Source organism: Ictidomys tridecemlineatus, chromosome 11 (assembly GCF_052094955.1).
Source record: "Ictidomys tridecemlineatus isolate mIctTri1 chromosome 11, mIctTri1.hap1, whole genome shotgun sequence".
Lineage (NCBI taxonomy): Eukaryota > Metazoa > Chordata > Mammalia > Rodentia > Sciuridae > Ictidomys > Ictidomys tridecemlineatus.
In genome coordinates this window covers 120,640,654-120,712,281 of record NC_135487.1, presented here as the reverse complement: position 1 = coordinate 120,712,281, position 71,628 = coordinate 120,640,654, and the positions used below count along the sequence as shown (strand labels likewise).

Below are 71,628 nucleotides of genomic sequence, written 5' to 3'. Positions count from 1 at the left end.
CAATGACAGATTAATTTTATCCAATTACAAAATAGTAAATTACACAAATAATTCCCCATCTAAATGTGCCATTTTTATATAAGCCTGAAAACAAAGGCTATTATGACTAATTATTTTAGTTTTGGAGGACACCATGGTAAAGTGCTCTCCTAAGCTTTATCTGTTAGAAGGCTTGTATCGTTGGGGAGCATAAATACGTGTAACATGCAAAGAAACCAGTAATAATTACTATGAAAGTTACTCGGATGTCACATATGTAGAGATGGATAGGAGATAGCAATATAGATATATAATTGTAGACATCTTAACTTACTTTTAACTTTTGAAGCAAAATTGGATTCCATGTCTCCATAGGATAACTATAATTGCAGGTCTACATAGGTTAACAGCATTAACAAATATCAATGACAGTTTTAGACCTCCTTTAAATTTAAGAAATAGTGCCAATAAGCACAAATATATTTATTGTCTGATGTACAAGTGCATCTCCCATATACAAAAACAAAATGTTTACTTAGTTAAAGCAAGCAAATACAAACTGAAGACAAATAATAGCAATGCCCAAACTTTCATTGACCATATAATTATACATTTAAGGTCCAGATTCAATACATATTGTATAGAGGAGATCACTTATTGGTTAACTTACTTGTATTAAATCTTCATATTTTTAATTCTTTATAGGATAATCCTTTAATCCTTTCCCATCGCAATTAGACAAAGCTCAAACAAACATATTTAGCATTATGATATATCTCTAGTAACAGATTAAATATCTATGATGACAGATATACTAAAATAATTGTTTTTGATTTAGCCAGAGCTGTAAGGTGATCATTTAAAACACTAAAAACAGATACTTAATCCTTAATTCTTTTAAGATTTAGTTTCCCTAAATAATAAAAACCTGACAGAAAAAGAAACCATAAGAAATTATCTTAATAAAATACATCATTTTTGTTCTTTAAGCCAGTTCTTTTAAATGTTACTAAAAGAAAATTAAGATTTTAAGAAAAATCTTGTTGCTTTAAAAATAAGGAATTCGATTCTGATTTTATACCAGTACATTACATTTTGCTCTTTTAAATAGCACTTTAAACTATAGCCATCTCAATAACACATTTTTTTTTCTAACACTGGGAATTGAACCCAGTGACATTCTACCACAGCCATATCTCCCCCTTTTAATGTTCAATGTTAAGATGAGTGTTGGGGAACAGATAGATGAGGATAGTAGGAACAAGAGGTTAAGAGAACCATTCTATAAAATGGACCCACTGTGCTAACCCCTGCATGCTTTCTTTACCAAAAAGCAATGTGTCTGCAGCCCTGCCTGGTCTAAGTGGACAGGATATGGTCACATTCAGCAAATGACCTATTATCTGCAAGGAAATGCAGGCAGGGAACAACACTGATAAGGGAGACTCAAATAACTTTGAAGGGAAAGACTTTTGTGACCACTTCACACACCAGATTCTTTAAGATGAGGATCGTTCCTCCTCACTATAAAATAGGTTAAGAATGTATGGTTAAGAATCCAGTTAGGGGCTGGGGGTTGTGGCTCAGTGGAGAGTGCTAGCCTACCATGCATGAGGCACTGGGTTCAATCCTCAGCACCACATAGATTTAAACATGTTGTGTCCACTGTAACTAAAACAATAAATATTAAAAAAAGAATCCAGTTAGAATCTGTCAGCATGGGTCAAGGTGATCTAGAGTTCCCATGGCAGCAGGACTTGAAACTCTGACATCACTCTGCTGTCTGTCAAAAATCAAGAGGTAGAGCTGGGTGGGACTCTCTGGAAAGTTCTCCTAGATCCCCAATAAAAGTGGAGCATAGGAGAGACACATTGTCCCTCTACTCTCTAGAGGATCCACTTTCTCCCTTGAGATTATTCCCATTCCCCTTTCCTCTCCCCTCAATAAACCCATTCCTGTTACTCTGAGCAACACGCTGAAACCTTTCTGACTTTGTTGCAAGAATCTGGATTTGAAGGGGGATCTTCACATTGCCTCTTGGGAGGTTCCAGCTCTATAACAATAATGTCTCACTAAGTAGCTTAGGGTATCACTGAGTTGCCCAGCCTGGCCTAAAACCTGTGACTCTCCTTCCTCAGCCTCCTAAGTAGCTGGGATTACAGACATGTGCCACTAGACCCAGGGTACATAAATTTTTATAAGGTTTATCTTCTACAAACCTTCTGCAACTTGGATACATACTTAGATGTCTGAATTTTAGGATAAAAATTTTATTTTACCATACAAAGTTCTTTTTTATCCAGCAGCAGCCTCCAAAAATATGACCTCATACTCACAACCTTCTTGTACATCTTTCTCCTGCTTGTGATACTGGTCTTGGTGATTTGGGACCAAGTTTGTGTTCCAGGGAGTCAACGAATGTAACCATGAGCAGACAGGCAAGCAATCATAGCAAGATTCATTCAAGAAAGCCATGGAGAACAGACTCCTCTTGCTGAGAGCCATAGCGGAGTCCAAATGACGCACGGCATTTTTGCCAGAACGGAGTGGTTGAGAGGTGACGTGCCAGCGGGCCATTGGGATGATAGTGGTTATGTTAAGCTGTGTATATTAGACCCCTGCTGTCCGCCTTGGCCTGCTACTTTGGAGTTCTCCCTACTTTGGAGTTCTCATGGGGATTCCTGGAGAGTTCCCATTGGTTGGGGGAAGTGCCAGAGGCAGGATTTCCAGTTGGTGGTTCAGGAGAGTTCCCGGGGAGCGTGTGTGGAGTGTGCTGGTGGAGTTCAGAAATAAAGTTTGTTCCTGCTTCATGGCTCGTGATTTGTGCCCAGCCAGACTGCGACATCCTCTGAGAAGAGGGGACTTTTAGAGCCAAAAGCCCGTGGGAGGGGAGCAACTTGCCTTTTCTATAGCCCTGGGAACTCCTGTCTTTCATTAATTTTTGCCTTTTACTCCCTTCCCTGTACCCAAGAGCAAAACCACCAAAACTTATTTCTATTCCTTCTGGACAAATTAATCATCAGCAGTTTCCTTTCTGATTTTGATCAAAAAGAATACAAGCACTCATCAGTTTCCCTATTCTCAACCATTTCTTCATCTCCCCCCTCCCTTGCTACATACTTGCCCTTTTTTAACTTGAAACACAGTTGTTAGCCAAGATCCTCTCCACCCCTCCGGACTCATCATTCTTGCTCACAGCCATTTCTCTCATTACTCATCCTCCTCGTTCTCACCTACACTGACTGCCTGACCTTCCACCCCCCACCACCTGTCCCCCCTTCCCCCGTCTCATTTGCTGATTCTTTTTGCCCTTTTTTCCCTCCCTTAAGTTTACAATGTAAAACGACTTTTGTAAAATTTCCAGATTTAGACAATTTATTCCTTTTTCTCGATAAAATAAAATACGATACGATTTTCACAGTATGTCACAGTTTAATTTATTATTATTATCATTATTATTTTGTGTTCTTGACACCAGTCTTGGAGATCCTCATTCCCCAGTGCTGAAGATTAAACACCCAAGAAACACCAAGGCAAGCTTAGAAAGCAAGTTTTATCTGAGTGAGGGACAGAGGTCCAGGTAGACTTCTCTGGAGAGAAGGGGGCCCCAGGAGTAGGTGCCTGCAGGGCATAGGTGTGTCTTGTCCTTTTAAGGACCTCTGGAGCACCCACCTCCTCTTTTCTCCTCCACGTCTAAGGTCAGGAAGGAGCAGTTGGGAGCTGTGGTTCTCTGAGGTGCTAGCAACCCCCTTGAGCTGGGAAGGTTAAGCTGTGAACAACCCAGTGACAACAAGCCATTGTCCTCTCTCTGGACCCTCACCATTCATCACTGGCTGCCAGACCCCCTGCCTCAGTTGGTTGAGGAATGTGACATTTCCTGTCCCCTCAGGCTCAGTGGGGCTGAAGTCAGGTGGCTTTTTGGCAAAGAACAGAAATGGGGAGTCTGTACAGTGGGCTCATTGTATAGAATTATTCTGTTTGTTCCCATCATCCTCATCTATTTGCCCCCTTATATGCTTAACATATAGAATCACTTATTAGTCAAAATTTTAACTCTTAGTGACCTTGCTTTTTAGTGAAGGCCTAGAAACAAAACCATCTTAACCTGTTTTTCTCGTATGCCAGTCATTCATATTACAGATGTGCATGTTTGCATGTGCATGAATTTAAGAGGCCAAGAGTACTTGAATTTAAAATATTCGGCAATTGATATCAGTAGTTTGACCTGCAAATAACTCAGCTGTTTTCTCTAACAAATGAATGCATTTATGTTCATCCCATTTATATCAAGCCTAATTTACCCATTTTAACAGCTACTTTTAAATTATTCCTGAAAAATCCAGATATCAAATAAACAGTTAATGAAGTCAGAATTAAACAGGCAGATAGGCAAGGGTCAGATCCAGAGAATGGAGGGGTTGAAGTGTTGATGACTTCAGAACCCCTCCTCCACCCTTGTCAAGATAACCAGGCCCTGCTCCAACTTGTTGCTAAGGTAACCAGTCCCAGGGATTGTCCCTCCCTACAGGAAGTTATTAATTATGCCCCTTCCTGCCCGGATCACTCCAACTTGGCCCCTCCAGCCCACCTCTTCCCACCTTTCAGCCATCCCAATGAGCATCTCCTGGGCCTAGTCACCTACCAGGAAGGAGAGAGATAAGAGGAAGAAAGCAGGAGAACTAAGGAAGCCTAGGACTTATAAAAAGGCAAAACACTCTTTAGCACTTGGCACAGGCTTCATAAATGAAGGTTAGCTACCTGAGAAATCCAAAGGGAGTTTGAATTAAAGAGACAGACTCTAATTACCTTTAAACCAGCTCCAGGGAAGCTTCCCCTACCTCCAGCCTCAAGCTACCTATTAGAGTATTGAGGTTTACTGAAGAGGCCAGCGAGAGAGAGAGAGAGAGAGAGAGAGAGAGAGAGAGAGAGAGAGAGAGAGAGAGAGAGAGAGAACACGCCAGGGAGTGGACTTTTATTGGGGAACAAAAAATTCTGGGGAAAATCCCATCCAATGAAGATTAAGGGGGCATTGTCCCAAGGTCAGGGGCAACAACTGGGTCTTGGGGTAGTGGCCAGACACACCTCCACACAGACCTGAGAAGGGTGGGGAAAGCTCAGGACACAAAGATGTGTCTAAGCGTCTCTTACCCAGCCAGGGAGGTAACACAAATCACTTGCGAGGATGGCCTGCCATAACACTCTTGCTTCTTGGGATACCAGAATAGCAGCTATGGACCCCTCCTCCCTCTTGGGAGAAATCTATGTTATCCATTTTTAAATAAACCCTGCTTTATATGCTTGCCTCAGTGTGTTTCTCTAATTTTATACCTCAACCGTGTGAGGGAGTAGAACTCCTCACTGGTAACCCATGGTACTATAAGGGTCCGGCGAAACGTCGGAGGAAGAGACCACAAGAGACCAGCTTCATGCAATATGCATAAGGGGATATTTATTGTTCCATCATGCTGGGGCTCCGTGCCCACTCAAGAAAGGAGAGCAGCCCAGAGCCCCGAGCAGAGGTCAAGCAGAGCTTAAGTACACTTTTTGGAGGGGGGGGGGGCTTTGCATACATCAGAACAAATCATCATGAGGCACGGGAAAATTAAACAACAACTCTGAGTCAGGATTAGTACATTCATTGGCAGGAACAGTCTGGGCAGGGGTGATTGGTCACTCCTAGCGGGGTACACATTCAAACTGATTGGTTTTGGGGCCTGGATGCCTACGTGCCGAGCTACTCAGAGCCCTTAGCTATTAAACAACCAGGGAATCAGTGGAAATATTTACTGGGCAATTACAGTATTGTCCTAACAGCTACAGAGATTACAGGTTCTGGGGGTAGCAGGGGAATTTTAACAATACCTAGTCTTTTACTTTTTAACTCAGGTTTTGCAGTTTAGAATCAGCTTAGAAATTTTACCCTTACAGTACTATTAATATTTTAAGTCATTTTGATCTGCCGAAGAAGAACCCCCAAACCACTGGACATTGTACTTTAAACATTTTTAACAGAAACAAATACAGTCCCGATTGACTTGTGATGTAGGCAAAATAAATAATAAATAAATAAATAAATGTCTTAATGATTCTAAAGACATCTTTACTTTTATCTAAGAAATCAAAATGAACCTATTTGTCAAGGATTTCTGTTAAATCACACAAACTAAAAGGCATTTAGGTTTATATCGTTTTACCTTATGAGTGCTTATTTATTTATAAGTCAAAATGGTACCATGTAGACAACATTCAACACACACAAGCACACAAACACACATAAAATCAACTGAAAACAAAGATTTTATATCTTCCATTTAGAATCCTCATTTGCCAGTTTTTAAAGTCAAACTGTGGATATGATTCCACAGCCATTAGCTATCCTTAAGCTTCCATCTGTACTTCCCAAAGAATTGCTCAGTTGAGACAGGATGGAAAATTTACATTTCAAAGAACTTAGTCAAAACATCCTGGAGCAGGGAGTAGGCAAAGACCAGTGAAAGCAACAGTTTTAAAGCTGAAGTTTATTATTCGGATTTGTTCATATATTTTTTCTATTGTTAACAGCTAACCCATAGAGGGAAACACCCTTACAAATGGAAATTTCTTTAGTAAAGGGTTAGGAAAATTATGCTTTGGAGCCCAATTAATAAAACCTTCTGACCTACTTGTTTTTTAATCAGATGTAAGACAAAGAGCACTTTCCATGCCAACCCAACCTGGAAAAGACTTCTTTAAGCTTCCCAAGACATTTCTACTGGCTTTATCACAGGTTTCAGTCATTTTAGAAAGTGCTTGCTTTAAATTTTAAAACATTTCTCATTGTATCAGAATTTAAAATGGCCAATCAAAAATGTATACATATTTTGACCTTTTGTTTTATTAACCACAGACCGTAGATCAGCATTGAAGAAAACCAATTTAGGAATATTCAATGTCCCCATTTGTTAAGTACTTGTAAGTTGATGCGCCATAAATATCAAGCATAAAACCAGCTGGGGTGCCAACTGGGGTTTTCCCCCACATACTTTCTCCTTCCTTAAAAATTTTCCCCCATTTTGGTGGAGGTGCCCCTTCTTCCCATATTTCAACCTCCTGAGCTAACTGGTGAACTTGTGTTTTGGACCAAAGCCTGAAAGGTTTCAATACTCAGGAGAAAAAGAAAAAAGAAAAATTTACATAATAGAGTGATAGGAAAAAAAGACCAAATGCTAATGAATAATGTCCTGAAGTGACAAGGTATATCTGAATAATCCAGCTCAGAATAAACCGAGAACCATCAACCAAACAAAATTAATTTCCAATAGGAATTGTCACTGCCAGCCATCAGACTTTTTTTGTCTTTATCAAGTCAGACATCCTGCACAGACTAACACGATGACATTAAAACAGAGTGCACATTCAGAATCATAGGCCATGCCATACTATAGTAATAAATCAACATTTTATTAGACATAGGTTTTTAGCTATAGATAAACCAGACAGCCAAATTCTCCCTGGGGCACAGCAACATAGAATTGGTATGTTTCTTTCTTTTAAAAATCACAACAGATCTCAAACTTACCTGGTTTCTGTGAACAACTTATACATAGTGGACCTATGTAGGCCACCACTAAATAACTTTAAGTGTCATTTAAAAAAAAAAATGGAGACAAAATGGAATTACAGCAATCCTAAATTAAAGATCAGAAAAAGGTGATGAATTAAAAGAAAAATGGAACAAGGAGAAAGCAAATAAGTAGGTAGTAAATTTCAATCTAATTATATTAGTGAAGCAAGAATTAAAGGCAGGCAATCAGTGTAGACAGGTAATTAGGTCAGAATGAGAAAATGCAGGCCAGTTTGGGTCCAGAAGTGGAGACTGGAATACTAAGACCTCCAGAGCTCTTTGATTATTAAGATTACCTGCTAGGACAGACCAGAGGTGCTACTGGGCTGCCCGCTCTCTTCCTGCCTGAATCTCTCCACCTTGGCCCTGCCAGCCACCTGCTTCTCACCTTTTGGTCATCCCACTCACATCTCCTGGGCCTAGTCATGTACATAAGAAGGAGAGAGATAGGGAGAAGAGGGCAGGAGAACAAAGAAAATCTAAAATGTATGAAAGAGGCAGGAGGCTCTCACTTCTTGGGATACCAGGACACCAGCCATGGCGCCCCCTTTTCTCCCTGGGAGGAGTCTGAGTTACTACTTTTTAAATTTGTTTTCCATGCTTGCCTGGGCATGCTTCTCTCATGGTCAGACTTCAACATTTGAGGAAGAAGAACTGATGGCTGATAACTGGCGGTATCATTAGTACTTATGAAACTGGATTTAGAGTGAAAAGTGGACTCTCCATCTCAACTGCAATAAACACTGGGGGGGGAGGGGCAGGGGTTGCAGACAGCAGGCCAGCTCTAAACTCTCCAGCATTCGTGGCTGGCCTCCGGATGTAGGGGCAGACTCTTCCTCCATGGACAGCAGGATCTACTTGGGCTGCAGCTCTCTGCAGCAGGACACGCCTGCGTTGTGTTGCAGACACCTGGTAATGAGGACTTTCTGGGTTCTTGTATGAGAATCCAAATGACTAGTGAGTGTAAAAGAATTGGATTTATTTATATGAGAAGAAACAGCTCTCTGGGGGCAAAAAGGAGAGAGTTTACATAGAGGTTACAACCTTAGTGTACTAGTCTAGGGGTTAATATAGCTACTGGGTAAGGGCATGGGTCAATCAGGTACTGAGAAAATGCCAAGGCTGTTGGTTTGGCCCAGAAACTTCTGATTGGTTGTGTCCTTTTAGCCTTTGAGTTTGCTGCCTTCACTCAGGTCTGTCCTGCTTCCTTTTTCCTGCTGCTCTAAGACAAAAGAGTTGACTAGAATGCTTTGAATGATTTTACAGCCTAATTTCATAGAGTTGCCCTTCCATTTGAAGAAGCCTTCTCGAGGTTTGTAGCCCTCACCTGCTTGCCTCTATTTTATGATCTGTCTTATCTATTCAAATATATTCAATGTAAATAGTTAAAACAAAAACCAATTAAAAAGAGATTTTCTTTTCATCTTTTTTCCCTTTTTTTTTTCCTTCTCCCCCCAACCCCCATACTGGGGATTGAACCCAGAAGTATTCTACCACTATGTTACATCCCCAGCCCTTTTTTATTTGTATTTTGAAACAGAGTCTCACCAAATTGTTGTAGTGGTCCTTGATCTTATGATCCTTCTTTCTCAGCCTTCTAAGTCACTGAGATTACATGCACCATGATGCCTTGTGGAGATTTTCAAATTGAATGAAAACTTAGAATATACTCTATGTTGACTTTTAAATCTACTTTAAATAGAAAGACACAGCTGGATTAAAAATATAAGGATGAAAAGGTATAACATACAAACACTAATAAAAAAGTTAGAGTCACTACATTAATAAAAGAAAAAGTAGGCTTCAGGAAAAAAAGACACAGTCCCAGAAATTATTTTTGAAATGACATTACACAATGATGAAGTGGTCATTTCACCAATGCAACTAATAACAGGTCCTAGAAATACATAAAGTAAAAAATAATAGAATAGAAAAGAAACTAGATAAACCCTCAATTACATTTGGAGAAATTTACACTCTTTATTCAGTAATCAAGAGGGATAATTAGAGCTAATGAATAGGGAAAACGAAGATGTAAAGAGTTCTATCAACCATCTGACCTATAAAAATTTACATATGAATGAACTCAACCACTTCAGAATATATACATTTCAACTGTTTAAGCTTAAAACAAATAATAACAGGTTTAAAACAATTGAAATCAAATACAGTATGTTCTTAGAATGTAATAGAATTAAACCAGAATTTAAGAAATTGACATTTAGAATGTCCACAAATTTGAAAAAAAAAAAGAGGAAATAAAAACTTCCACATCTCTAAAGAACTTATAGGTCAAAAAAGAAATCATATTTAAAAATTACAATATGTTTTGAAGTAAAATGAAAATACAACTTTTTTAAAATCTGAAATAAAGTTAAAGCAGTGTTTAGAAAGATCAAATGGAGTTAAATGATATAAATGAAAAGAGTTTACAAATCCACGAAATAAGTCTTCACTTCATAAACTATAAAAGAGGAATATGTCGCCAGTAACGATGGCACACACCTGTATTCCCAGTGCTTTGGGAGGCTGAGGCAGAAAAATCACAAGTTCAAGGCTAGCCTCAGCAACCCAGGGAGATGCTGTCTCAAAATAAAAAATAAAAAGAATTGGAGATGCAGCTCAGTGATAAAGCTCCTCTACAGTCAATCCTTAGTACCAAAAATTTTAAAAAGAATATACTAAATTCAAAGCAATCAAAAGTAGACAATTTTAATGATATGAGCAGAAATAAGTACTATTGAGAATACTATACAATGAAGAAAACAGGGCAATCAAAGCTAGTTCTTTAGAAAGAAAATTAGCAGTACTCTAATAATACTGACCAAGGTAGGGGTGGGACCAGACAACTAAATAACAAATATCAGCAGAGACAAAACACAGTTGTAAATGCTATGGATAAGATGATATTACAGATTATTCAATAAAAGTGAGTAAATAAGACAACCTTGGAATAAATTCAGCAGCATAAATGAAATGGAAAAAAAAATTCTGGTGTTGGGTATGAACCTTAGCTTGAGACATGGTCTAGCTAAAATGCCTGAGTTGGTCTTGATCTTGTGATCTTCCTGCCTCAGTTCCCAGTTGCTGGTATTACAGGTGTTTGCCTCTGCGCCTAGACAGGTAATTTCTTAAATGACAAAAGTAACATATCTCACAGAATAAGAAATATTTAACAGGAACACTCATACCTATGAGTAGTTTAATATTTAAAATTTCCAACAACTAAAAAGCCATGACTAGGTTGCTTTACTGGAAACTTCTAGCATTGGAGGAAGAAATAATAATTACATAAAGTTTTACAGAGTATGGAAGAAAAGGGAACACTTCTTAATTTATTAAGTAAAACTAGTATTAACCAACTCAAAAAAATCAAAAACATTACAACAGGAAAATATAAACCTACAATCCATTGTCCTTCAAAAGCAAAAATTCAAAAACCCTCAACAAAATATGAGAAATCCATAAAAATGACCATGTATCATGACAAAGAAGGGTGTATCATGAGAATCCAAAACTGAAAATATATATTATCAAAAGATTAAAGAAAAATGTAAAATCCTTTCAACACATACAGAAAAGTCTGACAAAATTAAACATTTGTTAATAATTTTTTTTTAAATCCAATATAAATGAACACCTTCTTTCTGAGGAAGGATTTTTACAAAAAGCCCACACTAATATCATACTTAATATTGAAAGACTGAATGTTATCCCCTGAAGTTTGGGGGAATGAAGGGGAAAATGGGTCTGCTTTCATCACTCCTGTTGAACATTATAGCATAGGACTTCACTAGTGCAAGAAACAGAGAAAAGAAAATCAAAAGTAGATTGATTGGAAAGGAAAAAATAAAGTTATCTTTTTTCATAAATGGCAAGGCCGACTATGTGAAAAATCCCAAGGAATCTTCCTTTTAAAACAAAAATGGTGTGTATATGTGTAATAAGAATTGTAATGCATTCCACTGCCATAAATAAATAAATAAATAAACAAACAAATAAATAAGCTGCTAGAGGACTGGGGTGGTGGTTCAGTGGTAGAGCACTTGCCTAGCATGTGTGAGGCCCTGGGTTTGACTCTCAGCACTGCATATAAATAAATAAAATAAAGGTCCACTGACAACTAAAAAAATATTAAAAGAAAAAAATATTTTAAAAAAGAATCTGCTAAAACTGCCAGGTGCAGTGGCACACACCTGTAATACCAGAGATTTGGATGATACCTGTCTCAAAATGAAAATAAATAAATAAATAAAAGTCTGGAGATGTAGCTCAGTGCTAGAGCATCTCAGGGTTTAATCCTCAAATTAAATTTGTAGATTATATGGCCAACATACAAAAATTATACTTCTAAATGCTTGTATAAAACAATTAGAAATGGTTTTCACATAAATATTTATTTTAAATGACTTACACTGGAATTGATCGAAATACTCACTAACAATGGAGGGATAAGTAGATTAACCGGATCACACAATGAAATACCTCACCAGAAAGGAACGGACTCTAAGTCCACACAGTAACATGGATGGATCTAAAACCTTGAGGGACAAAAAGCAAAAATTCATAACAGTATGATCCCATTTACATAGAATTTAAGAGCACAGGCAAAACTAACCCATAATACTATGGATACATATAAGGATTGTAAAACCAGAAAGGAAAACAAAGAAGCACTAGCCACAAAATTCATTGAGTGCTGACCTCTCAGAAGAGAGGGTATGCCGTGACTGGGGTCTGGGATGAGCCAGCGGCAGCCTGCTAGCCTTGTCTTTGATGGCCAGTGCTTCTATGCATAGTTCTGAAGGGTATATGTACAAGTAAGAGGGTTTTTTTTTTTAATTCTAAAGCCTGATCATATGGTTTCAATACAGTAATACAAATCAGCTCTTTTTTTATTAATATTTCCCTTTTTTAAATGTGATTTTCCCCATTCCAGTCCTCAATACCTACTCTTTCCCTCCTCTCCTCCCTCCCCCGTCCTCTTTCCTCTCTACTTACCTTTCATTATTATTTTATTAATGATTTGTAGATAGATATAAAGATGAAATGCAGTGTGGTATATGCATGAACATTACATAGAAGAACTTGGTCAATTTTGTTCCAGTTCCTTCCATTTCCTGTCCCTCCTCCTTCCTCCCGCCTCTGTCCCCTTCCTCTACTCCGCTGATCTCTCATCTATTTGAAAATTATATTTTTAAAATCATTATTTACAACAGCATGACAATTCTATGTCCTACAAACTATGTACACCAACCGCATGGAAAAACCTACAAAACACTGATGGGATCAAAGACAACTTCAATAAGTGAAGATAAAGCCCATATTTATAAATTTAGACTCTACTATTAAAGGGTATCTGTTCTCTCAAACTGATCTGTAGTGACAAATCCATTCTTCTTTTTTTTTTTTTTAAGAATTACAAGGCTGAAATAAAATGTATACAGAACAGCAAAGGGATGTGAACAGTCAGAAATTTTTGAAAATGCAAAGTTGGAGGACATGAACTTGAGCCCAGACTTGGGATGGACTTAGACGTGTAGCATAGATTTAGAGTAATGAAGACAGCACCATTTTTGAATACCTGAGAATCCAGAAATAGACCCCGACATATATCACCCATTGATTTTCAACACACAGGCAAAGGAAATTCAATGAAGAAACAGTCTTCTCAATAAATGATGAGAACAGCTGGATACACATAAGTAGAAAGGAATCTTGGTTTTTCTTATGTTAATAGGATCATACCAATATAGATTTCCTGGTTTTAAAAATGAATTCTGATTTTGCAAAAAGTTATCACTGGACAAAGTCGGTGAAACTTACATGGAAATACCGTATTATATTTGAAAGGTCTGCAATCTGAAAATTCTTCAAAATAAAAGTTTGTGATAAATGAACCTTAAAATATCCTTCACAATGTATACATATGTCAACTCAAATGGATCATAAACTTACTTATAAAAATTAGAACTACAAAATACATAGAAGAAAAGAGTAAGTCTTTATGATCATAAGTTATTGGGTTTTTTAGCTATAATACCAAAAGCATAAATCATAAAAATGAAATAGATAAAAAATAAACCATACTACTTGATACTTCACCCAAATATTTTCTTCCCTCTATACATTTATTAATGTCATATTACTTTTTAATTTTTGTTATAAAACTTCTACTTTGACTCAACTGACTTATCTCTTTTTTGAAAATTTCCTCATTTCTCAAACTAGTAATGATTTCTCATGGCCCTCCCCCATCTGCACCCCGATACTTTTATTCTTGGTAATAAGAGTGTAAACTGGCACAATCACTTTTAAAGTGTGTCCCAGTGTCAATAAAGATGAATGTACACATGACCAATGACTCCACAGGTCTACTCTTAGAAACATATCCAAATAGAAAATGAACAAATGCACATTGAATGTTATGTGCAATTTTGTTCATAGTAGTGCTATTTATAATATCCCCAAATTTGGAAATCACTAAAGTGCTTGTCAAGATATACAAACAAGTGCTGATATACAAATAAATAAATATACAAATAAATAAACCCACATAATAGGTTTCTATAATCGATGAGAAGGAAGGAGCTACAACTCTATGAGACAGAAAGGATGAGTCTTATAGCAGTGTCATATGAAAGAATGCACACCTGTAATTCAGAGACTCAGGAGGCTTTAGGTAGGAGGTTCACAAGTTAGAGGCCAGTCTGGATGACTTATTGAGACCCTATCACAACATAAAAATATTTTAAAAACTGGAGACGTGGCTCAGTGGCAAAACATCCCTGGGTTCAATCCCCAATACCAAAATATGAAAATAAAAATAAAAATCAGACACTAACGAGTATATATTGTATGAATCAGCTCCACTAAAACATCAAAGCAGGATAAGCCATATCATTAAATGTCAGGCTCCTGGTTATACCTGAGGGGAAGAGGAGTATACTGAATGAAAGATGTAAGAGACAGAGAGAGAGAGAGAGAGAGAGAGAGAGAGAGAGAGAGAGAGAGAGAGAGAGAGAGATATCATTTGGGATACTTGGAATGCTCAGAAATTACATTTTAATCCGTGAAAATTTATTGAGTTGCACATTTATGTTAGTTATAGTACTTCATATGTATTATATTCAATAATTTTAAAAACTGATGACTTATCTAGATTGCATATTTTGCCTTCCTTTGGCAAACTGTGTATTCCACATTAAAAAAAAAAAAAGTTTCGGTACCTGGAGCAGCAATTGGCACATAGTACCGAATTACCAGTGGTATGATGATTAAAACAAACAAACAAAAAAGATTGAATTTAAAAGAAACTATAAATATAAAGCAGTCTTTTTCTCCTATGATTTTGGGATCCTTTTGCTTTCAGTTTTCCATGGAAATTTAGGTTCTGCTGCACTAAAACAGATGGCAGAATGAAGGTGACGCAGAGGAATAACATGCTCTTCCTAAGCCTCAGGAAATAGAAAAGGATAATGTGGAAGGGTTTTGCTCTCCACTTACCTCTAGGAATCAGAAGGAAAATTCATACTAATTATTATACATAATAATCCACATATGACAAGTTATTAATCTTGGAATTCAATGGTTACAAAGAGCATACAAGTAAGTGAATAAAAACCAAACAGATTTAAGACTATATTATAAGTAAAATTGACGTATTTTAGTAATGAATTGGAAGTAGAAATTGAAGAAGAGGAAGCAAAATAAAATAACAGCAATTTCTTGGCAAAAACAGAAGGAAATAAAAACACCAAATTTTCAGGGTTGGAAATTTTGAAGATTTCATACTTGATGTTTTTTAAGCTCCTGGGAGACATCCAAATAGGGTTGTTAGGTTGTCTCTTTGATATAGTTTAGTCTATAGCTCAAAAGAGAGTGCTGGCTTTGAGATTAAAAAATAAAATAAAATAAAACTTATCAGCCCTTGGCATTGATAGTGATGGTATTTGAAGTCATAAGTCTGAATATCGAGAGAGAGTTTTACAAGGTAAAGAATACTGAAAAGGACTTATTAGGTGGGAAAGCAGTGTCATGGAAAATCAGGATACAAAAATCATTAAGGAGCGAGGACTGGTTGTGTGCCCTAAGATTTCAAGTAAGGGAAGGACAAGAAAGGTCTAATGGATTTGGCATCATATAGAGATCATTAATAGCCTTGGCAAAATGTTGGTTGAAAGGTCTCAGACAAAACCAGACTGAAACCGGTCAAAATGTGAATAGAAAGTGAACAGGAGAAGGAGATCCACTGAGATGTTTGAGTAGAGAAGGGAGCAGAGATATTGACCTCTAGCTGGATAAAGATATGTGACAAAGAAATTGTATACTCTTTAGGAAAAAAAAAAACAGAAATACTAAGGTGTTCTTAAATGCTGGAAGTATTGATGAAGTGAAAACTAGAAAGGTAAAGAAGTAGGAAATAGAAAAAAAAGTCTACAAGAAGGTGAGAGGAGATGGATCCAGAGTATGTGTAACAATGGGACAATTATTCAAGGTCAGGCAGAAGGCACATGAGGTGGGGGCTGGGGATATAGCTCAGTTGGTAGAGCACTTGACTTGCATGCACAAGGCCCTGGGTTCAATCCCCAGTACCACCAAAATACAACAACAAAAAAGAAGTCACACGAGGTGAACTTTGAGGTAAGGGAAGGACCTTGGTAGACAGTCAGTGGTGAGTAGGACTAGCTTTCCCCTCCTTCCTGAAGATGGTTCTCTTGATGGCCTTAACGAGTTCCTTGTTACGAAGGCTGTAGATAATTGGGTTGGCTAGTGGTGTCAAGACAGAGTAGACTACAGCAAGTGTTCGGTCAAGAGTCAGTGAGTAGCTCTTCTTCAGTCGCACATACATGAAGATGATGCTCCCAAAGAAGATGAGGACCACCATGAGATGGGAGGCGCACGTAGAGAAGGCCTTCTTCCTGCCCGCGGCTGTTCTTATCTTCAGCACGGCTCCGATGATTCTCCCGTAAGAAATCATGATAAAGAGAAAGGTGAGAAGGATAATAAACGCATTGACAGCAAAGTCCACCAGCACGTTAGTGGATGTGTCCTTGCACGCCAGGCTCAGAAGAGGCGGAAAATCACAGAAGATGTGCTGGATTTCATTGTAGCCACAGAAGGGGAGCTGCGAGACCAGGATGACCTCAGAAATGGGACACAGGAAGCCACAAGTCCAACAGCCAGCAGCCATCTTGGCACAGAGTGCTGTGGTCATGATGGCAGGGTAGTGGAGGGGCCTGCAGATGGCCAGGTAGCGGTCATAGGCCATGGCGGTGAGAAGGTAGCATTCAGAGGCCCCCAGGGAGTGGAAGAAGTAGGTCTGAAGGAGGCATCCTGCAAAAGAAATGGTCTTCTTCTCACTGAGGAGATTGGATAGCATCTTGGGGATGGTGGTGGCTGTGTACCACAACTCCAAGAAGGAGAGAACACTGACAAAGTGATACATGGGCTTGTGGAGGGCTCTGTCCAGTCGTATGACTAAGAAGATGAGAGCATTGCCACAAATGGTGAATAGGTAAGCCAACAAGAGCAGCCCAAAAAGCCAGCCCCTGACATGTCCCACACTGGGGAAGCCCAGGAGTACAAATTCATTCAGGCTTGAGTGATTACGTTGCTCCATGAGAGACTGAGGTGAACAAGGAAAGGAGAAAAAACTGGATTAAGGGGACGGCCAAATCTAAGTCAAAATTCAATTTCTCTCTTTCTGTCTCTGTCTCTTAAAATCTAAAGTTAGCACTTTAATTGCTATTATTATTAATACCACCCTAAAAACAATAATAGCACTTATTCCAAATACATTCATGAGATAAATACCATTGTTATGCTTATTTTACAGATGGAAAACTCAGGAATATAGAGGATGGCAGGATGGTGACACTTTTCCGTTTTACATAGATCCTATTTCTCAGAAACATAATTTAAATTTATGCACTTTAACTCCCTGCTATTTAATGTCTCTTTATAAATGTGAGTTTCCCAAACATCCCTTCTCCCCAGGTCACAGTTTTTCTCTAGTCAAGGCTAAAAGGTTGGTTTTGTCTATGAGATTAATATCATAGCAAGTTTTTCTCATTGTTCGGTACACTTTTATAACAATCAATTGAACAAATATGTGTCAGGCATAAGAAATTCAAAATTCAAGAAGGTATAATCTCTACCACCAGAAATCTTACAACCTATGCAGTCACATCCGTCAGTATTCTCAATATAACCTGTGAAGTACAAAACACTGCAGGGTACCCAGGGCCACATTTCTCAGACCAGGGTAACTGAAAAGTGTTCTTAAGACAAGTAAACCCTGAGAGCGAGGCACCGTGGTGCACAACTGTAACTCCAGCCACCCAAGCTGAGGTGGAGGATCATAAGTTTGAGGCCAGTCTGGGCAACTTAGTAAGATCCTGCCTAAAAAATAAGAATAAAAAGAGTTGGGAATGTAGCTGAGTAGTAAAGCACTCTTGAGTTTAATCCCCACTACCACAAAAAAAAGGATAAAATTATAGGTTTGATATTTTTTAATGTTAAATTCACTCAGAGCAATGAGCATTTGTAGGAATTTCTGCTAAACTACTTCTGCTCCACAGAGACTGTACATTCATTTTTTTTTTCAATTATGGCAAACAGGTATGTTAAAATAACAATCCGTGCTTCTTTATCACTCCTGATCATTTATTTCTGGTTTATCTTTCTTCCTTTTTGCCCATCTGGAAACCACATCTCATCCTTCAAAAACCAGATCAGATGTCAGATGTTAATGATTTTTTTCCTGACTCTCTCTCAAAAAAAAAAAGTTACTTATTCCACCTTCTGTAGCCGCATAACCTTTACACTGTCTACTGTTTACACTGTTGTTATCTTTATATCAAATCTGTCTTTGTAAATTGGTAAAGTAATAGAGAGTAAATGTAGCACTTCGTTAATTATTGCATATTCCCCTGCTTATAACTACAACAATAAACATAGAACTGTAAACCTCAAGTCAGTTTTCTTAAATATACTTGAATTATTTTTCTGATGCCAATTTAAGTTACATTTTCCAACTGCACTTGAACATATCCTTCTTGTCCTCCCACATCTCAAGCTCCATATATCCAAATGGACTTAGCATCTCAAATCTGGTGTATTCCCACCTCCCCTAGTCCTGTTTAAGGACTCATTATTGACTTCCACCAACCTACAGGAATTAAAGCAATATTCTTGATCATCTTTTGTGCACAAGGAACTGTTATTGATGATGCTTCCTCTTGCTAAAACTGAGCTTGACTGAAGTTGATTGTATGTGTTAAGTCAAGGAAGGTCTAACAAGGATGGGATAATTTCAGGAGCACTCTGAAGACCTCTCAACCATAAATTCTTATACCACCAAGTGTCTTTAAGCCCTCACATCCAGAACCTGGGCAAGGCCGTCTCTAATGGAAGTCTTTCCAAATGCATCTGCTCCTGACAGTATCCCTTCCCTTCCCTTCCTTTTCATTGCTGATTTCTTTAGGTCTTAGCCACAGCTCCTATGTCATGCATGATTTTTTTTTCCCAGAAACTTCTACTCTCTACTATCTGTTCTAGAACCTAACCATTCCATAGCAGCACTCAGGGCAACTTTCTGTCTCCTAACATTTTCAAACTAGGTATTAGTCAATCCCTTGATTGTAGATTGAAATTAAGTATCAAATGGAAAGGAAGATGAACTTTAAAGTCTCTCCTGGATCTGATGCTCTAAGATCTAAAAACTGGGTATTCCAAGACCCAGTTATTGGTCAGCTTCCCACTAAACCAATTCTCTGATTTAAGAATAATATCTGTTTTCAAATCCCTTGCCCATCCCACCTCTCGGATTCCTGATCAACAGCTGGCGTGGGCCCCAGCTCACCTACTGCTGAGCATCATCTGCTTGGTCTTGTCTGGCTTGGTATATATGTGGGAGATCAAGACTGGATCCAGTAGCCTTTTCTCCTCCTCAGTGATTCTTATCCTGCAGGTAGGGATGCTAGAGTCAATACTGACAGCCTTAGGCCATTAGGGACACAGGGAAGGAAGAGAACCCAGTCCCAGAGGCAGGTGACAATTGGGCTCAGGGATAGGCTCCTGGGAGGGCCCTTGGAGGCAGGCCAAGTTTTCCTCCCACCTGGAGAGCTGGGATCAGGGAGTACATGTTATGCTATCTCATTATCCTTCCTGCAAACCACACCTCCACATCTCTAGTGACTTCTTAGGACAGAAGCCTAATGTTTCCTTTAAAAACAAAAAGCCTCTTTAATAAGAGCTCCTTCTTCTGAAATAAATAAATAAATATGGGCTGCAGAGCCTCTATTTCGATTTTTGGTTCCAATACAACATCCATTTACTGAGATTTTGGTAGGCCACACATGGTATCCTAAGCACAATGCACGTATTAACTGATACAATATTCAGTATTACTCTATGAATAATTGAGTAATTATTGGGTTGGGAAGATTGTCAGTCCCATTTTACACTTGAGGAATGGAAGCACAGAGCATTTAATAATTTGCCCACAGCCACACAAATGGTGCCTCTGTCTGCATCTTAAACCAAAGCATTCTGACCCAGGCGTGTGGTCACCACTTCTAAGTACCATCACCTCCAGAAGCATTGATGGTGGTCAAAGAAACATAACCACGTCCACAGGGGCACAAAGTGGCACTTTCCTCCTGGCCTGTGCTCTTGACCACTACAGATTACCCATGCGCCTTGCAGAAGTCATTTGTTTATTCAAATGTGTATTTTATCATGTTTAAGTGTGTGTTGTAAAAGTTAAGTGTGATAAAAATCATATCAACTGTAAAATGTGTTATTCTACCTTTCTTGCTTCACTTACTAAGTGCAGGTATTTGACATGCTCCTCCAAATAACTTAGTTGTAAGTAACTTAGCATCTCATGGCCTTATTTTCTCCACCTTGGAAGAGAGCACATTTCAGTTACTTTGAGAATCAAACAGCATGCCAATGGCTTAAAGTCAAAAAGAAGGAACACACCTGTAGTTTGACAAAATTAGGTTCCTTGACTTTTTCAATGAAGAGGATCACACACCACCAGAATTGTGAAGCATTTCAGTAAGAAGATATTGGGAAAGGATTGTTACAGGATGTGGACGTGTTTCAGGTCACTTGGGGAGGATTCAAGGAAGCAGCGTTTGCTATGGATTGGGTTCTGTCAGTTACTGGGGCCTGAAACATCTAGAAGGCAGACTGAAGCTAGCATTGACCAAGACAGGGAAGCTATTCATATTAACTAGGAGAGGAAAAATTACTCTGGTTTATATAGTGATCTTGTTTCTGTTTGTATTTAAACAGAGTAAATGGTCTTCCCCTGCCCTCACGTTATCATATAGTCACAGAGTGACCCTGTCTGATGCTGGTATTCAGTTGAGGATGTCACTGCCTTTGTCTTTCTCAGATAAAATCCATAAATGCTGAAATATAAAATCTGGTCCATAATTGATGGTCTATAAACTTTAAGTTTCTCCCTATGACCATTATACTATTTTAGTTTTTAATGTTTCCAACATTAACTGAAACTCCCCTCCTTGAGTTCACTATATTAATAACTAAAATAAATGTGTAGTTTGGGATTGTTTAAATTTTAGTTTTCATGAATTAAATCTATCTACTTGTCGCTTCCTCTAATTGATTTCTAACAGAGGATTAATATCCGGAATATATGAAGAGCTCAAAAAAACACATAAAAATAAAACCCTAAATAAACTAAACACACACTTCTCAGAAGAAGTACTAATGGCTGCTAATTATAAAAAAAATGTTCAACATCTTTAGCCATTTGAAAAATGCAAATTAAAAATTACAATGAGCTATATGTGGTAATTCACACTTGTCATTCCAGCAACTCAGGTGGCTGAGACAGAAGGATCACAAGTTTGAAGCCAGCCTGGACAACTTAGGACACCCTATCTCATAAAAAACATATATATTAAAAAGGGCTGCAGGCTGGGCACAGTGCTGCATGCCTACAACCCCAGTGGCTCAGGAGGCTGAGTCAGGAGGATCACAAGTTCAAAGCCAGCCCCAGCAACTTAGCAAGGCCCTAAGCATGATATTAAAAAAGATCTGGAGATGAAGTTCAGTGGTTAAGTGCCTCTGGGTTCAATCCTCATACCAAAAAAAAAAAAAAAAAAAAAATGGAGCTGTAGCTCAATGGTAGAGCTTGCAGGATGTGAAGAAAAACAACCCTTATACATTGTTGGTCATCATATAAACTAAGACACATCTGCAAACACAAGAACACAGTTTTCATGCCTGGTCTTAGTCTCTTCTTCTACAGAACAGCCTTTAACCAACCTACATGTACATTGGAGTCCCCTTGACTTATGGGGGGGGTCACTCTTTCTCAAATTGGCTTTGGTTTGTCACTGTCTTACTCTCTGAAATGAGCAGAAAGGCTACAGACATTTCACATAAAAATAGAAATCTGCTAAGTCGCCCAAGTTTTTAAATCACCCTTCCCTCCACTTGGAATCATCCTTGAAAAAAATCCAGTTCCTGTTCTAGGATCCTGTTTTACTCAGCTTTTTTTTTTTTTTTTTTTTTTTTTTTTCTGCTACCACTGAAAGAACCGACCAGAACAACTGTAGAAGAGGAAAAGTTTTTAGGGGCTCACGTTTTCGAGTTCTCAGTCCATAGAAGACCAGCTCCATTCCTGGGGCTCGGGGTGAGGCTGAACATCATGGCGGAAGAGTGTGGCAGAGGAGAGCCGCTCACCTGGTGCTCCGTAAGCAGGAAGAGAGACTTCACTTTCCAGGTACAAAATATATACCCCATGGTCACGCCCCCCAATGAACCACTTCCTCCAGCCATAGCCCACCTGCCTCCAATTACCACTCAATTTATCTCATCAGGGATTAATTCACTGATTAGATTTTTCCTCCAAACTTTCTTGCATTGTCTCACATGTGACATTTTTGAGGACATTTCACATTCAAACCACAACAGATACATTTTACCAAGGTAAATTCTCCTTGTCCTTCTGTTATTCACTTCTAACATTACCTCTTCAGGGAAGTCTGACCTAACTGCTGTGTAAATATTTTGGCCCCCAATCCTTATTCTATTTTATGCATCCCAGTTATTCTTTTTTTTATAGCCCCAACCATAATTTTAATTACATAGTTATTTGTTTCTCTCACCAAAAAATCAAAAAGTTCGTGATGTCAGGGACCAATTTTTCCTCAACACCATCATTCAGTACCTGGTATTGTTCCTGGCACATCCAATAACTACTTGTTGGATGAATCAAGGAGAGGCTTGTCTGACTTTCCCCAGTCCACTCTCCGCACACACATACACAACATTTACACCCAGGTTAGGCCAAATACTCTGGGCTTAGGTATCCAGAGCACTCTCTATTTCTGAATTCATCCCATTTCTAACAGTTCATTCAGTGTCATTATTTCTGAATCGTAAGTGCAGAAACCATTTCTATTTGTTCCATATTTGTTCAGTACCATATCTGTACACAATGTCTGGCAGAGAGAAGGCATAAAATACACTTAATAAATGGCTATAGTCAACATGACTTCTCCTATTGGTACTCATTTAAAGGGTTTTGTTATGGTCATTGTACTTGCTCTTTTTGTTTTGATACCAAACACAAGACCAATTTCTGCCTCCATTAGAATTCGTCTTGTGGAATTTGATGTATTTTCCCAGTGCTTGGAGTTATTTTTGGATCTTGATTCTGCAGGTGCCCTTTTTGTGCCTTCTATTCATTTTAAGATAACTACAGATTTGACAAGTGTGCTATTTAACTTCTGGTCTGTTATTAGTTATCACTGTTGATTCAGGAGAGCCCACTGTGGCAGACCCGGGTCCTTCTCTTTAAAGTCATGAAATTAAGATTCATTAGGGCAAGTTATTCATCCAGCTGTTAAACTCTCCTAACCAACGGTTTCCTTCTCTCCTTCTACTGTGTCTGCAACATGTCCACAGGACTGGGATCATGAAGGCAGAATGAGAGGAAAGGTAAGGAGTGCTAGTATTAATTAAGCAGAGCTAGGAAAGACATGATGTAAAATATCTAAGGAAGCCATCTCAGAATTCAGAATCCCCAGTGCAGAGATGTCAAATCGGAAATCAACATGCAGTTGGTATGTGACCACTTATTAATTTATCCTGAGACTATCATTTGTTCTAAGATTTAAAAATCTCTAAGGCTGAAAAGCAAACTTTAAAGTAAAAACAGGATTTTCTCAGTACAATTAGATTAAAAGTATACATGGCTAAGATAAAAATTCAATCAATATAAAGTTTACCAGCCTATACTTACAGAATGTCAGGTATGTACTTTAAAACAATTGTGGGCAAATGTTTCCTTAAAGCAGCAGAAAATAAATATTTTAGACCTTGCAAGTTCTACAGTCTCTGTCACTATTTAACTCTGCTGGTGTAGCACGTATGTAGTCACTAGCAATATGTAAAGAAATGGATGTGACTGTCCTCTCATAGATCTTTATTTACAAAAACAGACAGCAGATTTTATTCAGTCCACAGGCCAGAGTTAGATCCAAGGTCATAATGTGGTAACCCATTACATGCATACACCACACACACACAAAAAAAAAAAAACAAAAAAACAAAACATTTTATTTTGAATAACATTTCTCTAATTTTAGAATTTTGAAAATGCTTCCGTTTGATACAATCCCTGAAAAGATATACCACCTTTCTCCAGAAAGTATTCATCAAAAAGTTCCAAATGCATAAAGAGAAAATGCACATTTTCATACAAGTTTTCTCTTTGGGCTTCAGTGTGTTCTTACAATGTACACATTTGCAGCTCTATATCTACTCATCCTGGCACTTAGAACACATAGGCATTGTCCTTTAGGTGAGTGGGCTGTGGTAGAGTCAACTCCAGTAAACCTGGAGATACACTGATAACAGAAGAGATGTCAGATAAGCGTCCTTTGAAGAAGGAAAATTAAAAATAAGAATAGCCATCTATGAGGAAGGAAATAAACTACAAATGAAAGAAAATCTTTTAAAAAGCACATTATTTGAATATCAGTTTATTCATAAACTTTCATAAATCTTTTGATCATTGTTGATAGGAGAGGCATAAAATAAAATTATATAAAATTCTGTAAACTAGACAATTGCGCACACTAACCAAATTGAAGTAAAGTTATTAAATGAGATTGGCATTACCTCCCTCAGCTTGCTAATCTGTCCTAACCACAAAACTCATGTTTTGTTTCTATGCATTCTAGAAAGAAGTAAAGAATATCGCTGTTAAATTTTGTTGTGCATATAAAATATAAACCGACACGTTTGTCATGAGCTGTAAAACACTATTCAGTAGATTCTAAGATGTCATAAAGCATTCCAGTATGAAGAATTTAGAATGGTGCATAACATATTTATGATTAATCATTTTAGATGTATCTGAATTTGATGTTCCCCCATCAGAGAAAAACAATTTAGCTATTGCTTTACGAGAGAAAAATTATAAACACTCATAAGAGATTTTAATTTTGAAAGCCATGGGGTTACATTTTATTGTCTTACTTAACTCGACTTTATAGCAACCTTGAAAAAAATTAAAAAGGCTCTGACAATTTTTAAGCTGAACCCAATGTGGAGCTTTTTATTAACTGTAACAGGTACCCTATGACCTTCTGCTCAAATTTTCAAATTCTGAATACTTTTAAGCTTCTTGTTTAGATTCAATACCCTTCCACATGGCTCATTATAGTTCTCTTTCTGAAAAGCTATTAGAGGAAAACTTCAGATTCAAGAAAGCATTGTATCATGTAAACCAAAGCTTCATTTATAATGTCTTCTTATATTATCACCCTCATATTCCACTGAGTCTAACTAACATAATCTTATAAGTCTCAATCACTTGAGGGTTGGTGGAAATACCTATCACTACCATATACCACCTTTTCTCCTTTTCTATTTTCTTAAATGTCATGAATAGGTTTGACTTTGGAAAAAGTTTATCAAATTTCCACAAATATGCATTTTCAGGATTTCATATCAGATTTTATTTCATCAATAGGTTAGAGAAAATAACTTATTTCTGATATAAATTTCCCCATCCATGAATGTGCTCTATCACACTTATTTATGAAAGTGGAAATAATTTTAAATATAAATGTATTATTTTCCAAAAAAAGTCTTGAACTTCTCTTAGGATACACACACACACACACACACACACACACACACATATGTGATCTCTATTATAAATGCTGTCTCTTTATTTGCATTTTCTGATTGTTACTGTTTTTCGATAATACAATTAGCTTCATTTTTTACTATTGCATTGTATCACTGTTGCCCACCATTCTGAATTCTAGTTTACTGGTGATCATGTATGTTTCAATAGATATAAGAACATCCATAATTAATTTTTTTCTTTCTTTTTCTTTTTTATTTGCTACACTAGTTAGTATATCCTGCACAAGGTTAAATGGAAGTTATATTGGCCATTAATCTTGTTCTGTTTTTGATCTTCAAGGAAAATTTTTTCACACTTTTCTCTTAGGTCTGTTACTTTATTTAAAAGATGCTCTTTATTAGAATAAAGAAGTTTCTATTTGTAGTTTTTGTGGGAAGCTATCAGTGAAACCCGTGAGGACCTTTGTCAGTATCATAGCCAGTGAGAGGGTAAATCTGGCACAAGGAACTTCTCATGTCACTCCCACTGAGACAGATGGCCCAGTGCAAGTGGACTGCCCCTCCACTCTGCCAGAAAGTTGCCTTGCAGCAATGGAGATGGGCGTAACTGAGCAGCCTGCCTGCCCCCATCTCTATCCTGATTTGGTGAAGAACTTTCTATCAAAAACCTTTGATGTTTTCTGATATTTAAAAAAAGCCATCGGGCTCTTTTCCTTGTTAGAAGCTGGACCTGTTGGTCAGCTTTGCTGGTCTCTGCCCCCTCTTTGAAACTACCTCTCTGTGTTCTGTGATCATTTCAATTCTACTTTTCTTAGCTTTAATTTCTTAGCCAGCTCCTCCCACTGAAGGAAACCCATTCCCCTGCCCACACTGGACATGGGTGATAAGTTTTGTTGTGGTTTCTTATTTTTCAATTATGAATGAATATTGAATGTTTTCTTGTTCCTGCATCAAATGAGATAACTTTTTCCCTGTTGTTAGTGTGATAAATTATTGACTTCTATATTGAGTCAACCTTACATTCCTGAGATAAACCAAACTCAATCATAATCATTTAATTCAAATTATTTTAATTGATTAGGAGTGTAATACTTGGAGCAAGAATTTTTTGTATTTGTTAGTGAATCAGTTCTTTCTTGATCTTAGTGGTAGGCAAGCTTTCTAAAGCACATATTGAGTTGTGTTTCTGCTCCCTGAAGTATTTGTGTAAAACTACAGATTGTCTTTCTCTAACATTTGCAGAACTCATTTGTTACATGATCTGGATTTGATTCTTTCTAGTTATATTTTTTTACTTCCAATTCAGTATTATAAGATTATTGTATTTCTCCTGAAGTTAATATTGCTAATGTTTAATTTTTCTTGAAATTAATTTAGCCAATTAAAATATTTAATTAATTTGCATACATTTTTAATAATTTCAAATTTTGCTGCAGCTCTAACTAACCAATTTTTCATTCTTAATCGGTTTAATTTTTTTTTTTACTCATCTCTCCCTTTTATTTTTATTATTATTGTCAGGACTTTCTTATTTTCCAGGAACTGAGAAGATTTTTTTAAAAATATTAAAAGAATAGACCTGTTAAATTTATTATTTAGTTATTTAGTCTCAATTTAATTATGTCATTATTTGAAGCAAGGATCTACATAAAATTAATATTATTAATTCTCTTGATTGGGTTGAGACTCGTTTTATGCCCTACCATTTAATTTCACTTGTGCTTGATGTAGATCTGTATTCTGTATACTTCTGTTAGGTGGGTCTGGTTAATTATTGCCCTCAAATATTTTATCTTTTTACTTATGATTTATCTGCCTGATATTTTAACTACTCAGTGGGGGTATTTCAAACATTACTATGAGAGTGGGCATGTTATTTTTCCTTTTGTTTCTTCTCTACCCAATTACTATGCAGTACTGAAAACCAAAGACGTTCCGTTCTTGCTGTGGCAAGATGCAGTAATGCACGTAGCCAGGGTTGGATGGCTCCTAGGCAGAGCAGAACCAATAACTGGGCTTTGCATGTGCAATTTCTTCTTTCAGTCTCACCAGTCTGATTAGGTACATCCCCAGCCTGGTTCATGACTACATCTAAATCATCTCGGAGCATATTAAAGCACAGATTGCTAGCTGAGCTTGGTGGCATGCACCTGTAATCCCAGATACTTGGGAGGTTGAGAAAGAAGGATCACAAGATTGAAGCCAGACTCAACAATTTAGTGAGACCCTATCAAAAATAAAAAATAAAATGGACTGGGGATATAACTCAGTGCTAAAGTACCCCTGGGTTCATCCCCCTAAAAATAATAATAATAATAATAATAATAATAATAATAGTAAATATATCACCCACCTTGAAAGTTTCTAATTCAGCAAATCTGAATTGCATAGTCTCCTTAAAATAAAAATTTTTGTTCATGGTTAAGTTGTTCCTGAGAAGAGTTCAGGTGATTCGTTGGGCCTCGTATTTGGAGAAAGTTTAAGAAAGTTGTGCAACTTGTTTAATAAGTGAGTTAAATAACTAAATCAGTGATCTATAAAACACTGGCATTAATTTTAGACTTTCATGACTGTAGACAGCAAAATACCTTTTCAATAATTACTCCACAGGCTCATATAAATCATGTTCAAAAGAAATTTTCTTTAATAGCCTACATTTAAGTAAAAGATTAAGTGAAAGATAGATGTATTCTGATTCTGGATTCATATAGGTTCTGTAAAACCCACATTAACAAGACAATTGTTGGGGGTGGTAGGGAGGGTCAAGCCTCAGTCAGCAAGATTGGATCCTCTGGTTTTAAAAAATGTTCTCCTTCTTTCCTCTTTCTCAGTAGACTGAAATGTTTTGGATGAGTTCAGTATTTACCTACTAACTGATTTTGCAAGGGCATTTGTCCATTTTCCTGCTGTGGGAGATTTAATGAGAAACTGAACACGTAATCTTCAATTATAAGTGTATGCCTGTGTAGTCAGGGATCCCCATGTCAGCAGACATCATGAAATCAGGCAAAAGCAGGGGATGATTCTGTGAAGTATGGAGGTGAGTCCTACTTCCAGAAAGGAAATGGAGAGGCTGGGGGGGGGTGGGGGTTGTCAGCAGAAAGGTGACAGGCAAGCCTTGGAAAATCCCATGGCAGGCGACATTCGACACAGGGATGAGGGTTACTCTGTGGAGGGTGCTCTATAGACACACCCCCCACCCAGGTGGGGTTGTGGCTCAGAGGTAAAGTGCTTGCCCAGCATGTGTAAGGCACTGGGTTCAATTCTTAGGGCTACCTATAAATAAATAAAGTAAAGGTCCATTGACAACTCAAAAATATTAAAAAAAAAAAACAGAGAAAGAAAGAGAAGCTATAGACAAAATATAATCCCCTCCCCCAAAAAAGAAAAAATACAAAATAAAATCCCCTAGGGCTTGCCCTCGTGGCCTACTTCCTCCAGCTGTGCCTGACCTGCTTACAGTTACCACCCAGTAATCTGTTCACATCATTAGTCCATCAAGTGGAATGGGATTGCAGCTCTCATAACCTAACCCTTTTGCCTCTGAACATTGCCACATTACCTAACATGAACTTTCTGAGGCTCACGTGATATCCAAACCATAGCAAAAGAAAGCCAGTAGAAAACCTGGTTGCTACTCCAGTCCCAGTCTGTTTTGAAATTGCTGAGAAACTGTTGTGACTTCCTACCTCTTACCTTAGTTTTCTATTATGTAGTTATGGAGCCCTTTGAGTCAGATGGTTAAATGAGTCAACATCTTAAATGCTGTCCAAATAAAAAATTCAATGATTCAGTGACTTCCTGGTGGGTTCAGTAACCATGGAGTTTGCTCAAAGGGAAACTTCAAAAGTAATGTGTTGGTTTAACCTGAGACTTGAATGGAGCCTCTTCTCACCACGAAAGAAAAACTGCTTTCACGTGGGAAAGGAAAGAATCCCAGTTTTCCCATCTACTATTACTGTTTATCTCTCCACAAGATTGCTTTTTATTATTGTACAATATTAAAATTTGTTTCATATTATATAGGGCCCACATAGTCCATAGTTGGGCTAGATGACAGGAAAAAACTCAAATTGAGAACTTATTCAGAAACAGGAAACACAGACCTACTCACCATCACTAAAAAGGGTGGCAAAGAAGAAAAAGTACTGTATAGTTTTCACCTGAAATAAGTTTGGTTTTTTTTTTCCCCGTGTTGTATTTTCAGTAGGGTTATAGTCATGTTATCCAGGGACAATCATTGGAAGATCTTTCAAATCTACCTCTGGTCTGAAGAGACCCTTCAGACAAGTATCACCTGGATGCTCAGGGTTTGAGGATTCCAAAATTTGGGGAAAATGTCTGAGTAAAACTATGAGACTCACTTTTTCCCCCGTCATCCCCTTCCTGCCAATACCTCATCCCTTTCCTGCCAATACCTGTTATTGCAGATGAGCATAGAGTAAAATTTAAGTTTATTTCCTGGTGTTAGGCAACATGTTGCGACTGTTGCTTACTGGGGTGTGTGAGTGTGTGTGTGTGTGTGTGTGTGTGTGTGTGTGTGTGTGTGTGTGTGTAGGGAAGAAAGTGGGAGATAGGAGAGAGAAAGAGTGAGACAGTTGCTTCCTTAAAATAATGATGATCAGCCCCTTGAAAACAGAAAGCGTTCCTGGTTTGGTTTTTTGTTTGTTAGTTTGTTTTTTGTTTTTTTTTACGTATTCTCTTGGTTCCTCGAGCAATTTTTGCACACAGGGGACTCCATTGATGATATTTCCTGGTTGACTTACTTATTTCAAATTCAAAGTACAAGATGGATTTCTGTAGCTCAGTTCAGACCACCAATACATTGAGCATCTTTGTCTTCAGTGTCCTGTTAGACAAATTCTCTTCTCCACTTTCAAACGTCTTTTCCTATGAGATCACACAAGAACACTCGACTTCATATTCTTGTGGGCACACTTTTCATGTTCAGTCAATTTCTGAACATTTATCCCAGGTGTCCTTATATGATTCTTTTAGTTAATCTCAGTTACAACCTTCTTGATCCAAAGTATCCAGTCTTGATTACAACCACAGAGTCAATGCCAGTTCTTCAAATTTTCTCAGCACAAACTCTACCTAGAAATTTGGGTTTCTTTCTAATGATTGGTTTTGCTATTTCTTCACTTATGTGGTCTTTCTCCCCTATTAGTAGATCCAGGGACTATGTTTCTCCTCCCTGTATTTTTCTCAATTTGCCCTAATCCAAGAATCAGTCCATTTTAATTGTACATTTCACAGAGTATTTGAATAATAAATTGGTTTCCTTGGCTAATCAATTAAATCCTACAATTACCAAATGGATGAACCATAACCTTAAAGGACCTCAGGGTGTCTTCAATACAGTCCTCATCCTCTGGATAACCCTCCTAACAGCCTCTTTCACCTCTTTGTTGCGAAGAGTATAAATGATAGGGTTAAGAAAAGGGGTAAGAAAAGTGTACACCAAGGCGATGAGTTTGTCTCTGCCCTCAGCTCGGATCTCAGGTGGCCCAACATACACAATGAAGGCAGATCCAAAGAAGAGCGTTACCACAATTATGTGGGAGGAGCAGGTGGAGAAGGCCTTGGCACGACTGGCAGCGGAGGGCAGCTTCAGCACAGCTCTAATGATGCCCCCATAAAGTCCTAAAATGATAACAAGATTGCAGGTGTTGATCATGCCAATCACTGTAACATAGACCCGAGCGTGCCAGCTGGTGTCCACACACGCCAACCGCATTAGTGGAGCCAGGTCACAAAAGTAATGGGCTACCTCCTTCAGGCAGTAGGGCAGAGTGGCAGTGAGGCTGGCTGGCACAAGTGCTGCCGAGAAGCCAGCCACCCAGGTGGCCCCTGCTAGCCACAGCTGTACCTGCCTGCTCATGAGTGCGTAGTAGTGCAGTGGGCGGCAGATGGCTAGGTAGCGGTCCAGCGCCATGACTCCCAACAGGTAACACTCAGTCATGCCCAAGGAATGGAAGACATACAGCTGGAGGAAGCAGGCGACCAATGGGATGGGGGAGCGCCCGTGGAGCAAGGTGTGCAGCAGCGTGGGCACTGTGGTGCTGACATACCAGAGTTCCAGGAAAGAGAGGACACTGATGAAGAAGTACATGGGTGTGGACAGTCCAGAATCTGCGTGAACCACGACAATGATGAACAAGTTCCCTGCAAGGGTGAGAAGATAAATGCATAAGGTCCCCAAGAAAGCAAGAAGTCCTAGTGTCCCAGTGGTTGTAAAACCAGCAAGGATGAAAGTCTGGGTCCAAGTCAGGTTGAGATGATCCATGATTCTTGGAATGAGGGGTAAAGGGTAGAAGATGTAGGACTTTAGGATTCTCCCTTTTGAGAAATTTCTTCAGAACCTCAAAAATAGAATATATGTACAGAAAAATAATTTAGATATTATCAAAACAATTTCCAGCTTTGTAAAAGAGAAACTGAATGCTAGAAATAGAAAAACTCACTCAATGTCCCTTGCTAACAGTACGAGTGGAGTTTGGGTCCCTTGATGCACAGTTCAGCACTTGTCCTGTTGAAGAGCTAGGGCACCAGAGTCTCTGCCCCAGGATTTTCTCCCACATTCTCTACCAAGAAAAGAGAGAGGGAGAGAGGAAAATTCTCTTGCTTATCATCCTATAATCCTTAATGAGAATTACCAAGATTCTTTAAGATATCTACCTATTGTATATGCTGTAGCCAACAACTGGCCACACTGAACTGGGGGAAGAAGACATATACTTTGTAAGATGTCATTGCTGGGCTGGGGATGTGGCTCAAGTGGTAGCGCGCTCGCCTGGCATGCGTGCGGCCGGGGTTCGATCCTCAGCACCACATACCAACAAAGATGTTGTGTCCGCCGAGAACTAAAAAATAAATATTAAAAAAAAAATTCTCTCTCTCTCTCTCTCTCTCTCTCTCTCTCTCTCTCTCTCTCTCTCTCTCTCTCTCTTTCTCTCTCCCCTCTCTCACTCTCTCTTAAAAAAAAAAAAAAAGATGGCATTGCTAAGGCTTTTTGGTGGGGAGTCTCTCTAGAACTCAACTATGTTCTCATTAAGGCTGAAGGAAGCTGGGTGTGGTGGTGTACGCCTGTAATCCCAGCAGTTCCAGAGACTGAGGCAGGAGGATCACGAGTTCAAAGCAAAAGCACAATGCTAAGCAATCCAGTGAGACCCTGTGCCTAAATGAAACGCAAAATAGGGCTGGGGATGTGGCTCAGTGGTCAAGTGCCCCTGAGTTCAATCCCCAGTACTGACCACCCCCCTGCCCCAAATAAGAAAAGGCTGAAGGAGGAGGAGACTGGAAAGAAAGAAATAGGAGTCTGTAGGATCATTTCAAGTTCAGAACTGCAGAACAGGGTGAAGAATCAATGGGCAGACAGACTATGTTTTAAGGAAGGATCTCAAAGGACACATGCATCAGGAATTCTAAAGGGGATAGGAAGAGCCAAGAATTGATGAGGTAAGACCCATATGATGCAGCCAAGAAGGGCTGACACAAAGCAAGCATTCTTTTGGGAATTGGCTTTCCAAACTTGTTCTGCCACTAACTCAGAATGAATATTGGGCCTGACCATTTCTCCCTTCTTTATTCAACTTCCTTTAAAATAAAGAAGTTTAAATAGATATTTATAAAGCCCTTTATAACCCATTAGTTCTGTAATTCTCTGAAGTCATTGAAAAATGCTTATCAGGTTAGCATGGAGACGGGTGGACGCAGACCTGGAGTTTTGCTCCCACACTGTAACAGACCATATGTGGAAAAGGTTAAAACCACCCCCTGGTTCTCTTCCTCAGCTAAGCTCACATCATCTGCACCTCCATAGCCCATTACCTGATTGTTTTAATGACAATATAACTTGTTGCATGCTCCTTAGCATCCTCTCTACCCCGATGCTTCCCTCATTATATTTCATGTTTCCGGAAATGTGGGTCTCTCAGGGGCTCCTTACAGTCGCTAAGGCTACCTCTCAGTATTGGTCCCTCTGGAGCAAGAAGTTGGGCACAGAGAAATGACAGAGATGAACTCTATTTCTCCAATGACTTGTTTCAGCTTCGCAGTTCTCATTTTTGGATTCTGGAACTTAATCCCAGGGACATGGCCTCTTCTAGGCCACTAGAAGCTTTGCAGTCATCATGGAGCTTTTCATTAAAGAGGAAAATCCAGCTTGATATCCCTGTGCATGGATGGAGAATAACACCACCTTGGACACCCCAGAAACGATTTCGTCTTCTTAAAATTTTTCTTTGCAAGGAGATTTCTCAGCCAACACTACTAATCTCCCTGCACAATGAATTCCCTTAGGTGCCACCATTACTTTTGTGCTGATCCTCTCTACCTTCATCTTCTTATCAGCACCCACCTCCACTGGGTTCACATCGTTTATTCATTGTTCTGATCATTGCTTATTGAGTAGTTAAAACACTGTTCTAATTGCAGTGTTCAAAGTCTCCATTGGCAAGACTGCTACCATTACTTTTTCCACCATCCATCATTATTTTTATCCTGGAAGTCCTCGGGAGAATAAGCTACTGTTTCACAATCATTTATACCTATATTCTCAATATCCATAATTCTCAATATTCTCATCAAAAATCTTGATATTAACATGTGAGCTTTGATCTCAGCTGGGTATCATCTCTCAGTGCATACTTGAATGAATAGAAAGTCCAGATAAATAATAGAATAATGGCATTTATCTATTAGAATTAGGTATTTGAATCATTTACAGATCCAAATGTTTTTAAAAAAATTTTTAGAGACAGATGGGCATAAGGCAGTCGCTGAACACATTAAAGGCAAGAAGGTAACTATAAAAGATTAACAAGCAGATCCCATTCAATGGAATGAAAATATTGCATGTCTTGAGATTAAACTGGAAAAGCTTCTTGCAAGAGGTGGAAGTTTTTGAGCCAAAAGAAAGGAGGGTATTTGCTTGTGGAAGTGCAGAAGTAACTTCAGAATAAAGAGAGTCTTTCTTAAGTATTTGGAAAATCTGGTTCTCATTCAGCCTTAATCAGCATTGAGCCTGTACCCCACTTCCTCTGAAATACCTGACCATTCGCTGGGATAGATACTTGCAAGCACCCACTCACTACATGACTGTCTCTCGTGGCCCCACACACCAGGACACCCCTTGATTTTATCCTTATTTCCTGAATCTGTATAAGATAGCCATCTCCCTAGACTCTACAAATAAATGGTTAGTCTGTGCTCAGAGTGGCCACATTAATATTGCTTTTATTCCTCTGTAAGCTTTTGTACTTCTACTTTTCTCTTGTGTGAAAGTCTGAGACAGACTTTTCATATCACTTATATATCTGGATGTCATTCTCCAGTGTCTGGATGGCTTGGTATTGACTGACTAGATTACAATCCCTCAGTAGAATATTAATCTAATACAAATTCCTGACAGAATCATAGACATGTTCCAGAATCAGTTATATAGAAATATGTATTTAAGGACTGAGGCTTCCAAATGTGCTCCTGGTATAGTTGACAAAGTTCTTGGTCCCTCTCACGTCTTGCCTATAAGAGTACTTAACTCAGCGTTTACTCTGTATCAGGAATGAAACAAGCAGAGAGAATGAAATAAATAGGCACGGTGGTGCACACTTGTAATCCTAGCTACTTGGGTGGGTGAGGCAGGAGGAGTTTCAGTTCAAGACCATTATCATACACTTGGCAAGACAATCTCTCAAAATAAGAGATACAGTTCAATCTTCAATACTAAAAGAAAAAAAATCCTGATATCTCTATCAGGTAACTCATTCATTATTTGGGAGAAAGATGACATCTTCTATAACGTATATTAAAAATGTTAGGGAAGAAAAGCAGGATTTGACATGCTAAAATATGAAAATATAATGTATGTTTATTAGAAATTAGAAAACAATAGACATGAAATTTTTTCAAGTATGAAGATTATAAGGGATTTTAAAAATTCACTCATGTAAACATTTTAATGTGCTATTTTTATATGTAATACATTATTTTATAACACAACTTAAAGATTAAAAAATGATACAAAGCACCAATAAATAATGTGAGAAACAAGGAGAATCAGAATCATTCATTTATTTAATATGATTTTTTAAATTTTTTTTCTCTAGGCCTTATTCCTGGGGTAAGATGCACAAAACACTGTACTTTTCCTAAGATACTTACTGTATTGCCATGCAGAGTAGGTGAGGCTGACTCTCAAATTAAGTCAGTAACACGAAAAATAAGTTTTTTTTCAACATAAGACAAAATTTCCACCTCACACATAAGATAGATTTGAAATTTGAAACTACAATGAGATATGATTTATCAATTTTTTTATCCATTTTTGATGGAAGAACTAAATTATATAATTGCTTTTGAAGAATATTTACCCAAATTATATGTGCACTAAAATCCAGGAATTCCTCTTTTTTTAATATTATTTTTTATTTTTTAGTATTTGGTGGACACAACATCTTTGTATGTGGTGCTGAGGATCGAACCCGGGCCGCACTCATGACCGGCGAGCGCGCTACCGCTTGAGCCACATCTCCAGCCCCCAGGAATCCCTCTTTTAGAAATTTCTATGTACATATGTATGAAATTATACACATACAAGGTTATTCTTAACAATGTCATTTTTAATAGCCAAAGACAGGAAGCAACACAAGACTTCTTTTATAAAGTATTAGTTAAATTAAACACAATGGGGTGCTATGGAGCTATTTTTTCATGTGAGAGGGAGTAATCTCTGAAGAAGAAGAAGGAGGAGGAGGAGGAGGAGGAGTGGTGGAGGAGGAGGAATAGTTAGAATTATTTCTAATATTTCCTACTAAGAAAAGGAAAAATAAGGATAGAACAAAGTATATATTAAAGAGCTTATGCATAATAATGGAAGATAAATATTCACGTCTTCTGAATTTTGCAAAAGGAAAACAGTAATCGTACAGGGAAAGGTGGCCTCTCTCTCAGAGTTAGGTAAGGATACAAAGGAGCAGACAGATATGAGAGATGAAGCAAGACTTGTGTTTTGTAAATACTGTTGGATTGCTTTGATTTGGGGACCCTTTAGGCATGTAGTTATTTGAACAAATAATTGTGTTTTTAAATAACTCTGTAAGAAGCAATGTATCGTGTCCATGTCATTGTGTGAGACGCTCTGGGACCTGTCTTCCAGGACACTCATTAATAGCACCTCCTTTTGCTCTTTACATCCTGGGATTTAGACTACAGACTATTTAAATACAGTCCATGACAATGTTAGCCTTAAAGCCAGTGCAGAAGGAATGGTGTGATGGTGCCACCGTTTAGTCCTGGCTTCTTACAGTTTTCTGTCCTACCAGAGTCACAATTTGGATGTCACCATGGGAGAAGTGGCAACTCTGCATACATGTCATTTATGTATGCCGAGAATCTCTGTGCTAAGGATGACCTAAACTTTCTATTCCAAAGGGAAAAACCTAGAAAACCCGTAAGAAATAAAAAGATTGTAGAATGAAAGGCAAGGGGACTTTGAAGTTATGAATGGGTTTCTAAAAGAGATCTTGTCCTGGTATTCAAGTTATAGGAGAACTTCATATCTGCCACAGTCATTCCACCCTTAAGAGTTTATCCATCCACTCATTCATTGTTCAGATATAAATGAATGGTAAGCATCGTGCTAGAAACCAATGGTGTGGTACCTGCTGCCCTGAGTTGCTGCATGACACTATGTCCCCGCAGTAGAAGTATAAGTGCCCCAGGCTTGCCACATGGTACAGACTCCACAGAGACAGGGCTCACGGAGCTATCAATTACTGTGACCCAAGCCATTGCAAGGGCAGGCAGTTTCCAGCCATTCTTTAGTGCTGCTACCACAGGAAACCACAGAACTCCTGTTGTGCTCACAGCCACTCCTGGAAAACAAAAAAGGTCGTTGGAGGAACTTGTGGTGCAAAACAGCCAGAACTGAAGCCCTGAAGCACGAGATTTAGAAGGCAACAGAGTGGAAAATTGCACCTAGCATTTAGCAAAGTGGCAGAGACTTCATGAAAGCAGAAGGAGACTGAGGGTTACGCAAAAATGATGCTGGATGCTTAAGTCAAAAGGAGAAGCATCATATGGACTAGCGCCAGGTCTGTCAACCTCACACATAGCACAAAAGTGAGATATGTGTAAAACTAGGCATTCTTAAGGAAATAGATCCCACTACAGAAACCTATGTGGAAAACATTTGAATGATGATTGATATTTATATAGCACTTAAAATTCTATTATTCTGCCTATTTTGCAGATAAGGAAACCAGACACAGGGAAGTTCAATATGTTGCGTAAGATCACACAGTTACTGGTAGAATTACTGTCTGAACCCAGGCAGAAAGGCTTCCACGTCTCTTCTCTAACCACCACACCACTCTGTGAAAAAAATAAGGCTAATTTGTTTACTAAACACTTAATATTGCTATTTCAAATAATTTTAGAAGATTTTCTCATAGATGTTTCTAAAGAAAACAAAACTAAGGTCAAAGGAAAGTTATATTGTTTGCTTGTCCAGCATGGAATAGGTAAAATAAATGGCAGTACTGGGGTTTGAAACAACAAATCCTCTCTTGTTCTCAGTACTCAGATCTTCTCCATTTTTCTCACCCTGCTTCCTTTAAGAAGTGTTGCAATCAGAGAACAGAAACTCTCTAAGCTGGAAGGAATGTGAGCAGTCATCCACAGCCAGCCACTCACATTGCAGACAGAGGCCAAGGGAGGCTTGCCAAGGTCACTCAGCCATCTGGAGCAGATTTAAAGTGGAATCTGCCTCTCTTTACAGCAATTCCAGTAATATTTCTATTTTCATTAGGTGAATGTTGGAATGATTCTTCTTTCTTCAGGGGAATATTATGAAGATTAAATTAAAATGTATTTGAAGCAACAGTTACTGTTTCTGACTTAGGGCAGGCATTTAAAAAAAAAGAATTGATTTTTTTTTTAAGCAGTGAAATAAATAAGAATGAGAAAAATGAACAACAGTATTCAAGATCCCTACGGCACCCAGTCTCTGCCAAGGTTCTGTTCTGCCTTTCTCATTGATCATCTGAGCATCCTTTGGCAGGTATTTGGTGATTTGAATTCACACATTATTAAAGTATGAAGGTTGAATTTAATCGGTGATTCCCAAACTCTGCTCAGTAGAGGAAAGCTGGAGAAACTGGGGAAACAAAGAAGTAGTGTGTGATCTGAGAATTGGGTCCTTATCTCTGCTTTGTATTCACAGATAAGACTAGTAAAGCTTTTTGTTGGTTCACCGCTGATCTTAAAATATGGCTCCGAGTGCTGTTTTAATGTGAACTCCCTGACTGTGAAAGAGAACCCTGACAACATTCTTCAGTTCCCTACCCTTGCCCCACGACACAGTACGCTATCATCTCTAGCTCCCAGCCATCTGTCCAGATAGTTCTGTCCCCTAGGAAGCTGACCCTGGTCACTTGACATCTCAGGATCACTGGACTCCACCAGCTAAATGGCTTCTGCCCCTGGCTCACCGCTGCACGTCTGAACCTTCGTACAAGTCTCGTAATTTTAGTCTCTTTTTGGCCAAATTGGCTTCGACCCTTTTCATCCTCCTCTAGAACTCTTGTCTTGACGAGAAACTGGCGACCTCCTGCTTCAGTTGGTCTTCTTTCTTTCAGAATTCCACAACCCTCTAAGTCAATCACTCAGCTTTCAACCTTTGCTCCAGGACCCCATGTTTTTTTCCTCCTGCATTTCTTCCCCCATCCGGTTGGGAAGGAATCAGAGACCTTATCTCCTCTCTACCTACATGGGCCACCTCAGATCAGTTCAGAGTTTGCAGTAATTTTTTGACCTAATGATCAGATTGATTATGTTCTCGTCGTTTACTGACTCAGACCAGATGATTGATTAACCAAACAGCTGATTCGCCCAGTTACCCAGAATCTGGATTATGCCAGATGACATCATCAGGGTCCCCTCAAGACAGTCTGGAGCCTGTCAGTGACCCTCCTCACCGCCTCCTTCACCTCTTTGTTGCGCAGTGTGTAGATGATGGGGTTGAGGAAGGGAGTAAGGAGGGCGTAAACTAAAGCAAGGAGCTTGTCCGTTCCCTCGAGACGGCTTCCCGGGGAGCCCACATACACTGTGAAGGCCGAGGCATAGAACAGTGCCACTACAGTCATGTGGGAGGAGCAGGTGGAGAAGGCCTTGGCACGACTGGCAGTGGAGGGCAGCCTCAGCACAGCCCTCAGGATGCCCCCATAGAGTCCTATAATGAGCACAAAGTTGCATCCAGTGGCCACACCAATCACTGCCCCATGGACCTGATCGTGCCAGCTGGTGTCCACACACGCCAACCGCATTAGCGGAGCCAGGTCACAAAAGTAATGGGCTACCTCCTTCAGGCAGTAGGGCAGAGTGGCAGTGAGGCTGGCTGGCACAAGCGCAGCTGAGAAGCCAGCCACCCAGGTGGCCCCTGCTAGCCACAGCTGTACCTGCCTGCTCATGAGTGCATGGTAGTGCAGTGGGCGGCAGATGGCTAGGTAGCGGTCCAGCGCCATGACTCCCAACAGGTAACACTCAGTCATGCCCAAGGAATGGAAGACATACAGCTGGAGGAAGCAGGCGACCGACAAAATGGGTGAGCGCCCGTGGAGCAAGGTGTGCAGCAGCGTGGGCACTGTGGTGCTGACATACCAGAGTTCCAGGAACGAGAGGACACTGATGAAGAAGTACATGGGTGTGGACAGTCCAGAATCTGCCTTTACCAAGACAATGATGAACAAGTTCCCTGCAAGGGTGAGGAGATAAATGCATAGGGTCCCCAAGAAAGCAAGAGGTCGTAGTGTCCCAGGGGTCGTGAAACCGGCAAGGATGAAAGTCTGGGTCCAGCTGTGATTGACATGATCCATGATGTCTAGAAATGAAGGGTCAAGACAGAAAAATGAGTAACGTCTAGCTTCTTCCTTTCTTCAGAAAATATTCCTAGTGCCAGGGACAATTGTGAGCACTTGAAAGCACTTGGAAAATTTCCAGTAAAGTCATCACTTTGCGATAGAGGAACTGCAGCCCAGAGGTACATGCTTGTCCAGTTTCATAGTGTTCGCATGTGCCAGGGTTGGAAATAGACACAAAGCCTCCTGATCCCTGTTTCTCCTTTCTGTGTTGTAATATTTGACTCCAGAGATTTAAGCAACTGTATCTCTCCCCTACATCACTATGAAATAAAAAGAAAGAGAGGAAACTTCTACTGTTATCCCTCCCATAGTTCCAACAATAAACGAACCTGCAAAATTGGGCTGGGTGAAGGGAGAAAAGTCAGCTAACAGCGACTGTGGAGGCCTCTTTCAGGAAGCCTGTCTTGAGTGAATAGACTATTTTGGTGAGGACCAGGAGAAGATCAAGGAAATGAAAGATTTCCAGAAGCTCTGAAGTATGATCCCTGACCTCTCATCTCCATGGTGACTCATGATTATTCACCCAGCAGTCACATCACACCTTCTAAAAGGTGACTCTCAAAGAACCAGAAATTCTCAAAGAGAAAACCACGAGTGAGAAGCCCCAGACAAGAAAGATCCTTCTCTGAAACTGGAGATTGGCTGCATTGAACTTTCTGACACTAGCAATAAGCATCGAGTGGAGGAACTTCTCACTTAACCTCAGCTTCCTCTCCTCCAAAACCAAACCAAAAAGATTTAATCAGTTTCTTTTAAAACTTTTACAACATAGATGATTATTTCTTCTTCTTCTCCTCCTCCTCTTCCTCCTCCTCCTCCTCCTCCTTCTTCTTCTGGCAGTACTAGGGATAGAACTCTGGGGTGCTCTACCACTGTGCTACATCTCCAGCCCCCTACATTGCCCAGGCTGGTCTTAAAATCTTCCTGCCTCAGCTTCCTAAGGATCTGCCACCACACCAGCCACAATACAGATGAATTAATGATCTTTAGGGTAACTGAAAAGTGAGTACTGGCTTTAGGGTAGCATCAACAGCAATGTCTTTTGAATTTCCCTCCCCCACTCTCACAAGGCTCACCCAGGACAGCTCAAAGCGCCCGCCTAGTCTTCTTCAGCTGCTCTCATCTCTTCTGCACCCTCCTGCCCATTGCCTGGACACTGGATGGCATGGGGACCTGTGGCATTCTCCTTGCCATCCCTTTTATCCCTCGCTATTGACATTTCAGCTCCTGGAAATGCTCGCTTCCCAGCGGTTCCTTGTCTTATGTTCCCTAGAGTTACCGAGTGTGACTTGCTCTCCCTAAGGGTCCCTCTGGGGCAGGATACGGGGCTCATGGGAGTGAAGCAAACTAGTTGTATTTCTCAAATGACTTTTCTACTTTTCTCCACTCTGCAACAAGGCTTACCGCCTGCCATAAGAGACTTGTGGTTTTCTGAAGACAGTTCTGATCGATGCCTATTGTTCCAGTATAACTATGAACGGCCCTTTTTCAGCCTTAAAAATACTTGGGTTGGACTTGGATGGCAAACTATATGAAAATCCTAGATGCAAGAATATTACTTTGGTGCTTCTGCCGAGTTTATGATGTAAATGTGTGTCTGTCTGTATATAGAATTAGATAGAGATATATAGAATCATAGATATATAGATATGCATATGCAATCTTTCTTTTTCAGGAGGGATAAATCTGATATCAACATGGAAGAAGGAAAGAGTCACAGAATTAGACCAGGGGCATCTATCCTATCTTCAGGCTTCTATGACGGACTACCGCAGACTGGATACCTTATAAACAGCATAAATTTATTCCTGGAGGCTGTTAAATCTAGATCAAGGTGCCACCATGGTCCGTGTCTAGCAGGGACCCTGTTCTCCTTCATAGATGGCCATCTTCTTGCTGTGACCACATGCAGTGGAGCTCCCTGGAGTCTCCTGTAGAAGCACCAATTCTGTTCATGACGGCTCAGCCTCACAGCCTTCTCACCTCCCAAGGACCCACCTCCAAACAGCATCCCCCGAGAGGTTAAGTTTCAACAGATGGATTTGGGGGAGACATGAACATTCAGTCCGAGGCACACAGTGTCACATTGATTCATTGCTTCCCACTTCTTTTCATCATAACAAATAAAAAAAAAAAAGGGGGATGACATTTGTGTGGCACACGGAGCTGAACAGAAAGGCTGCTCGCTTACAAGTGGAGTCTGCCTCAGAGCTTTCCATTCCCTCCTCAGGCTCTGGACAGTCACTCAAAGGGGGAGGGGCAGGGAGATCAGTAGTTCAGTCCCTAACATCTGCATTTGTTGAGAAGCTCTGTCCCGAGGAAGATTTGAAAAAAAAAAAAAAAAAGGTGGGGGGTGGGGGTGGGGGTGGGGGTGGGTGGGGGGAGGGGACTCAGAAGTTTGCAGGAATAAAAGAGCCCAAAGGAACAAAGGAGATGTGTTGGGCAAACTGAAGTGTAAGAGAGGGAATGAGCTCTGGTGGGGTTAGAGGAAGGGTGCTCAGTCTCTGTTTGTCTAGACTCTGTCTCTGTTGATCTCTGTCATCCTGGACTCCGTTCATTCATAAATGGATCAATACGCTGGACGTTGTACTGGGAATCAATGGTGAGGATATTGTGCTGTTAGCTTTTCACTGCTGTGACACACACCTGAGAAAAGCTGGATGCAGTCGAACATGCTTGTAAGCCCAGCTGTATGGGAGGCCCAGGCAGGAGGATCACAAGTTTGAGGTGAGCCTCAGAAGCTTAATGAGGCCATAAGCCACTCAGTGAGACCCTGTTTTAAAATAAATACATAAAAAAGACTGGGAGTTTAGCTCAGTCGTTAAGTGCTCCTAGGTTTAATTCCCAGTATCAAAAACCCCAAAACAAAACAAAACAAAAATGCCTGATAAAAGCAACTTACAGGTGGGAAATTCACTTTGGCTCATGGTTTCAGAAGTTTCCGTTGATGGTTGACAGGTTCCACTGTTTGGGCCTGAGAGAGAAACGACATCATGGTGGAAGGGAGGGGAGGAAGAAAGCTGGTCAGATCATAGGAACCAGAAAGCAGAGAGTGAAAAAGAAAGAGGAAGAGATGGGGGGAAAGAAATGTCTTTCCAGGTTACACCACCAGAGACCTCCTTCCTCCCACCGTGGCCCACTACCCATAGTTGGCGTCAGCTACAAGTAGTTCCTTCAACTATCAATAGATAGCCCACTGACGAGTCAGAGCCCTTGGGATCCCGTCACACCCCCAAGCTCCATCTCTGAACAGTGCTGCTGTAGGACCAATATCTTCACACATGAGCCACCTCCATCTAAACCGTAGTATACATGTTACCCTGAGCTGTCTGGACTCCTCGTGTCTCTGCAGAAGGACTGTGATATTCTGCAGGCTCAGCACGTAGTCCACAGTCCACAGTACTGATTCATGTGACTCCGACTGTTGCCAGTGCTTTCTTTGGATTGTCGTCAGAACATGTGCTGTCAAGTAGTATTATGTTGTCCCCACAACCACACACACATAAAGACAGGTCGAGCAAACTGCAGTGTAGGAAGACAGAAAGAGGCGAATAGGGGGTCTAAAATCTATGCAGTAAGGGATAATAGCAATTTCACAAAGGCAAAAAAAAAAAAAAAAACACAGGATCTCACAGGGTGACTTTGGACAACTGGCTACAAAGGGGATTTTTTTACTGGGATTATTATCAATTCTCCTGACCTGCAGATGAAAAAACTTCACAAGGCATGAATTTCTATTGTAGAAAATTTAAATGGAAAAATTTCAAGTAATGTGTATCTGATGTGGAATACTTACTGCTTTTTATGCTTTACATGTATATACTGATTTAACCCTCATGAGATTTCTCTGAAAATGATTTTATTGCCTTTATGTCACACATGAGGAAACTGAAAAGCAGAAAGCTAAGTGAATAATTCAAGGCCTTATAGCAAGAAAGTGATAGAGAGAATGATTGAACCAAGGAGACAGACTTCAAAGTCTCTTTTCTAACCACTAGGCTGTCCTGCCCCAGGAGTAAGAAAGCTTACTACTATTTAGGAGCCATGGTGAGTGTTAGGAACAGAATCAGGAATGTTGCGTGTCTTGTTTCCTTTCATTTTTATAGGGCCATGGAGTCCCTGATAATCTTTTTAAATATAAGAAAGAGAATTTAAGGTTTTGCTCAGAATCATATAACCAAAAAGTGGCACAACTTGGATTTGGATCCAACAATATAGGATCAGATGATGACCAGGTTGGTTTTGATCTTTCTGAAAGAAAATTGGGTCTGCTTCTTGCTAGGTTATGCGGTAAAGCTGAACCAGTGTGAAGGAAGAAAGCAAGCAAGAGGTCTGTTTGGATTCAGATCATACCTATCTGAGCCTAGTTCAAGTCCTGCTCTTTAAGAAGTGTTGCAATCATAGACCAAGAGTCCCTGAGATGGAGGAGTGTGGGCAGTCATCCATGGCCGGCTACTCATGTTGTGGGCATGGAATGAGACTTTAAAAGTCTTGCAAAGGTCATCTCGCCATCTGGAAGGGATTTGTGGTTCAATCCATGTCTCTACAGCAAGACCAGAAATAGTCATTGTGTGCAATTTTAGATGGTCGTCTCTATAAAAAAGGATCAAGGTCAAAATGATATAAAGGGTGACATAAAAATAGAAAGATACATAGGCATAACGATTGTAAAGGCATAAAGAATTATAAGGACATTAAAGGAGCTGAATATCATTGGCACAAGCCAGAAATAGAAAAAAGCAAATGTCGGGAGCTGAGCGCCCCCTAGCTTTGAGCAATGGAAATGTGGAGACTGGCTTTCCTGACCTCGAAGCAGGTGGATCCCCATCTCTGCTCCACAGAGGAGCACAGCTTTGGGAGTGGGCGGTACCCAATGGGAGTGGGCGGTACCCAATGGGAGTGGGCTGCCCCTTGTAACATGACCCCTCTGCCTTACATGAATGAAATGTTCTTTCAAACAACCTCCCCCAATAAAACCAGGGTTAGGGGCGTGCTCTTTCTCTTTCCAGTGGACCTCTAAGGTTGAGAGCTGTCACCAGACCCTAAGAAAAAGATATCTCCTTTCTGTCTGTGTAATTATTTCATTCTACCCAAATTCACCTGGGGTGACTCTGAATGACCTTGTCGCATGTCATGGCAGCAAAAATGGATTGTTGCGCCAATAAATGAAAATTGTAAAAGACACTTTTATCAGTACTAGTCAAGATTCACACAGTGATCTGTCTCTGCCATGTTCTGGCTTGTCTTGGCCACTAATGAGCTGTTCATCTTTTGGCAGATCATGTTATCCCCCCGATCCTCAGTTTATTCTTCAGAAAAGGGAGAGAGTTGTATTAAATCATCTCAGTAGAGAAACTAATGGGTTAGCTGGGAAAGCAAAGAGGACACAGAAACTGATAAGGCTTTAAGTCTCCATTTAAAGTTTCTATTTGTATTTTCTGCCTTGTACTTATCTACTGTACATATGATTCTTGTAATGCTGTTGTTTGTTTCTCATAGATATGGTTTCATTCTGACAGGATAATGCAATCGAGTGCCCCATGGAAAGACTCAACACAACCAGGGCCTTAGGCAGACGGGCTCAGTTCCAGGAACTGAGGATGGATTCAGAAATCAAAACTTCACAATTCTTTCTAGTGGCAAGAGGCAGAGAGTGGAGAAACTGGGACATGTTCTGAGACCCCTGCTAGACTGGGTGTTGTGTTTACCGCATTTGATTCAGAAACTCAGTACTTCAGCAAACTGAGGATGGAGAGTCCTTTAGTAGATCTGGTTACATCGGGAAGGTAACACCAGGGTGACGATGGAATTCTGACATTCTGAGCATAGTGTCTCTGAGTCTCTTGTTTATTGTGCTTTATGTACCTTCTTCACTATGAGCTATCACTATTATGCATCCATTTTCTACCTTTTCTATATTCCTTGTGTAGAGTCTTCTTTCCACTCCGGTCATCTAGGCTTGAGCAGTAGGGCCATCCTTTTCTCTGTGACACTAGACATGTCGCATTGCCTGGTCTCAGCTTCCTCATTCATATCCCAACTTTAGTGAGCACTCAATAAGTGGTACTACTGCTGGAATGTAAAGTTGTTCATGGAGACTAGATACATGTTGCCTTCCATTACTGATGATTGGTTTGAATGGTGTGAAAGACTGAACAAATTTGAAAGTCATTTCGCATGATCTCAATTGAGAAGTGCTAAAAAGTCCCCTATCAGGGCGGTCAGTCTCTGTTCTAGGTAATTCTAAAGCCGCAGGCTTCTATTTGAATGAGGAGGAACAATAACATGTACCTTTTCCTTTCTTGCCTCAGGGGAGAGATATCACTAAAATATAAGAGTTCTTGGTGAGCACTAAACGTCTGTAATAATACATAGAGTGTGTAGAAATTTTATTCCTGGCGAGGAGAGACTAGAAGGCAAGGTCATCTCTGCTCAAAGGTCCAAGAGTTTGCAATGAGCTTGCAAATCTGTGATCACTGTGTCCAAAACACAGTTTTCTCCTTCCCAGTTAAAGTCAGGCAGTTGCATTGAACTTCCATGTCCCTAGCCAGCCCAGACGCTCATTTCTATTTCCTTTGAGCCAAGAAGAGAAGCATCGGCCCCATTACTGTACTATCACTGTCACAAATAGCCTGTTTGGAAGATCTGATGCCTCGTGTCTCATGAGGAAGCAGGAGAGCCAGACCTACCCAGCTGAGGAAATCCTCCCACAAAACTTTTCTTCTGAGCAACTCAGGGGAACCAAGTGAAGTGCTAACAAGTTTGCTAATGAGAAGGCAAACAAGTAGGTAAGTGCCTGGAGAAGCCAGGGAGGGAGGCCAGGGAACAATTCCCAGGAGGAACCTGGTGCCTGCTAATGACTCAGAGCCTCAACTTCAGTAATTATCAGCATTCTCTCTTTGGAGACCATCCGTACATGAGGAGTGGGAGCCTTGGAGAGGCTCCTTCAATTACTGCTAATTGGGAACATGGGGATGCAGACCAAGATGGGAAAGAAGCTGCAGAATCCCTTCCCCAGGCCTGGTCAGGACAGGGAATTTCATTTCATGTTCATTTCCCACATTCACAGGAGGCCTAAGTTTCCCATTAGGCTCTGCCACTAACCAGCTCTGGCAGAATGGCTCATATACCTGCTCTGACCTCGACAATTTTTTAATTATGTTTTTATTAATGCATTAAAATCATAAATAAGGGTGAGCTCTTTGTGACGCATTCATAGAGGACATAACACGACTTGCTCCTTTTCATTCCCAGGACTCCGCCCCTCGTCCCTTCTCCTCCCTCCTCTGATCCCTTTCCTCTAGTTTTACTTTTCCCTCCCCTTTTCTTTTCTTTTCATATTGGTGCATTATAATTGCACACACAAATGAGACTCACTGTGATATATTTATACAAGCACATAGCAAAATTTTGGTCACTTTCTTTTTAATATGTAAAATAAAGAGAATGGACTTTATGAATTCTCTGGTGACATTGAACTGCACATTTTTGAACTGTGACAAATGATGTGGAATAGAATATAATTTTGACTAAAATAAGTACATTTTGATATTCAGGGTAACAGTATCAAGACAACCTGACTCCTACTTTAAAAGAAAGAAAGAAAGAGAAAGAAAGAAAGACACATAAAAACAAGGATGTAAATCATATGAATTCAACTTGTTTGTTCTTTAAAACATTTTATAAACTGTCAGTTTTTAGGAAAGCAAACTCTAGTTTCCTTTTAGAAAATTAAAAAAAAATAGTTCTGATCCTCTGCCTATTTATCTCTGCTTGCTTATACACATACATAGTATCTTTTCCCATGACTCTCAAAGGATACCAAAAAATAAAAATCACAAATGCAATTTTTAGTTTGGTATAATATTACAATTGAACTCAGTAAAAAAACTTAGTTTAATTCCCATTCTTCAAATCATCAATTATAAAGTTTAGTGCATATAAAAACTCTATTCATTCATTTATTTATTTTAGTTATACTTGACAGCAGAATCCGTTTGGATGCAAGCATGGAATATATCTTATTCTACTCTGGACTTCAGTCTTGTGGATATACATGATGGTGAAATTCACTGTGGTGTATTCATGTATTTACATAGAAGTTATATCAGATTCATTCCACTGTATTTCCTTTTCCTATCCCCCTTCCCTTCCCTTCACTCTTCTTTGTCTAATCCACTGAATTTATATTCTTCCTCTCCACCACACCTTATGGTGAGTTAGCTTCCACATATCAGAGAAAACATTCAATCTTTGGATTTGGGGGATTGGCTTATTTCACTTAGCATGATAGTCTCCAGATCCATCCATTTACTGGTAAACGTCACAAAGTCAATCTTCTTAATGGCTGAGTAGTATTCCATTATGTATGTGTGTGTGAGTGTGTGTGTGTGTGTATTTATCTGTTAAAGGGCACCTAGATTGGCTCCATAGCTTAGCTGTTGTGCTGCTATAAAAACTGATGCATCACGAATGATGCAAATCATTTGTATGTATACCAAGTAGTGGGATAGCTGGGACAAATGATGGTTCCACTCCCAGTTTTTTTGAGAAATCTCTCCATACTGCTTTCCCGAGTGGCTGCATATATTTGCAGTCCCAGCGACAATGTATGAATGTACATTTCTCCCCACATCCTCACCAGCATTTACTGTTACTTGTATTCTTAATAATTGGCATTCTACCTGGAGTAAGATGGAATCTCTGTGTTTTAATTTGCACGGTAAAGTAGTTTTCAATTCATAGCAAAATTAAACAGAAATGACAGTTCCTATATGCTCTTTGTTCCCATAGACACCACCTCCCCCATCATAAACATCTCCCACCAGAGAGATACATTTGTTACAATCAATGAACATTTGACCAATATTGATTCATTTTTATCACCCCAAATCAATAATTTATGTTGGTATTGCACAGTCCGTGAACTTGGACAAATGTTTTGTGACATGAATGCACCATTCTAGTATCATACTGAGTAGTGTCCCTTCTCTAAAAATCATCTGCTTTCACCTATTACTCCCCTTCTGAGTACATGGCAACCACTGATTGGTTCACTGTCCATGTTCTTGTACCTTTGAAGAATAACAGATACTTGGAATCACACAGTACGGAGCCTTTCTTTCACTTAATGGCGCATATTGAAGGTGCACGTCTCTCCATGTATTTTCATGCCTCGATTGCTCTTTCCTTTTAGGACTGAATAATATTCCATTGTCTGGATGTACTACAGTTTACTTACCCTTTTACCAACTGAAAGATGTTTTGATTGCTTCCAAATTCTGAATAAAGCTTCAATAAGCATTTGTGAACAGTTTTTTTTCTTTTTAATGTGGGCATAAGTTTTCAATTTCTTTGGGTAAGACCAAGGAACACAGTTACTGGAATGTAGTTATAATATGTTTAATTCTATAAGAAACTGCCATACTGTCTTCCAAAGAGGATGTATCAGTTTTGCACCTTCACCAGCACTGAATGAGAGTTCCTACTGCTTCATGCTCTCATGAGCATTTGATGACTTTAGTGTTTTAGATTTTAGGCATTCCATTTGGTACGTAGTGGTATTTCATTGTTTTAACTTGAAATTACCTAGTGACATAAGATGTTGCATTCTTACACATTTATTTGTCACCCATACATCTTTTTTTTCTCTTCTTTTTTTCTATAGTTTTATTTTTTCATTTTTTAAAATTTCTTCAATTTTCTTGATACTGGGAATTGAACCCAGTGGGGGCTCTACCACTGAGTTACATACCCAGCCCTTTTCATTTTCTATTTTGAGACAGGGCCTTGCTAAATTGCTGAGATTGGCCTTATATTTGAGATCCTCCTGCCTCAGCCTCCCAAGTCACAGAGATTGCAGTGTTCATCTCCACACCTGGCTTGTATATCTTTGCCTATTTTTTTTAATTTTTCATTGCATGCTCCCCTTTTATTCTTATTTTTAATATTTTACTTTAATAAATGCCATAATACCTATAACACATTACTATCTTATCTTTAGCCGTAAACCTTTATGTTATAGTTAAGGAGTAATCATAACCAAGGATGTAAATATTTCTTCCTATTATCATTTAGAACAGTATAAGGCCTTTTGCCAAAAAATTTTTTAAAGTAACTCTATGACATAATGTGCCACAGTCCAGCTGCAGCAAAATAGATGGGGGGGGGGACAAACAACTTGTGTACATTGATACAGCAGGAGTGGGAGCCGTTTATTGTAGGACAACAGAGGTATTTATACATTACACACAGCTTATCTTAATTAACATAAACTAGATATAGCAGTCAACCAATAAGAAATCTCCACACTTAATGGCTCGCTGGCGCCACCTCACAAACCACTCCCCCTGGCAAAATGCCAGGCGCCATCGTGACTTGCTTACAGACTCTAACAATGATGGATATGTTACTTGTTGATCGCATAATCGCTTAACTCTGAATACATCAAAATATTGCTGTACTCCTTAAATTTACTGAATAAAAAATATGAAAAGTATTAACATCCACAAAATAACTTGCTGGTATTTGATTGGGATTGCATCGGAACTACATATGAAGCTAGAAAGCAAGGACACTTGGAAACTCGATTCTGTCAATGAACATGGAACACCTTTCTATTTATTCTGTTTATTTACTTCTTTTATGATTTCTCCCATCATGTTTTTTGGTTCTCTTCATGTAGGTATTATACATATTTTGTTAGATTTAGCCCAAAAGTTCAAAATCAAGATGTCAGCAGGGCCATGTCCTCACTGGAATCCAAGGGCAAAGTCCATTCCTCATCTTCTTCAAATTCTTGTGGTTGCCGGCATTCTTTGTGACCACATCATTCCAGTCTTCTCTCCCCAGGGTCGTATTTCTTCTCGTTTTGTTTTTTGTGACCATCGCTTACACTGAGGATGGTAAGATGTTCTTGATGAGAAAATAACATGTGGAAGCTATAGAGAAAGGTCGTAGGAGAGGGCTGATACTATGCAAGATCTTCCTTCTCCAATTTAGGAATGGGATCTGCGGTAGGTGAAGAACGGTTCCCAGAGGCATGTGCATGTACTAATCCCTAGAACCTGTGAATGTTACCTTATTCTTATAAAGGATCTTTGTAGATGTAATGAAGCCTAGAGAAATAAAAAATATTTTTAAGTGACCCCTACGTGCCATCACAGATGCCCATCTAAGAGGAAGTCAGGGAGAGACTGAGGCACAACTGGAGGAGAAAGTGATACTTCACAGTGAGGCAAATCGGACATGCTGGCTTCCGAGAATGGAGGGATGTGCCTATAAATCATGGGCTGCCAACCACCGAAAGAGGACAGAAGAGACAAGGAACTGGTTCTGCCCTAAAACCTCCCGAATGAGCTGCCCCAATACAAGATTTAGTGTGATTTAAGATCCTTATTCTAATAGAAATTTGAGGCAAAGTAAGGCCCACAGATCAGGAAACAAATGCCACTAGGAAGACAGTTCGTTGGTTACAGTTCACAAGAGGAGAGGGTGCGTCACACCACACAGGGCCACCGGGGAAAGTGCTGAGGTAGGTCAGGAGGCAAAGGGAGCAGGAAGAAACTGCAGGCAAATACCTCTGTTGTGGTTCAGGCAGAAAAGAACAGGCGAGGCGAGTTAAGGGACAGGCTGTGGGCTGGCTGGTTGAATAACTTCAGGGAGCCTCCCAGGCATGAGCTGACCCTGATGGTCTGATGGCTGATTCCAGGGAGATTGCAGCAGGAGTACAGTGGGCCGGGGTGAATGCTCCAAAAAGGAAGTGGTTAGATGTCTGAACTCTGCATCCGTTGGTTTGTATTTGAAAAATGCAACCCTTGGCGGGAGGACTTCTACAGAGAGGACAAGGGAGGCAGAAAGCCAAGAAAAGTGACTCAGTCAGTGATCTCATCAGGGTGTCCGGAACAAAGTGCCCCTAGCACACGCATGGAGGGTGGGTGTTGAAGCAGTGAGCTCACAGAAGCTGGAAATGGAAATGCCCATAATACTGATTTGGGACTTGGGGGCTATACAATTGTGAGAGGACAAACTTCTCTTGTGGAAGCTGTGACATTCATGGTAATTGGTTAACAGCAGCAACAGGAAACTAACAGGAGGATTTTAATCTTGTGAAATGACTTTTGAAAGATTTTGCAGAACTGAAACTTGATTTAAAAAGAGAATTAAAATAGATTTGAGAGACAGTAGAAGATTTAGCTTAGAATAAATTGCACAATGAAGAAATGGTGTATGTTTGAGGAAATAGACATATTTAACCTGATTTCAACAATATACAATATATATAGGTTTCTAAATAAGATAGAGTACCCTGCAAGATGATATCAGGGCAGCTGGAGAAATTTGAATATGGACTATAAATTATGTAATCATTTTATATCAGATTTAAATTCACTGATTTTAATCAATGTACATTTGGATCATTATGTGAATATATTCTTTGATATTAAAGACTGAGGTATTTAGGGATCATGGATCAAAATATCCACAGTTGATTTTGAAATGTGTAAGAAAAATAATGATAATGCATAGAGATAGATTGTTAAAGCAACTATGGCAAAATATTAATTTGCAAATCTAAGTCAAGGGTAGTTTGAATTTCTTTTTTTTTTTTTTTTTTTGGAGGGAGTGGGTACTGGGAATTGAACTCTGGCACTCAGCCACTGAGCCACATCCCCAGATACATCCCATGTCAGGGTCTCACTGAGTTGCTTAGCACATCACTTTTGCTGAGGCTGGCTTTGAACCCACAATCCTCCTGTCTCAGCCTCCCAAGCCTCTGAGATTATAAGTGTGTGCCATGGCACCTGGCTAGTTTTAATTTCTTAATATTGTTTTTATTACTTTTCTGTACATTTTGAAATCATTTAAAAATAAAAAGATAGGCACTTCTTAATGAAAAAAAAAGATACATTTTCTCACAAATATGTTTAACATTTGTATGTTTACATATAGGTTAAATATTTAATTGGAAAAAAAGAAAATAATTTAAAAAGAAGAAAAACACAACTTGAATGAAGCATGGTCTTGCTCATACTTCCAGATAAAAACTATGGATGATCAGAAAAGAAAAAAAAAATCAAATGGCTTGTCTTGTGAAGGAAAACTAAAGAGACATATTTATTGGTCCTATGACTAATAGGACAATCTACTCTTGATCTTATTGATAGGGAAACAAAGAAAGATCTTTCATTTGAGTTTCAATAAAAACCACCCTTTTATTACATTTTCTTTTCTAAGACTGTGGAATTTATTCCTATGTGAACTTTCATTCCTGAGCCTCACATGCACTTTAAAGGAAGTGAGTACTCATTCTTAGTGTGACTGCTCTCCGAGGACAGGGTGTGAAGAGTACTGGAGATAAAATCAGGGATGTCCTACCACTGAGACACATCTCCAGGCCTTTTTATTCCTGATCTTGAGACAGAGAGGGCCTCACTAAGTTGCTGAGGCTGGCTTTGAACTCAGGGACCTCCTGTCTTAGCCTCCCAAACTGCTGGGATTACAGGTGTGCACCAGTGTGCTCTGCCTTTTATATGTTATTTGCTTCTACTTTCTTGCTTTAGAATCCTCTCCTTGTCCATTTGTAACATTTGATCATAATATGCTGAGGGGTAATAAGGTTTGGATTGAATCTGTTTGGTGATCTGTGACTTCCTGTATCTGGATATTTATCTTTCCCCGGGTTTGGAAGAGTTTTTGCTTTTATTTCCTTGATAGACTTTCTGCCTTTGGTCATTCCTTCACATTTACCTTTTGATGAATGTTATTAACAATCTCATAAGAGAGCCAGGTGCACTGGCCAAAGCTGTAATCCTCGCCACTCAGGAAGCTGAGGCAGAGGAACACACTTTCAAAGCCAGTCTCCGCAATTTAGTGAGACCCTATCTCAAAAAATTTTAAAATGGGCTTGGGATGGGGTTGGGGTTATAGCTCAGTGGTAGAGCACTTGCCTCACATGCAAGGCACTGGTTCAATCCTCAGCACTACATAAAAGTGAAAAAAGATATTGTGTCCATCTACAACAAATAAATAAATAAATAGATAGATAGATACATAGATAAATAAATAAAGGGTTGGGGTGTGGCTCAGTAGTATAATGCTATCCCAGTAGAATTCAATTCTCAGTATCACCAAAAAAAAAGAAGAAGAAAGAAAGACCATCACAGAAAAATGTCACTGGATCAAATTAGCACTCTTTCTCTTAAACTTGGAATACATACATGAACATAGACAGAGCTCCCACTTTGCAGATACCTGGACAGAAAGGAACTAGGCCGGGGTGGCCCACTCACCGCACATTGGGTTGTTCATATGTGAGGGAAATAACATGAGGCCCACCAGGGAGCAGCTGCTGTGGGGTTGAGAAGACAACACAGGAACAAGAGAGCAAATGCACACACACACTGTACACCACCCCTGTTATCCAGCGGCATGCCAGAGTACATGGTAGAAGTAAGGGCCAAGCAGCAAGTAGAGACTATCATGAAAGCAAAGCCTAAAACCTGCCTCAACCATGAGTCAGAGCTGAAGTCCTGCAAACAAGTGAGTTTAAGAAAACTTTGGATTTATTCAAATCCTCCTTAACAAGGCCTCATATCAAGTCCTGACATGAGTCAGAGAATAGTTAGATTTAGACCGATGCCAAAAGGAAATGCCTCAGTGAATCTGTTGCCAAGTCCTAACAATTCATAAAAGCACCTAATGACGGGACTTCCCAATTACAAAGCAAAACCAAACAACATAAGATGGAGCAGAACACAAATCAGTGATCACAGTTAAGATATTTAAAACCTATAACTCAATACTGATAGATGGAATAAGAAGAAAGGTCTACGGGGGGGCCCAGTGGTTAAGCACCCCTGGGATCGATACCTGGTATCAAAAATAAATAAATAAATAAGCTGCACATCAAAGTGAAATGTATGCAGGGAACTACAGTGAGTTTCATTAAAGTCCATCTTTGTGATTTTAGCATTGATTGCATAATTATAAGACCGATTAAGAAGTTAAGACAAATATTTAGAAAATTCTCATATATCTTGAAATCAGCTGTAAGTTAAAAATAATACATGCCAAAGAATATTAAGGGCAATAAATACACATCCCACAAAACCTAAACAGCATAGGAAAAAGCAGTGCCAATAAGAAAAATCGCTAAGTGTCTATACTAAAAAAAGAGAATAGTAATACAAGTGATGTAAATTTACATCTTACAATGTTAAAAAAGAGAGAGGGTAAGTAAACAACACTAGTATTTTTAAATAAAGCTAGGAAAAATTCTACACATAGAATATCTGACAAAAATACGAAGAAAATAAATATGTCTCAAAGTTGATTTTTATGAAAGATAACAGTGAAAGCGTACATCACCTTGGGAAGTTTAGGCTCACATACTAACAGATTTTGTTCTGGGCTTTAGAAAGAGCAGGCGGAAGAGTCTGGTTCAACTACACCCCCCAAGATTTCCCCTCCCATTTTTTTTTCTGTGACATTACAATTGCTCTGCTTGTGCAATTATTGTCTTAGATCTAGATCCTCTCTTAGAAGAATCTTGGCCTTTTCTGGATTATGGTTTCAACCTGGTGGGAGCTCTTCTTCGGGGACTTTGAGTGAAACCTTCTGGAAAAGTACTTTGGAGGATGGGGATCGTGCAGGTTTTTTCTGACATTTTGTCTAATATTAGGAGTTCTTTTGTTTCTCAACCGTGAATAAATGGCTTAGATCATTTTAACAATGAAGCCTTGCAAATTTTGGAACAGCACTGACCGCCTAGGAGTGATTAAGGACCTGATAAACATATTGTAACTCAAGGATGATAAAAATCACTAATTGTCTGGTGACTGCCTAGCAGGGTAAGTGACATCCCATCCCTTCTTCCCTTCCCTTCCGTTCTTTCTTGGCATATCTATGAAACATCACAAGAGCAAGAGACACCTCTATCAAGATCTCTTGCTGCTACTGTCATTCAGGGAGCAGGAGGAAAGGGAGAAGTGACTGGGTCCTTCATGTCCCCTTTGGTATTTGAGCTTCATTTAAGTGAACTTTGTGCCTCCTGTCCCATGTGTTAGTATGCTGAACCAGAAAGTTCAAATGTCTCTAGTCTTTCAACTATAAATATTTGTTTTCCTTCCTTCTTCTTCTTCTTTTTTCTTTTTTAAGTAAACATAGCTGAGCCCTGGCTCTCTGTGGTTACTAAGCCGTTACAGGAAGGACACAGTCAGTTTCTCTGACTGAGGAAATCGAAAGCTGTGAGCATTGATAGGAGGAGCCTTGTTGTGCTCCATTTCCTCTGTCCCAGGCTGGGAGTGCAGTGTGAGACACCCAGTGTTGCTCAAGTTATTCAGTGACTCTCCAGGACTTTTTCTCTCCTGGTGACCTTTGTAAACATCTTATTTCCTTAACATTTTAAGAAATCTTATTTCTCAAGCAAAACAACAGCCGCCTGCTGAAGCTCTCAAGAGGTAGACTATTGCTGAAGACACTTCCAAGGAGGTGAGTCCTGTCGGTGCTTTCTATAGAGACCATCTGGACACCTCCCCCAAATCACAAGATCACCAGAGGAAATCAGTTTGGGCTCTTCCGGGTGGGGTGGGGTGGGGTGGGGTGGGGTGAGGGGAGTAGGGCTGGCATCAGTTATGCTGAGAACAGGGACAACAGCAGTAGCTGGATTGATTCTCATGCTTCACTTAGAAAGATAACAGACCTCTTTATTCTCCAACACTGAGGCCTGAATAAAGCGAAGTGCATTTTCATTATAACAGATTGTAAAATGATTTTTCTAAGCATTTGTTGGCCTAAGTTGATCATTAGAGAGGGCTTTCATTGTGCTGTCAGGCCTGAATAAAAGACAAAATAGTGACATGAAAACTTATCATGAAATGATTTTTAAGGGAGAAACACATCTCAACATAAAGTTGGATTATATGGTGCTATCCCACTTTTACAAAACATAAGAACAAACAGTAGAACAGGCCTCCATTTCATAACCAGTTATTGCAATGCATACTACCTTAATATTAATAAACATATTTAACTTTTACTTTACTCTATCCTGGTATTACATATAGTATTTTAGTCATATTTGGACTTCTCCCTGCTTTCTTCAAAGTCAGAGGTGAACTTCAGTCGTGAGAGTTTGTATGAAAGAGGTGTGGTTGGAAGCAATTAAATCTTTTATGTACCAAAAGACAGTTGTTAAATAAAAAATTTATATGTAACATTTGGAAAGCATTATCTTTTTTCAGATCCTGGTATATATAAACAATTTTGGAAATTCATGTGAAATTTTTAATGTGGGTTTCAGAATTATGTAAATGTTTGTTAAAACTTTATTTGATTTCTTAACTGTATTAATTATTTTTTCTGACTTTTTACTCTTTTCAGTAATAGAGATAAGCTAAAATATCAAACTTCAATTATGATTTTTCAATTTTTTTATAGTTGTCTTTTTTTTTTTGGTACTGTTGAACCCAAATACACTCTGCCTTTTCTTATTTTGCATTTCGAGACCCGGTCTTACTACAGTTGCCCAGGCTGGCTTTGAATCTGTGATCCTCCCCACTCAGCCTTCTGAGTCACTGGGACTATAGACACAGGTCATCATTCTCAGCTTAAATGTCTATTGTTCACTTTGCATATGTAAATACATAGTGAAAAAAAAGAGAGAAATATGCTACATATTACTGTTTATAGTCATAAAAAGAAACACATAGTGACAACAAATAAAAAAAAATTATTACTATTAGGTAAATACGTGATTAGAATTGTTTTATTTTTCTTGGGCTTAAATCTTGTAGCATTAATGAAACTTCCGTTCTTACAATCAAGGTCCATTTATAACTACACAAAGAGATATACTGCTTGCTTTAAAAATACTGTTTGCATCATGAAACTTTTTCCAACATTTTAAGAATTTTTAAATGATCTTTTGTCTACAATCTATAGATAGATTTTGTTTTTTAAATTCAAGTTTTGAAAACTCATCTCTTCACAGGTTTAACGTTTAATGTGTATTAACTTAAATGATGTATTTTGGCTAGTCAGCCACCATTATTTCAAATTATAAGACTTGTTCTATGCCTCCTTCTCCTTTTGTCAATATTTTAAAATTTACATCTGCATTTTCCTTTCATTAGTGAACATTCAAGTCCTTCATTTCACACTAATTTTAATCCACCATTTTAATTTATTTCCTCTTTTTTTTTCTCTTTGTTCACAGTCTTGTTTTTACACATTGAAAGACCTGATCAAGTTAGTTTTGGGCTCTTATTTTTTAGACTGCATCATTTACTTTTTAAGTTTTCATTACTGCATTATATTTATACATAATACCGGGGTTTATTTCAACATAATCACACAGACATGGAATACAATTTGGTCCACTTCAGTCCCCAGTACTTCCTTGCCGTCTACTCCTCCCTCCCTGTTCCCCTCCCCCTACTCTACTACTCTTTTTTCTATTTGCTTATAGATTTTTGAATTGGTACTTTATAGAAAATACATGAAGGTGAAATTCACTGTGGTGTGTTCATATATGTACATAGAACGATTGGATCAATTGCATTTTGTAGTTAGTTCCTCCTTTCTCCTGTTCCTTCTCCCTCCCTCTCAATGCCCTTCCTCTGCTCCACTGAGCTGCCTTCTATTTTCATGAAATCCCCTTTATTCCTCTATTTTTCTCTAGCATGTGCATATTTGACTACTTTTTTTTCCTCATATCGTTACTTTCTTAGATACTTATTACAAAAGCATGCTTGGTAGGTGTTTTTGTGTTGCCAATCTTCTGATTGTTAACAGTGTTAGTCAATGTCACTCAAAATTCCATTTGGGCTACTTATGAAGTTACAGTTTCAAAATTATTTTGCCTTCAAGTTAGATTGGCAGCACCTCTCTGAAACTAATACTAATAATAATACTAATAATACTAATACTAACTAAACTTATGAACTAATACTTAGCAGCTAGACATGTGGCTACTATACTAAAGTGGAATTTTACAATATTACACATGGACTTTTGCTACTTAACATCAGATGTTTTTTAAGTGTTTTTGTTGTTTTGTTTTTAAGTAAACTCACATATTCACAACTTTAGGTTTCACATTTTTTTCTGGTATTTCAGACAAGTTCCCAAATATGGAATTTGGGGGAAACACCATTAAAAATTACTTCATGCATTTCTTTTTTCTTTTTTTTGGGGGGGTGGTTTTGTCTGATTTTTGTCTCTTTATTCTCCTTATTTTAAATAATTTTAAACTTACATAAAAAATGAAGGTGTTGAACAACAACAACAACAAATTCCAGAAACATGTTTTAGCTTATTAGTTGCTAACATCATTTAGTTTTTAAAAATTTGGTGCATTATAATTATACATTAAAGTAGAACTTAGGGTTGAGGTTGTGGCTCAGTGGTAGAGAGTTTGCCTCACATGTGCAAGGCCCTGGGTTCGATCCTTGGCAACACATAAAAATAAATAAATAAATAAAGGCATTGTGTCCATCTACAACACACACACATATCTATAAAATAGGACTCATTATATGTTCACATATGCACACAGCATGATTTGGTCAGTTTCATCCCATAGTACCTCCCCTGTCTCCCCCGTCTTCCCTCCCCCTTGATCCCCTTACTTTACTATACTGTTCTTCCCTCTATTTTCATGAGATATATATTTTTAATTGACCCTTTTTGCTCTCTAATTTATGCATATGAAAGAAAACATTGGAGCTCCTGACTGTCTGAGTCTGGCCTATTTCACTTAGCGTGATGTTCTCCAATTCCATTCATTTATAAGCAAATGACATAATCTCATTCTTTATGGCCTGAGTAAGACTCCACTGTGTGTGGATGTGTGTGTGTGTGTGTGTGTGTGTGTGTGTATCACATTTGTTTTTTCCATTCATCTGTTGACAGACACCTAGCCTGGTTCCATAGCTGAGCCTGAGTCTAACACTACATAGCCCATATTCTAAGCATTACAACAATCGACATTTAAAAATACCCCTTCACCACAACTACTCTTGACACAACTCAACTATCCCCATTGATAGGAAAGAACTTTTTTAGATTTTCCTAGTGCAGCAAGTCTCAACCAGTATCCCAAATGATATATCTGGTGGTTATACTTCTTTTTTGTTATGAATGCACCTGTGGCCATTCCCTCACATAGGCATATCCCATTTTTGAAATTTCTTTTTGAACGTGTAACACTGTTATGCTGATTTTCTCTCGTAGGCTCACCCAAAACTTGAGAAATGGTGAACGAATACAAGAAAATTGTTCTCCTGAAAGGACTAGAGGTCATCAGTGATTATCACTTTAGCATGGTTAAGTCCTTACTGGCCAAAGAATTAAAACTGACTAGGAAAATGCAAGATGAGTACAACAGAATTAAGATTGCTGACTTGTTGGAAGACAAGTTTCAAAATGATGCCGGGCTGAACAAGCTGATATCGGTGCTCAAAGACATACCGATGCTTGAAGAACTTGCTGGAGAACTCAAAAAAGAGAAGATGAAAGGTAATTGGAAACCCAGCACTTTCTCCCTGACACTACCCTACTTGTGCTCACCTTGCCTGACCTTGAATGAAACCCCACTTTGGTCTGAGTCGGTACACCCCTTTCCCAGTTTATGTCTCAGAAGCCATAGCGACGCTGGTACTTCAGATGCCAGCAAGTTGACAACTCAGGGCATTCTCTGTCAAGTGAATTTAGAAGAGAATGTATATTTGGGTTACGAATAAAAACAAAAGCTAAAAGAAGTTCATGAAAGAGGTTTCGGGCATACTAACTGAGAAAGTTTAGAAAATAACAAAAGTATAAAAATCATGGTTTAGATTTTATATATCACCATTAACCAATTATTGCAACCAGTTTATTAATACTATACCATCATCATTATTCTCTCTCGTAACAAAGATAAGGCAACACTCTTAATGAAGACTGACCGCAAAGCCATGTGAACTTCTAGTCTTGTAAAATTACTTAATTAAATAAAAACGAAAAAGTCAAAGTTCACAATCACCATATCTCACTTCAAAAATCTATACTCTCTTTCCTTTCACTTGTTTCTATAACTTTAATGTATTGTATGAAAACCAGAATCAACCAGTCAGCATCATGAACACTGTGACTTTTTCAAAGGAGATAGGAGGGGGACAGGATTGGAAAAGGTTTGACTGCAGTGTGTGGAGATCAGAGGACAGGAAGGATTAGCACACTGCACAGAGGATGAGTCAAAAAAACTTTGAGGAGCAGAAGGGGATGTCTGGGTTATGATGGCTGGTCTCCTTGAGCCAGGTTGAGCTAATGCAGTAGAGATAGACACAAGCCACCTAGCTCTACAGCAGGAACTGAGAGCAAATAGTATGGAAACTGCTTCAGCCATTCTACCCCATCTGCCCTGGGTTTACATGGGTTCCTTTTTAATGTATTTGTTGTGATGAGAATTATTTCTATCCCAGTAAAACCAAAAACCCCAGTGAAAAAGAAGCAAGAGGTAGATCCTGTCGCATGTACATCGATCACCAGCGACACAATGAAGACTCCTGAATCTCAGGTAAGTGTGTTCAAAGTCCCCCAGAAGAACTGTGATGGCTTTTCCATTCAGTCTATCCGACAGTTATTCATTAGTTTCCTATCAAGTTTTTAAAGTTACCAAACTGCATAATAATTGACCACATGACATAAATATATCTTCATTCCCATTAGAGAGGTGTTAACTTGAAAATCAGAGAGAAAAATGCTTTGCTCATGTTTACCAAAAAAAAAAAAAAAAAAAAAAAAAAAAAAAAAGTTCTAATTCCAAGTCAGTCCCATTCTACCACAGAGGTAACTAGAGGAATGGTGTTCATAACTCTTTCTTCTCCCTTTGATGAAAATGTTTATGCCCGTGTCTTACAACTGGCCAGGGGATGGACTGCACTCTACAGATCCTACAAAAACATTTTTATTTATAATCAACCTACTACCTAATAATGAAAATGTGTTCTACTTCATTTGCTGCTGAGAATCATTAACAGGAAAGAAAATTAAACTATTTACAGAAAAGAAAAAAAGCAAGCTTAGAAAAGACTGAAACCAAAAAGAATAAGATTTCTGGAAGCAAAACAATTAAGAAGCCTGAGGATCAGACTCATCCTTCCTGTTCTGCACTAGCCAGCGTGACCGCAAGCATGGACCATTTTCTGCCTCCCCAGATGCCAGCATCAACTCCATTCAGAGCTCCCCCAACAGAGGTACACTCTTCTTGTTCCACTTTTCCCCAACCTAAATATAGACGTCAGACCTCAAAATTCTGATGGAAACCTCAACTTGGAAATAACACCAGTACTTAAATAGATCCACAACTTGTAAATAAATAAATATATATTATATTTCCATAGATTATATTCCATATATATCCGATCTATATTTCCATATAAGTCACCGCATCTTGACCCTTTGCTGGACAAACTTGAAATGATTGCTGAAGCAAGTTTTCTCTCCTGTGCTGATCTCAGGGTGGGGGAGGTGTAAAACCCAGCAGACTTAGGTGTGAGCTTGAGTATGTTCACTTTCCCCTCTTCCAGTCTCTTTCACATGTCATCTCTTAGTTGAATAATCTGTTAAATTTTCTTCAACACACACCATGTTCCCACCTTGTTCAGAATTTCTGTGCACCATGTATTTCCTCCACCTGACAAACCCTTAGGTGCCCAAACCTAATCACCCTCTGAATCCCAATATGGATGCCTTGTCCTTGAGAACTCCTGCCTGAGATTCTGTCCAGACCAGGGGGGAAATGATGGGGCCCACTTGGATAGCATCTCAATTCTTTCCCTCTCCAGTTATGACCATTATTACAAATGAATGCTCTGATTAAGTTGTGCCACTTTCAAATCAGACTTTTCCATGTTTACAAGGTTTAGAATCAGTGTCAGTTTAATAACTCATAAAAAATCTACTTTTATTTTAAAGAGAGGTAGTATTTTTTTTTCCAGAATATGCATTGAAGATTCTGGATAGGAAAGATTATGGATAACAGAAGGAAAATCACAACACCATCAACATTCTTTCTTTCTTCTTTTTTTCTATACAAGTAACACATGATTACTTACAACCAATCAGTCAAGCAAAAAAAAAAAAAAAAAAGCCTAATTTTTAATTAGCTATCATCCTACCAACTTTTTTCTTTGTATCTTTTCAGATATTTTTCTTGGAGCTGGGGATATAGCTCAGTTGGTAGAGTGCTTGCCTCACTTGTACAAGGCCCTGGGTTCAATTTCCAGAACCAAAAAAAAAAAAAAAAATCAGATTATTTTTCTTCATACTCTATAGTAAATTTTCCCAGTAGAGTATCCTACAATGATTAGTATTTAGTTACTTTCCTTATTCATTTAACATATCAGGAATACCTTTCTAAGTCCTTAAATAAAAATATAAATGGTTATTTAATGACTATATAATGTTGACATGCATAAATGTAGTTTGTCTTAAAAATAATTTTCTATAGATTGATATTCCACTATCCCAACCACAGTGCCCTTCTCCTGGACATGTTTGTACTGTGTCCACTGGAAGTCCTTTATGTCCAGTAGAGTGTTGAATCATTTCTTTTATGCATGCACTACAATTTTCTTGTCAATTTGAATCTTGTTGTTAGAAATGCTTTCCTTATGTCTGAGTCAATACAACTAACAATGTTGCTCTTGGAAAAGCATTCCTTGTGGGCTGGGGATGTGGCTCAAGCGGTAGCACGCTCGCCTGGCTTGTGTGCAGCCCAGGTTGGATCCTCAGCACCATATACAAAGATGTTGTGTCCGCTGAAAACTAAAAAATAAATATTAAGGAAAAAAAAAGGAAAACATTCCTTGTGCTAGAGTAATTGGTTACACTAATAAAAAGTCAAATCCAAGTCCAATCACCCTTAGGTGAATACTGTGCATAGTTTACTACCAGGGCAGAGCATTTGCAGCACTTTGGTAAGTGAGGACAGTTAACATCTCTATATACTTGCACCTGTGAAGTTCATAGTCTATAATTTCCCCACACACTTTCTCTTACAGATCAGCCAACTTCCTCTCTGTTAAAACACTCTGCTGAAATTCAGTGAGCCCAGACTACTGTGGAGAAAAGAGATAGGAGTCTGTCCCTGGTTTTAAGGAAAGCTATCTACCTGGTTTAAGGATATGGCTCTGAACAGAATACCTCTGCCTAAGCCTATTTAAAATAGGAGATTTCAAGCCAGCCAATGCCTTTCTCATCACTTGTAATAGACAATTATTTCCTGGGAAGAGCTATTACAATTTGAACTCTCAAAATGGCCCTGAGTATTCTAGTGGTAACCAAAAACTTTTGAGATTGTTAACGTGATAATCATCCTTCTCCATTTTCAACACTACTCAATTTATTTTTTTCTTTTTTCCTTTTTTTTTTCTTTTTTTGTATTGGGGGGTGTCACTTAAGTACATAAAGAATGGACTTGAATTTGTTACTTATTATATTGCAATCTATGAGTTCAGTGCTTCATAAAAAATGTCTTCATCATCTCCCACCTGTACTGTTCATGCTGAGGGTCATGCTTTGCTTTGGAAAGATTATTCTGTTTCAGTGGGAGCATTTTAACTTCCACGCCTGCTGTCGGCTGCTTCTTACTTCCTCTAGATAAACTATACCGATTCATTAACCTTTCCTTCCTCTCGAACATATCTCTAGCTCTAATTATTCATGAAAGTTGCTGGGCCCAATGTTGGGATTGAAATTTTTCTCATGGAAAGGTGATTTTTATATTTCCTCCTGAACTTGTAGATTTATTTCCCTGTGTCTGTTCAACCTAGCATCAGAAAAAGGCCCAATGTCATTTGGCTTCCAGAAGAAGTGTCCTCCACAAAGGCCCAATGATCGTGATGGTGCTGAAAGCCACAGACCCATTTGAATACGAGTCTGCCGAAGAGGGGAAAAGTTCCATGTTCCACGCCACAGTGGCTACTGAGAATCAGTTTTTCCAAGTGAAGGTTTTCAACACCAACCTGAAAGAGAAATTTACAAAAAATAAGGTCATTACTATCTCTAATTACCTTGAGTGCAAAGGAATCCTGGAGGTAAATGACGTATCAGTTGTGTCTGAAGCTGGTCTTGACCAAAAGATCGAGGTCCCCAGCAGTGTTATCAAGAGAGCAAATGAAACTCCCAAGATCGATCATCTTCATAAACAAGCACCAGGAACATTAGTGTATGGGTTGTTCATGCTGCATACGGTAAGTTATTTTTTTAGAATTGCTTTTTTATCTTTCTCCACCAACATCTGAAATTAAATATCTGTTTACTGGCTAAATGTTGGACCCTAGGATTCTACCCTGACTACAGACACAGAAGGGGAAAATACAACTAGGTGACCTTTTAACCTACTATTTCCCCAAATTCCTCCCAGAAAATTCTTTGCAAAAGTTTCACTAAGAAGTCTAATTTCCCTAGTTATCATTACAGTTATCATCACAGTCACAGTGAGCAAGGACAATGCATGGCACAGAAAGATATTCTTGGAGTCTTATTCCTTTGAACTCTATTGCAACTACATACTTCCTCACTTATTTCCTTCCTTCCTTTTTTTCCCCTTTCCTTTTGTTTGACAAGTGGATTGCCCAAAAAAAGGATGAATTCTGCTTGTAACATGCATTCAGAGGAATAAATGGATTGATTATGTTCTCCTGAGTGCAAAAACATTTAATAGGCAATGATCTAATCGGTCAGTCATATCTGTTGTATTTTACTTATTTCATCGATGATTCATGAAGAGTTTATTGAACAATTTAGAATTATTGTATGGGATGATATTTGAAAGGCAAGTTAATCTAACCTCCTCATCTAAAAAAAAAATACAGACATTTCACTGATAGATCAATGCTCAAATTCAGGGCATCAGTATTCTGCATTCAATCAATAAAAAAATTTAACAAAGTTTTGTGAAACTCAACTAACATCTTATAAAATTAACTGCTTTATAATTGTATATACCTGTCTTTTAATATTGCTTCTTCATTTTATATTGATTACTTTATTACACCCTTTTTATATATGCAATTATAAAGTTGATGAATAACAGCTTAATGAGTGAGACTCAATGCAGTATGAAGTGGGGAACATAGGTTAACTGGAATAATGTTATTGGAAAAGAATAAGTCAATGGAGAAGGTTTTAAAAAGCATTAGGAAGTTACTAGAACTTACTTGTTATATAGATCCCCTGTTGAACAGTAGTAACAAATGTCCATTTATATCTGCATAAACAGAGGAGCCATAGAAGTTCACCAGACCTATGATCACATTAATTCCAGGTTTTTCTAAAAGGAATCAAATCTATTCCTGAGGAGGAAGCATTAGAGACCAGGAAGAAAATTCATTGTTCTAGAATTGTTAGAAAATGCCTAGAAAAGGAAAAGCAAAAATTAGGAAAACAGGCAAAGAAAAGCAAGTTTATTTGAGAAGATCTTGCCAAGCTACATGTAGATCTATGCCTTTAATCGACTTCTTACATTTTGTATTGACTTTGTCTCAAAAGTTTTCTTAAACATATGATGTATTTTCTGAAACTGAATGTTCATTTCATTTTCACAGAAAAAAGTGAACAAGAAGAACACAATCTATGAAATACAAGATAATACAGGAAAGATAGACGTGCTGGGGAGTGGGAAATGGCACAATATCCAGTGTGATGAAGGGAATAAACTTCGACTCTTCTGCTTTCAACTGAGAACAATCAACAAGAAGCTGACACTGGTGTGTGGAGACCACAGTTTCATTAAGGTAGGAACTAGACAGAGAATAAGTTTGCCAAAAGGGAAATCAGGTTTTTTAGCATTTGAGAAACCATCTTCCTAGTGTGCTACGTGAACAGTTCAGTGGGTAAGAGGATTCAAATAATGCCCTTGCCCTCGTTTCTGAGTAGAAGGGTTTTCTTGTTTCACAAGATATTAAGGAAATGGAACCAGGTGCAGTGACTCATGCCTATAATCATAGCAACTGGGGAAGCTAAGGCAACTTGGTGAGACCATGTGTCAAATAAAAATTAAAATGGCCTGGGGTCGTGGTTCAGTGGTAGAGTGCCCCTGGGTTCTATCCCCAGTACCAAAAAATGAAAGAAAAAAAAGATACTAAGGAAATGACATTCATATGGGTTTCAAAAGAATATTATAATTGTGCTGAATAATAAAATATCTCATGAAATTAAAAAGTCATTTTCAATAATGATCAAGAACAAGGGTTTTAAATAAGACACATCTGATTTGAATCCTGCCTTCAACACTCACTAGTTGCCTGATTTGGGGGAAATAGTGTAATTGGTCTGCTAAAATAATGGAGTACTCCACTTTCTTGGGTTGTTTTGAACATTAAGGGAGAAAATGGATGTATATTCTTTTATCTCACTGCTAGGACATGATGAGAAATTAATCTAGATAGGTATGATTTTTCTAATCCAGGGGAAAATGACTAAGGCAAATTCTCTAAAGTGTAAACTAGCTCTATAAATTCTGTAGAGCTCAAACTCAGTATATGTGGAACACCATAGGAAGACGAGGCCAAATAATTTAAAAAAAAAATGCTAGGTAAATGTTTTTTTTTTTTTTGTCAGAAATATAAAATGGGAAATTAATGGTGAAAATCACTGAAACGTGTGTAACTGTCTATCCCCAATACCAATCAATGCTGTTTTAATTGTGTGTGACTCTCCCATCCGGAGGGACAGAGGGTTTTAAAGGAACTCTTCAAGGTTACATTCCAGATGTGCTCTGATAGGGGGTCCCAGGGCGCCCCAATAGCACGTTAGAATTCACTTGTTAATTTGGGAGTCATTCACTTCCCAGCTCCTCAGCAGGCGCCTCCTTCCTGTAGCAGGTGTATTCAAGGTCAGTTAACTAGGGGAAGAAAGGGTAACACTGTCTCCCTAATCTTGATACAGGAGGGGGAGAGGTTAGAAGAGAGGAGAAAAACAAAACAAAACATGTTCTTTTAAAAAATAAACATTACACATCCACAATTTTAAAATTTTAAAATTGTGGATGTGTAACCGACGTGATTCTGCAATCTGCATTTGGGGTAAAATTGGGAGTTCATAACCCACTTCAATCTAATGTATGAAATATGATATATCAAGAGCTTTGTAATGTTGTGAACAACCAATAAAAAAAATAAAAAATTAAAATAAAATAAAATAAAATAAAATAAAATAAAAAATAAACCTTAGAGCAATAGGGCTATATTCAGAAGGTGAAGGGAACTCTGTTACATTTGTAAGATTTTAAGAATGCTGATTCTTCCTATCCCCTCTCACATGGAGATATAGAGATCTGATGGGAAGCTCTGAAACCAAACAGCCTGAGGACTTGGACGTTTTCTCAAAAAGAAAGCATTCTGGTAACCATGTTAGAAAGACACCTGAGAGAGAATCTAGGTTTGGAGACAGGTATTGTAACCAAAAGCTTAGTCTTGGTTCCCGATGCCAATTCAATCATGAGGACACGATTTTGAGAAAAAGGAAAACAAAAAGTTTAATTGCTTTGCTAGTAAAGGAGAAACACAGGGGACTCCTGTCCCAGAGGCTGTGATGCTGCCCATCAGCAGGAACAGGGGGATTTCAAAGGAGCTATTCAAAGGCTATATTCCAGGTGTACCCTGACAGGGGGTCCCAGGGCACCCTGATGATATGTGAGGATTCACTTGTTACTTTGGGAGATATTCACTTGGTAGACATTCATGACTTTTTGATTTAGTGAATTCAATGACAAGCACAGAATTTCCTCTGTCCACGGGGAAGTCGTCTTGCAAATCTGGGCATTCCCCTGGTAACCACGTGGATCCCAGAAACAGCCCTTTGTCATCCAGGGTTTCACATAGCTCAAGGCAATGATTTATAAACTGCTCAGGACAAAGGGAAAGTCAAATAAGTTTGGAACTCATGGAGGGAAAAAGTGTCTCTTGCAGGAAGATGATGAGTTCGTGACTAAGTGCTGTTGGTGAGAAAGAAAAGATTCAAGGAACATTCAAGCCTGATTCCAAGATAATGTTAAATGGTTCTGCAATTCACTAACATGGAGAATGCAGGGGAAAAACACGTGCTGGGAAATGAAAGCATGTTGATTTGAGCTGTCTATATGATAGCCAAGAAATATCCATTGATCAATATGAAGATCTGTAGATCTGGATGTACATCTGTAGAACCAAACAGTAATTTTGTGCTAGAGATGTACATATTTTTAAGTTTAGAGATACATGCTAAAATCCTTCCTTTGGATAATAATATCAAAAATAAATAATAGTATAATAACATTGCATTTATATTAATAGAAAATACCTGCTGAATACTCATTATGTGCTGAGATTTGAAACCATGATAGAGCGATAGTAATTGTACCCATTTCATAGATGTAGATACTGACACTCAGAGACTGTAACATGCTCTGACGTAGCCTATAAATGGAGGAACTGAGATCCAGCCAAGGCTGTCTGGTTCCAGAAGCAAGATTCTTAGGCAAGATGAATGAGACTATCAAACAGTGAAGATAGAGTCATAGGAAAGACAGGAGTGGATGGAGATAAAGGATATACTACCAATGAGAGGGAGGTCAAAGGTGAAATGGAAAATAGAAAAATAGGCAATAAAAACAAGTTGAAAGAGGAAGAAGGTCAACATAACTCATGCCAGACACAGATGACCAAGGGATCCCCAGGGATTTGGAATAACTTCATCTTAAAGCAAAAGGTGCCATCTTTTAGGGAAATGCGTGTCCCGACCCATAGCAAAATACATGGTTGATTCCACATGGTATCATGCTGTCTGTCTCAGACCCAAACACACACATTCCCACATACCAACCCACACAAGGGTCCACCAGGAGATTCTTGATAAAACTAATGAGAGCTAAACTCACATATAAACAGTCCAAGTAGAAATATTGATAGATTGTGACACAGAGACATGCCTTGATGCAAGAACCCATGTATTCCACCTCTACCTGCTAATCAGAGGAGAGCTCTGAGGAAACCATTCTTTAGGTGGTCTCCTTCCCCTTTTCTGATCCAATCAGTGCTGCACACTGATTAAAGTAGCTCTTCCTCTTTGCTTATAGTTCCCCTTCACCACTTTTGAGGAACTCCTGTCCTGTTCAAATACACCCACGATGGTCATGAGGCTCCAGATGACGGGAAAGGACTCACTTAATATTGAATAATACCATAAAGAAGAAAAGTGAGCAAAGATTAACAGCCTTTGAGAGAAGGGAAGGGACTGGTGTGGCCCATGAGATGAACAGACATTGACGGGCCACAGAAATGCAGGGCTTTTCCTCAATGGCTGGGATCTCACTGTGTCTTCTTCACCTCTCTTCAAGGTCATCAAGAGCGCAAAGAACAAGAAGAGAGAAAGCAATGCTAATTTAAGCCTGGAATTTGAAGTACAGAACTTCCCTATAAATCAATTCAGTGTCTTCAATGGTGATACGATTAAAGTTGAGACTTTCATGTAAACAATAGCATCAGGGGCAATACCCAACCGTATTAAGAGTTTTACGTTTGAATTGTTATTTTCTTTTATAAAACTTTCTTATTATTCTCCTTCGTCTAAAACTACTTTTTTTGCTTTTATAATATTCATAATGTAAAAATTCAAATAAAAAAATCTTTAAAAGGATATTATAGTTTCAATCTAAGAGTACCCCCGCCCCCAAATAAAAACCTCATGCTTTGTGAGTATGATCCTCAATACAACAAGGTTCAGAGGAAGGATTTTAGGTCATGATTAGGGTTTTTACATAAGCAGTGGATTAATCCATTTGCTGAATTAATCCATTGATAGCTGAATGGACTACTGGTTTGTAATCGTAGGTGTGGCTGGAAGAAGTAGGTCACTGGGAATATGACCTTGGAGTATATTTGTCCCTGGCTTCTTCCTGGATGCCATAAGCGGAATAGCCTTCCTTTACCGAGCTCTTCTGCC

The 71,628-nt window shown here is 38.8% G+C and overlaps 4 protein-coding genes, 3 long non-coding RNA genes and 1 other non-coding gene across 9 annotated transcripts; 3 read left to right on the top strand and 5 right to left on the bottom strand.

The window, feature by feature from the left end:
- Positions 1–15,314: 15,314 nt before the first annotated feature.
- On the bottom strand, positions 15,315–17,204 carry LOC101972171 (olfactory receptor 6N2). The gene has a single exon (XM_005339395.2). The coding sequence runs from the start codon at positions 17,202–17,204 to the stop codon at positions 16,251–16,253; it is 954 nt and encodes a 317-aa protein (XP_005339452.2). The 3' UTR covers positions 15,315–16,250.
- Positions 16,110–16,182, top strand: Trnaa-ugc (transfer RNA alanine (anticodon UGC)). Its single transcript has one exon. It is a non-coding gene; the product is annotated as a tRNA-Ala (tRNA).
- A 13,875-nt stretch (positions 17,205–31,079) lies between the features above and the next one.
- Positions 31,080–32,024, bottom strand: LOC101956417 (olfactory receptor 6N1-like). The gene has a single exon (XM_005339424.2). The coding sequence runs from the start codon at positions 32,022–32,024 to the stop codon at positions 31,080–31,082; it is 945 nt and encodes a 314-aa protein (XP_005339481.2).
- Positions 32,025–38,649: 6,625 nt separating this feature from the next.
- LOC144368378 (olfactory receptor 6N1-like) lies at positions 38,650–40,871 on the bottom strand. Its single transcript, XM_078027211.1, has one exon. It carries the CDS (start codon positions 40,612–40,614, stop codon positions 39,670–39,672), a length of 945 nt encoding a protein of 314 aa, XP_077883337.1. The 5' UTR covers positions 40,615–40,871; the 3' UTR covers positions 38,650–39,669.
- On the top strand, positions 38,670–42,593 carry LOC144368380 (uncharacterized). The gene is made up of 2 exons (XR_013428156.1): positions 38,670–38,801; positions 42,335–42,593. It is a non-coding gene; the product is annotated as an uncharacterized LOC144368380 (long non-coding RNA).
- On the bottom strand, positions 42,441–44,177 carry LOC144368379 (uncharacterized). Its single transcript, XR_013428155.1, has 4 exons — positions 43,979–44,177; positions 43,562–43,633; positions 43,306–43,432; positions 42,441–42,590 (listed from the first exon to the last, which is right to left on the bottom strand). It is a non-coding gene; the product is annotated as an uncharacterized LOC144368379 (long non-coding RNA).
- Positions 44,178–50,852: 6,675 nt separating this feature from the next.
- LOC144368377 (uncharacterized) lies at positions 50,853–52,975 on the bottom strand. The gene is made up of 2 exons (XR_013428153.1): positions 52,239–52,975; positions 50,853–51,554 (listed from the first exon to the last, which is right to left on the bottom strand). It is a non-coding gene; the product is annotated as an uncharacterized LOC144368377 (long non-coding RNA).
- A 3,209-nt stretch (positions 52,976–56,184) lies between these two features.
- Mnda (myeloid cell nuclear differentiation antigen) lies at positions 56,185–71,322 on the top strand. Of its 2 annotated transcripts, none has more exons than XM_078027210.1 (7): positions 56,185–56,510; positions 60,895–61,179; positions 62,124–62,218; positions 62,706–62,897; positions 65,478–65,897; positions 67,254–67,442; positions 71,024–71,322. In XM_078027210.1, the coding sequence occupies exons 2-7, from the start codon at positions 60,915–60,917 to the stop codon at positions 71,156–71,158; spliced, it is 1,296 nt and encodes a 431-aa protein (XP_077883336.1). In that variant the 5' UTR covers positions 56,185–56,510; positions 60,895–60,914; the 3' UTR covers positions 71,159–71,322. The 2 variants fall into 2 exon arrangements, with proteins under 2 accessions (XP_077883336.1, XP_077883335.1); XM_078027209.1 differs by lacking the exon at positions 56,185–56,510 and adding an exon at positions 56,866–57,150.
- The last annotated feature ends 306 nt before the right edge of the window (positions 71,323–71,628 follow it).

What these genes read in the sequence shown, in the direction of transcription:
- Mnda (XM_078027210.1), top strand. Translation starts at nt 60,915, where the DNA reads ATGGTGAACGAATACAAGAAAATTGTTCTCCTGAAAGGACTAGAGGTC. An exon ending in CAAAAAAGAGAAGATGAAAG is followed by an intron (nt 61,180 to 62,123) that starts GTAATTGGAAAC and finishes TTTCTATCCCAG; the next exon opens with TAAAACCAAAAACCCCAGTG. An exon ending in TGAAGACTCCTGAATCTCAG is followed by an intron (nt 62,219 to 62,705) that starts GTAAGTGTGTTC and finishes AACTATTTACAG; the next exon opens with AAAAGAAAAAAAGCAAGCTT.
- LOC101972171 (XM_005339395.2), bottom strand. Translation starts at nt 17,204, where the DNA reads ATGGAGCAACGTAATCACTCAAGCCTGAATGAATTTGTACTCCTGGGC.
- LOC144368378 (XM_078027211.1), bottom strand. Translation starts at nt 40,614, where the DNA reads ATGGATCATGTCAATCACAGCTGGACCCAGACTTTCATCCTTGCCGGT.
- LOC101956417 (XM_005339424.2), bottom strand. Translation starts at nt 32,024, where the DNA reads ATGGATCATCTCAACCTGACTTGGACCCAGACTTTCATCCTTGCTGGT.